General features: G+C 35.0%; 6 protein-coding genes and 1 long non-coding RNA gene across 9 annotated transcripts in view; 3 read left to right on the top strand and 4 right to left on the bottom strand.

The window, feature by feature from the left end:
- LOC104902421 (bifunctional dethiobiotin synthetase/7,8-diamino-pelargonic acid aminotransferase, mitochondrial) overlaps window positions 1–8,417 on the top strand; it is a 19,326-nt gene extending 10,909 nt beyond the window's left edge. The window contains exons 10-14 of the mRNA XM_010690197.4: window positions 709–842; window positions 932–1,063; window positions 1,271–1,405; window positions 7,420–7,532; window positions 8,134–8,417. Of these exons, the coding sequence (XP_010688499.1) occupies window positions 709–842; window positions 932–1,063; window positions 1,271–1,405; window positions 7,420–7,532; window positions 8,134–8,314 (695 nt within the window). The 3' untranslated portion in view covers window positions 8,315–8,417. The remainder of the gene's footprint in view (window positions 1–708; window positions 843–931; window positions 1,064–1,270; window positions 1,406–7,419; window positions 7,533–8,133) is intronic.
- A 1,675-nt stretch (window positions 8,418–10,092) lies between these two features.
- LOC104902420 (hypothetical protein) lies at window positions 10,093–17,824 on the top strand. Of its 2 annotated transcripts, none has more exons than XM_010690195.4 (9): window positions 10,093–10,307; window positions 10,670–10,853; window positions 12,092–12,167; window positions 13,112–13,170; window positions 14,473–14,966; window positions 15,058–15,218; window positions 15,443–15,646; window positions 16,322–16,562; window positions 16,851–17,824. In XM_010690195.4, the coding sequence occupies exons 2-9, from the start codon at window positions 10,711–10,713 to the stop codon at window positions 17,408–17,410; spliced, it is 1,938 nt and encodes a 645-aa protein (XP_010688497.1). In that variant the 5' UTR covers window positions 10,093–10,307; window positions 10,670–10,710; the 3' UTR covers window positions 17,411–17,824. The 2 variants fall into 2 exon arrangements, with proteins under 2 accessions (XP_010688497.1, XP_010688498.1); XM_010690196.4 differs by having other exon boundaries at window positions 10,093–10,341.
- A 17,436-nt stretch (window positions 17,825–35,260) lies between these two features.
- Window positions 35,261–36,570, top strand: LOC130589957 (protein FAR1-RELATED SEQUENCE 5-like). The gene is made up of 2 exons (XM_057391616.1): window positions 35,261–35,630; window positions 36,328–36,570. Exons 1-2 carry the CDS (start codon window positions 35,364–35,366, stop codon window positions 36,568–36,570), a joined length of 510 nt encoding a protein of 169 aa, XP_057247599.1. The 5' UTR covers window positions 35,261–35,363.
- Window positions 36,571–41,553: 4,983 nt separating this feature from the next.
- Window positions 41,554–44,269, bottom strand: LOC130589772 (uncharacterized). Of its 2 annotated transcripts, XR_008967420.1 has the most exons (4): window positions 43,805–44,269; window positions 43,378–43,518; window positions 42,147–42,537; window positions 41,554–41,796 (listed from the first exon to the last, which is right to left on the bottom strand). XR_008967420.1 is itself a non-coding variant. In XM_057391333.1 (3 exons), exons 1-3 carry the CDS (start codon window positions 44,088–44,090, stop codon window positions 42,251–42,253), a joined length of 714 nt encoding a protein of 237 aa, XP_057247316.1. In that variant the 5' UTR covers window positions 44,091–44,269; the 3' UTR covers window positions 42,105–42,250. The 2 variants fall into 2 exon arrangements, 1 of the variants encoding a protein (XP_057247316.1); XM_057391333.1 differs by lacking the exon at window positions 41,554–41,796 and having other exon boundaries at window positions 42,105–42,537.
- A 195-nt stretch (window positions 44,270–44,464) lies between these two features.
- LOC130589771 (uncharacterized) lies at window positions 44,465–48,261 on the bottom strand. Its single transcript, XM_057391332.1, has 4 exons — window positions 48,110–48,261; window positions 46,510–46,617; window positions 45,391–46,423; window positions 44,465–44,796 (listed from the first exon to the last, which is right to left on the bottom strand). Exons 3-4 carry the CDS (start codon window positions 45,781–45,783, stop codon window positions 44,470–44,472), a joined length of 720 nt encoding a protein of 239 aa, XP_057247315.1. The 5' UTR covers window positions 45,784–46,423; window positions 46,510–46,617; window positions 48,110–48,261; the 3' UTR covers window positions 44,465–44,469.
- Window positions 48,262–50,967: 2,706 nt separating this feature from the next.
- On the bottom strand, window positions 50,968–52,180 carry LOC125492310 (uncharacterized). The gene is made up of 2 exons (XR_007268838.2): window positions 51,797–52,180; window positions 50,968–51,701 (listed from the first exon to the last, which is right to left on the bottom strand). It is a non-coding gene; the product is annotated as an uncharacterized LOC125492310 (long non-coding RNA).
- A 9,657-nt stretch (window positions 52,181–61,837) lies between these two features.
- LOC104902419 (4-coumarate--CoA ligase 1) lies at window positions 61,838–67,585 on the bottom strand. Its single transcript, XM_010690194.4, has 5 exons — window positions 66,352–67,585; window positions 64,581–64,779; window positions 63,283–63,496; window positions 62,894–62,996; window positions 61,838–62,228 (listed from the first exon to the last, which is right to left on the bottom strand). The coding sequence occupies exons 1-5, from the start codon at window positions 67,399–67,401 to the stop codon at window positions 62,106–62,108; spliced, it is 1,689 nt and encodes a 562-aa protein (XP_010688496.2). The 5' UTR covers window positions 67,402–67,585; the 3' UTR covers window positions 61,838–62,105.
- Window positions 67,586–71,287: the final 3,702 nt, after the last annotated feature.

Below are 71,287 nucleotides of genomic sequence, written 5' to 3'. Positions count from 1 at the left end.
TTGTCCTAGGTGCTGCATTGGGAATCAATACTTTATTGCTTGGTTTGAGTTGTGTAGAAGTGTAAAGTATCAACTGTTTTTGTATACCACAGGTTGTGTCTTTCATTGTCTATGTTTTTCTTTCTTTCTTCCTTGATGAATTAATAACAGAAATTACTGAGGTCTACTTCATGTTGCCTGCCAAGTAGTATTTTTTTAGGAGCAATATCCGATAGTCATCCTGGTAAGAACTCAGAAGCTTGATTGGAACAATTGTCGCTGCAAGAAGCTATCAAACACTTGTTAGCCATTGCCCTTCTTGTTAAGAAACACTGTAGAAATATGGTTTTGCCTCTCGCTTCTTAGCTCATTTACCTTACCATTAGCTGGAAGCTAGAGCTGGTGTACACTATCAAACACTTGAAGATGGAATTGATGATAAGAGATGTGACGGAAGCGAATAACAAACAAACAGAAGCAAACCAACAAAGAGATTTTAATGTAGTTCACTTTCTTACATGTGCATAAAAGCTTTTTTTATCAAGAATACAAAAGAAATGTCCCTTTGATTGTTGATCTACTTTGATAAGTTGGCTCAGGAGTCAGGACAGACTGAACGGATATTTGTGCTATGATAATTGATTCTCTTTTCTGGGAGGCTATATTGGTAATGAATTAATGATGACCTGATCTTACATACAGATTACTGATTAACAATCTCTATTGCAGTCATACATGCTGCCGGAGGTATGCATATGGTTGACCCACTTTTTCAAAGGATCCTTGTTAGAGAGTGTCAAAAGCAAAGAATTCCAGTCATTTTTGATGAGGTTTTCACTGGATTTTGGCGCTTGGGGGTAGAGGTTAGTTGGCCATTCACAGCTATTTCGTTCTGTCTTGCTTCTGTCTCTCTTAATTAAATTTCAAATATAGTTGACCTTTTTTTGTGTAGTCTGCAGCAGAGCTCCTTCATTGTTCACCTGATATAGCCTGCTATGCTAAGCTGGTTACTGGTGGAATTATACCTTTGGCTGCTACATTAGCAACAGAAGCTGTTTTCCAAACATTTTTGGGAGACTCAAAGGCGAGTTGCTTGAATTTAGTTCCTTCATATGAGTATTTTGTTCATGTTTCACATACTGCTTTGGTTTGATTACTTAACGTAAAACTCCCTTTCTTTTTGCTAGTGAACATGTTGTAGAATATTTGTGCGGAACAACCTTTCTCTGGTTCAGTCAAGAAGCATGATATTTTGTTGTAATGACAAACGCTTGTTTTGTTGTGGCTCCAGCTGAAAGCACTTTTGCATGGACACTCGTATTCTGCGCACGCTATGGGCTGTACAGCTGCTGCTAAATCAATCAAGAGTTTCAAAGATCGAATGAAAAATCTTAATTTGACCTCCGAAGGAACAACACTCAAAGAGGTCAGTAACATTTGAGCTTTTTTTAAAAAAAATAATACAGAGCATTAGGGTGTTCATTGGTCCAAGACCAAAAAATTTCGAAGACTGGACTGGAAATTTGTCTGTCCTGTCGGACTGGAATGTACCAATTTTCTCTATCAGGTTGTCGTTTGATTAATTTAGTTTTCTACTTGTTAATGATAGATAATATAAAGAATATATATATTTAATAACCTTTTATAAGTAACTATAGATTGTATACCTTTGCCCTATATCTTCGCGCGAGACATGCATAAAATAGGTTGCATAAACAATCTAACACTTCGCCAAAAGTTTTAGCATCTAGATGTTTGTGGGAAGTATCTACAAGTGCTTTGGGTGAATTTATCTCTCCGATTCGAAGATTAACAGATGACTTTCCAAAGGATGTTTTCGAATAGTTATGCAGAAATATTTATTGTGGAGATTGTCGTAGAGGTCCCAAGGACAACTTTTCAGTTGGATTATTAGGGAGGACAAGTAACTATTCGTATACTTATGATATGCCTTTCGTCTAAAATGAACCTGGATAATTGCGAGCAATGTAATTTGTGGTTTTACATGTAAGCTGATATTGAGGACTAATTTAAAAAAATTGGGATAGAAGGATTTGGAGGGAATGAAAGAAAAGGAAGGGGTCTATTTTTCCTTTGTTTGGATAATGAAAAGAAATTCAAAGCTCAAAAGCACAAGGTTTTCTCTCTGATAAACTTTCAGAGGCTTTTCTCTTTTCTCTTATAATTCTCTATCTGTGTTCTTGTTACACAAATGCCATAATAAAACGGCTATAAAGATTACAGCTATATATATACAAAGTATGAAGAGAATCCCTAGTGATTAGGTGTACAAAGAGACAACTTATCTTTCTAGGATCACTAAAAAACAAAAGTACAGAAGTGCAGGTTACAGCAGGTTGTTGCTCCCACTACATTACTGTTGAGCTGTGAAATAGTAAGAGTGAGGCAGAATCACATTCTTTACACCCCCCCTTCAAGGTGGAGCTGAGGTAAGGATGCCCAACTTGAGAGAGAGGTGATTATGTTGTTGCTCACCAAGAGCCTTAGTCATCAAGTCAGCTAACTGAAGAAATGATCTGATGTGAAGAGTATTGACAAAACCATCCAAGTAGTGGTCTCTGACATAATGACAATCTAGCTTTAGATGCTTAGTTCTCTCATGAAACACAGGGTTATGAGAGATGTAGATAGCAGCCTTGTTATCACAGTAGAGATTAATGGGCTTAGGAACTATGAATTGCAAATCTTCTAATATCCCATCAATCCAGACTAGTTCACTAGTAGTCTGAGACATACATCTGTATTCTGCTTCTGCAGATGATTTGGAGATGGTTTTTTGTTTCTTGGTCTTCCAAGATACAAGGTTCTTCCCAAGGAATACACAATATCCTGTGAGAGACCTTCCACTAAAGGCACAAGTGCCCCAATCAGCATCACAATAGGCAGAAAGAGAGACATCAGAATCATTCTGATAATATAGACCCCAATCAAGGGTCCCTGCAAGGTATCTAATGACATGGATGGCAGCTTGAAGGTGAGGTTTTCTAGGATAAGCCATGAATTGGCTGAGTTGCTGGACAGAATAGGATATATCAGGCCTTGTGAGATTAAGGTAGAGGAGCTTTCCAATTAAGCTTCTATAGAATTCAGGATCTGGTAAAGCTTCTCCTTCATCGATTGATAGTCTTAGACCTCTAGGAAAGGGAAATTTACAAGGCTTACATTCCTCCATACCTGCATTGCTAAGAATATCCAAGATGAACTTTCTCTGATTCAACATGGTCCCTTGTTTAGTTCTTGAAACTTCTATCCCAAGAAAGTATCTCATCTGCCCTAGATCTTTGCAAGTAAAAGCTGCATCAAGTTGTTGCTTTAAAAGGTTAATTCCATCATCATCATCACCTGATTAGTAAATCATCTACATATACAAGTGCAATTACTTGTTTGCCTTCAACTTTCTTACTGAAGAGAGAGTAATCTCTCTTGCTTTGCACATATCCCTCTCTAACAAACAGCTTAGTGAGCTCTATGTTCCACTGTCTAGAGGCTTGTTTGAGACCATACAAGCTTCTTTTCAACTTACACACTTTACCACTATGCTCTGCTGTGTGCCCTGGTGGAGGATGCATATACACTTCTTCATCTAGATATCCATGCAAGAAGGCATTGTTGATATCTAGGTGATGAAGTTCCCAATTTTGAGAAGTAGCTAATGCAATGAGAGTCCTCACACTTGTGAACTTTGCAACTGGAGAGAAAGTGTGTTTATAGTCTTTGTCCTTGACTTGTCTGTCTCCTCTAGCTACCAGCCTTGCCTTGAATCTTTCTACTTCTCCATTTGGCCTTAGCTTGATTTTATATACCCATTTACAAGCTATAGCTCTCTTTCCTGTTGGTAAACTTGTTAATTCCCAAGTCCCATTTTCTTCTAATGCTTGCATTTCTTGCTTCATAGCATCTTGCCACTTTTCATTCTTTATTGCCTCCTTGTAATTCAGAGGTTCAGTGATTTTCAAGGCAGTGTTCAAAGAGCTTATGTACTCTTCAGGGTAATATTCAGACCTTTGCAGCCTTTTGAGCATCAAGGACACCCTCTCTGAGTGCAACTGAGGTCCCTGTGTATCTGGGAGAGTAACAACATAATCTTTAAATCTTCCTGGTAGTGTTCTCTGCCTTGCAGGTCTTGTTCTCTCAGCAATTGTATGAGATTCTTGTTCCCATACTTGTTGATCAAGCACATCATTCTCTATCACTTCAGTTTGTATCAATTCTTCTCCTGCTTCTCTTGGATTTAAATCCAAGGCAATCTCTTCCATACCTTCACTAGGTTGATCTTCATCTCCTGCATTCATCAATCTGTTTTGCACAAATTCTTCATAATCTCTTTTGTCCTGATTAAGGACAAAAGGCAAAATGTTTTCATGAAAAATTACATCTCTACTAACAAAAATCTTGTTTTTGTTTAGGTCATATAATTTGTAACCCTTTTGGTGAGGAGGGTAACCTATCAGGATACATCTGATCCCTCTTTCAGCAAATTTGTCACTAGGCCTCCTACTAGGACTAGCATAACATAAGCTTCCTATTACCCTCAAATGCTCATACTTAGGTTCCCTTTTCATGAGTCTTTTATAAGGTGTTTCCCAGTTAAGAACTGAGCTAGGTAATAGGTTTATTAGGTATGTAGCTGTTAGTATGCATTCACCCCATAAGTGATCAGGAAGATTGGCATGAATTTTGAGAGCTCTTCCTGTTTCTAGAAGGAATCTATGTTTTCTTTCCACTCTTCCATTTTGTTGTGGCCTTCCTACAACACTTCTCTGGTGGACAATCCCTTTTTCAGCTAGGATTTTCCCACATTCTTGTTGAAATATCTCAGTGCCATTATCAGACCTTATTGTTTTAACTTGACATTTGAAATGAGTTTCAACATGTGCAAGAAAACCAACCAAGATCCCTTTCACCTGTTCTTTATTTGACATTAGATGTGTCCATGTCACCCTAGAGTGATCATCCACAATGGTAAGAAAGTAAGTAGCACCTGTTACAGCTTTCACACTGTATGGGCCCCATAAGTCCACATGTATCATATCAAAAATATTTTCAGCAATAGAAGAGCTTGGAATAAAAGGAAGTTTGTGATGTTTAGATACAGAACAAGTGTCACAAAAATAGTTATTCAAATCCTTACAATCACAAAACTTCAAATGTTTCATCTTAGATAATGACACATGACCTAGCCTAGCATGAATTAACTTCAGGTTCTTGTCATTATCTTTCATTGTTTCTGCAGCCAATACTTTTCCAGCCCTTTCATCACAATCATCCTTCTCAGCTTCCTTCTCTTTCACATCCAGCACATACAGGTCATGATGGTTCCTTCCATGAGCTATGATTTGCTCATTGGTAAGGTCCTGTACATAACATCCATTTTTATCAAAAATAAACTTCATCACTTTGTTATCTTGCAAGAGCTTGCTGACAGATAACAAATTGTGCCTAAAGTCACTCACAAATAAAACATTTTTCAACAAAATTTCATCAGATATTCTGATGGTTCCAAATTCCTTCACTTCTTTCACTGTTCCATCAGGCAAACCAACCCTAATGATGCCTTTCAAGGCTCTCATGTTGTCAAATATACATCTATTTCCAGATATGTGGTCACTAGCACCCGAATCAATTATCCAGGAATTTGAATCAAAACCATTTTTATGTGAAATAGCATTAGAGATGACAGTTTTACCTGCAAAATTGCTATAAGCAATTGCATTCTTTCCCAGTGCCTTCATGACCTCTTGAACAACAGCTGATATCATCTTTCCATCATCCTTCATCTCATTGTTTTCTTCTTGAGAACAGCTAGCTTCAAAAGGAGTCCTACTTTCCCTTTCAGTTTCTTCTTTCACCACATTTGCTGCTTGTCTTTGGTAGTTTCTTGGCTTTGCATTCTTGAATCTCTCTGGATAGCCATTCAATTTGAAACACTCGACCTTCAAGTGTCCCTTCATACCACAATAATCACATTTCTTTGCATCTTTCTCCATCTTCATCCTTTTATAATCCTTTCTTTGAAAGTCCTTCAATGGTCCTAGGTATTCCACCTGCCTGTTCACATTCAAGGCACTCATCTCATTCCCAATGCTCATTTCACCAGTGATTTGCTTCTGTTTCTCAACTTGTAGAACCAAGTTGTAAGCTTTGTTCACTGGTAAAAGAGGATCCATCCCCAACAAGTTGCTCTTCATTTGTTCATACCCCACATTAAGTCCCATAATGAACTTAATGATCTTGTTGTTCTCCTGTATCTCCAGCATTCTCTTCAGAAGGTTGCAACTGCATTTTGTCATTGTGCCACAGCTGCAATCAGGGATTTCTTCAAGCTGAGCAATTTGATCCCAAAGATCCTTAAGCTTGCAGTAATACTCTCCAACACTTAGGTTATGTTGTTGAAATTCCCATAATTCCTTTTTCAGATGAAAAAGTTGGGGGGCATTAGCCTGACCATATCTCTCTACAATTTCTTCCCATAGTTGTCTTGTAGAATGCATTGAAACCAAACTTCCTGCAATCTCTGGCTTCATTGTTGCTAACAGCCAAGACCTCACCATGTAGTCACACCTAACCCATTTCTGCATTTCATCTCCTGGCTCATTGGGTTTAGGATGTTTTCCTTCAAGAAAAGCAATCTTGTTCTTTGCTCCTAGAGCAATTTTAACACTCCTGCTCCAGTTTAGGAAGTTGTTTCCATCGAAAAGGATGCTTCCTAGAGCAGTGGCAGCACTCTCATTTATAGCAATGAAGAGTGGATCCTTATAAGGATTGTTTGAGTTAGTTTTCTCAGTTTTCTCAGTCATTATAACTGGAGGGAAAGGAAAAAGGGCTGATTTTGAAGGGAAAAAATAGAGCTTTGAAATCTCTAGGATTGAAGTTTTCACACCTGAAGCTCTGATACCATGAAAAGAAATTCAAAGCTCAAAAGCACAAGGTTTTCTCTCTGATAAACTTTCAGAGGCTTTTCTCTTTTCTCTTATAATTCTCTATCTGTGTTCTTGTTACACAAATGCCATAATAAAACGGCTATAAAGATTACAGCTATATATATACAAAGTATGAAGAGAATCCCTAGTGATTAGGTGTACAAAGAGACAACTTATCTTTCTAGGATCACTAAAAAACAAAAGTACAGAAGTGCAGGTTACAGCAGGTTGTTGCTCCCACTACATTACTGTTGAGCTGTGAAATAGTAAGAGTGAGGCAGAATCACATTCTTTACAGATAACATATGGGTTGTTTCAAGCAATAGTAGCAGAAAGACTTTACCATCTGTAGCATTGTGCAAATGCAATAAGTAAACAAAATGGAAATTGAAAAAAACAAGTAGAAACAAGGTATTTAACGCATCATTTGTAAGCTTCATTAGTTACATTATTGGGTTTTGTATTTGTAAGCTTCACTATTTACATCAATGCTTGTCAGGTATGGGATGCGGAACTTGTTAATACGATCTCAATGCATCCCCAAATCAAAAGATTGATTGTATTGGGCACGGTTTTTGCTGTGGAGCTTCAAACTCATGGTTCTAATGCCGGGTAATATATTGAACTTGTCCATTCATCAAGTCTTTTTAATTTTGCATGATCCAGTCATCTTGGTCAGGACCATAAAATACTTAGAGTTGAGCCAGCTCGACATTCCTCCAAAGCGTGTATTATTTTGGCTCATTGCTCAGTTTTCTTGAATTATTAAACCTACAGTCTCTTTGACGAAGCTCACCATGTCTCCAATCCTAAAGTACCTTTTTTGCTCAACTCTAGCATATTCATGATTTGCTTTGCTTTGAACTTGTCCCTCCGTGGTTTTGTTATTTAACACAAAATCCAATTTTGATAAGTAAAAGAAGGGTGTTATTATTTGCTGCAAGTATTTTTTTTTCGTATTTGGTTTTCTTTAATTTTTTTTTCCTTTTTGAGAAAGATATATAAATTTCAAGCGCTGGAATTTGAAAACGTCCTCTTTTCAGTTCCACCATTAACCGGAAATTTCTGAAGTTACCACCATGGTGAAAATGAAAAAAAGGATGGGAATCGTTACCAACTCAACTGAAAAGTCTTAATCCGCAAGTAATTTCATTAATCAATTTTACATTTTCTGACCTACAAACAAATTATAAATATATTTCTTCCTTTGCAGGTATGCATCTACTTTTGCCACATCTATACTTCAGAAGCTTCGTGAGGATGGCATATATACGAGGCCATTAGGGAATGTTATTTATCTAATGTGCGGACCTTGCTCTTCTCCTCGTGTCTGTAACCAATTACTTCTGAAGCTGTACCATAGAATTGATGAGTTTTACAAAAACAATTCTTAGTTTTTCGATTGTTTTGGCAGCAATTAGTTGAAAATATGTAGTGTTTTTGGCTAGAGTTCAATGAGTACAATGAGATACCAGATATTGATCGTGCGTTCTTGAAGTATTGTGTCTTGTGAAGAGTTCTTGACGTATCTTATATTCAATTGTACTGTTGTTGAGCTTTTTTCGTTTTGCTCGATAGAATGTTGCTTTTACATGTTAGGGCCTAGGAATGATTAAGATGACTGTCTATCCAATGCTTTGAGCGTGCGTGAATCAGACTACATACTAGTAATTGCTCTGTTGTATTTATACGGTGGTCCTACTTCGACTTTCGTATAGATATCTGTAGTTACCAATTAGTAAAAGCTGTTAAAATGTTGATATTATGAAATCATACATTTTACGTAATGACATTTGTTTTCAAAAAAATGTCAAACTTGGTTATATAAATAATGCAAAAGTCAAAGTGAAATAATTTTATCAAAAAATAGTATTCCAAAACGTTAACATAGATAGAAATAAATATTTTCAAATACTGTTACTTTTGACAAAAAATGGCTAGAGTGTGCTCCTTCAAACATGAGATTGCTGATGATTGATAAATGTTATTAGTCACCTTTGCCAATTGTTTGTAATTGCCTTCTCCATTTCTTTTCCCTACTCTGTTAAGTATCAATGAAAATTTAACTTTATTGGATTTTGCGGTCCTAGTACACTTACCAGCAATAAACATGAGAGAACAAAGGAATAATGACAAAACGATTCGAATTGAAGGACGGAAACATGACAAAGTAAAATCATATAGTTTCATAGTCCTTGGTTCGTCACAACCAAAAGTAATCTATATTTAAGTCCTTAAAATACCAACTTGTAGTTGAAAGAATAACTTGCAGATACAATTTGGTAAAAAAAAGAGCTACACCTCATAATATTGACGTGCAATTTAGTGGTTTTTAATATTAACGTACATCTCATAATATTGAGGTACAATAACATATGGTAAGTCTATAAAATCCAGACCAACATAATAATTCACCAATATAATTACCCCTCCAATGCCTTAAATTCAACCATTTCTAGAACTTTCTAGAGTTCTATCTAGATTCTTATAATTATTTATCACAACACTTTTCTTTACTTTCACTAATTATAATGATTGATGCATAATAATTCGAGACATCGCCCGAGCCACTCACTAGTTATCTTAAAAATTAAGAGGAGAGTAAATGAAAGCTATAATTATCATTATAGTAGACTATAATATATCATCTGTTGCGAAAACAGTGGAATGACAAATTCCACTGTTAAGCATAGTGAATTCCACTGACATGCATTCAAATGCATGAGTAAGTTTTTCTTGCCGGTTTGCTGCAATTGTTGATTTATTTAGAATACACAGTAAAGTTTTACATCTATAAATACCATCATTTGTAAGAAGTGAATACACTAAACTCATATATACAATACTCTTCTGATAAATTCCTTTCAGTAACATTTATTTTTTCCACGACCTCATCTAGTCTTGTCAAATTTAACTTCATTTGGTAGTACTTATGTTCATAAATATGTCTTAGGTTTGGGTAAATATCTAATATGGATATCTCTTGACAAAGGTTTACCTAATCTAATCCAAAATCAGGGCAATACCGAACTAAAGAAAAAACGAAGAAATGTCAACATCTTTATAAACCAACGGCAAAGATTCAAAGACAAGGCTCTCCCAAGTCCCAACGACCAATAAAGCAAAAGATGAGATACTATTATACTATCACTATTTGCATAGTTGATTCAGCAGCCAACACAAAATAAAAATAAAAAAAAATAAAAAAAAATAGAATATGTAAGAAAAATCTTCAGAAAAAGGAACTGATTCAGCTCACCTCAACAGTCAAAGTCGACTGTACTAAACAAACTAAATCCAATAACCCTCTATTTTCTCTCTCTTCTTTCCTTTTTTTCGTGCCCTTAATTAACACAATCATTTGTGTCTGTCTCTTTAATCTCACAGGTAGGCTGCTACTTCCATATATGCTGCTGCTGATGTAATAAATTTAAAGTTTCTGGATTTTTTTTGAAGGAATTTTATTGTTAGTTTTTGGATTATCTGATTAAAATGGTTGGAATCAAGCTTTGTACTTTCTTTTTGGTTAAGAATTTGTTGTTTTTTTGCATCTGGGTGTTTCTGTTTTGGTGAAATTTGTAGTGGGTCAGGTGCTATTTTTTATTTGGGGAAAAGACGGGCTAGAACTATATTATTTGGGTAATTTGGAATAATATGCTATATGGGTAATTTTGGGTGGAAGTAAAAGATGTGTTCTTTATAACTTTTAAGAATTAAATGCAAATTCAATGTCTGATTTGGTACTTCAGATCTGTGAATCTTTGGTGCTGTGACCAACTGGTGGAGCCAAATGCAGAGGCAGACTAGGTCCATGGAGAGATCTAATAGTATGAGGGGGAAACGGAGCTTGGATAGTGGTGGTGGTGATGGTGGTGATGGTGGTGGTGGTGGAGATGATGAGCAGCCGGAGCGAAAGCGGCCAGCTTTAGCTAGGTATATTTTTGTTCTCTTGATTGATGTTTTTTTTCTTCTGATGTTGTTGAACTCATAGTTGATTGTAATATTTGCAAATGAGCTTTTTAGGATTTTTTTGTGCGGTTATTAGTTATTACCTGTTAGGTGTCTGTATTTGTTGTGTGGTTTCAATTTTGCTAGTGTTTTCTTTTGTGGTAAGTAATTTGTGTATTGGACATAATGTTTTCTGTTACTTCATATGGTGTTGGTGATGGGTGATGGGAAGTGGAATTGAAAGGGGATGCAAATGCAGAGATTGTCAATGCTTCAGAGAATTTACCGGTTTTGAGAGGAGGAACTTTGTGAATACTACTAACCTACTAGAGACCACATTATTGTGATATGTACTAATAACTTGTAAAAATTTGGCTCTTTCTAACTTATTAATAAAATTGTGAAAAATTAACCTCTTGAATTTTATCCTATTGCCATTTAGTAGAACCCATGATTTGGAGAGAGCATATAACTTCAGTCTGACTTTTGGTTGCTCTAACTATGTGTTGAATTTGGCTCCTTCAAGTGGGTGTTTCTTTTGAGACCCTTTATGTCCTGGAGACTGAAAAAGGATGGGTGTGGAGGTCGTGAAGAATAAGAAATACAAAATTTGTGAATATCTTCCTGAATGTGAATCAGGAAGCACTTTCGTGTTTTATTCCTTATATTTATGTTTGTTATGTTTCCTTTGTACCATCTTTCTGTGTATGTCAATATACGGATGTTGTGCAACTGCATACACTACAAGGAAAGGTCAATCTTAACAAGTGTATGCTATTGATATCTCTGTGATTATCAAACTTGCTATATTTAATGCGATTTTAATATTCTTTTGCACAGTTTAGTTTTCCGCAGTGTAGTAATCAATGTGTGACGAAGAAACTATGATAACACTTAAAACCCATAAGGCTTATGGGTATGCTATTTGCTAGACTTCCTTCCTCGTTCTAGTGACCTGCTATTACAATTGGCTTTAGCTTCATTTTCCATTCCAAACAGCTCTATTCTCCCTCTTGCAACTATTGTAAATTTGTGTTGATGTTGGAATCTACTGTATCAACAAATATTCAGCTGCTAATGCTCTTCCTGAAATTAAAATTGGAACTATACATCAATTGTTTGAGACATGTTTTGATGGTGGATGATATCATTTCATTCTGAATCTTGATTATTGTCAAATATTTGCTTGGGTCCACTTCTTGAAACATATGCATTTCTTGCAGTGTGATTGTAGAAGCCCTGAAGGTGGACAGCTTGCAGAGACTTTGTTCATCATTGGAACCTATTCTTCGTAGAGTTGTAAGATCCATGACTTGTCAGCTGATATTATGTGCTTGAACTTTGACTTCTAAACTCATCTTATTGAACCTGGGTGTTGGGTTACTTGTCCTAATTTTTCTTTATGTTATATCCTTAATATTCCTTCTGATAAAAAACTGGATATGCACCTCAGGGAATATATAAGTAGGGAAATTGTATGTTGTGGCATGTTGTTGTTGTTGCTAGTCTCTCTCTCCTTTTCTAACACTCGCACATCTTCCAGACCTTTGTGTTCTTTAACGTGCTGAGAAATGTTTTCCCTTCTGATTGTTGTTGCTTGTATTCGGGTATGGAACAAGATTATGAAGGCGTGCCTACTCCTAACACACAAAGAAGAGAACGAAGAAAAGATAAGAAATGGGATGAATAATTGAATTGATTTTCAATGTCGATATAATGATCATAAGCATAATTGGATAACATGTTTTATGTTTCTACTACTCCTCCCATCTCAAATTTCTATGCTTCCTTTTCCACTTTGGGATGCCTCAAATTATTTTCTCCATCCTCTTTTTCCTCTCTTCTTTTTCTCTAAAGTTGGAACCCACACTCACGGCTCACCTATGCATTATCACTCTTGTGAAGATATGTGTCAATCTGCCATGGAGCGAGTACATTCAGACTGAGGGAGTAAAAACTAATTTGGAGATGTATGCATTAGTTTTTGTAGCAACTTCTATTTCTTTTGTAATTTGGAATTACCTTTTAAAGATATTCCTTCTGCACTGTTTTTTTAACACCCCCTATAAGGAGTGACGTGATGGAACCTAAAGGTCTATAAAATACTAATCTCGTTTGGTATTGAACCTGAATTATCTGCGCTTGATGGTAGTTATTGCTGGTATACATTGTTCCAATCAGTCTCCTATAGTTCCTTTGCGAGATATTCTTCCTCATTGGCTCCTCATATTTGGATGAAACAGGTCAGTGAAGAAGTGGAGCGAGCTCTGGCTAAGATAGGCCCTGCCAGAATCAGTGGGAGGTATACCATATCTGATATTAGTAATCTTGTGCTGAATTTTTATTTTAACCATGTATGTTTGTGGTTTTGACCGGTCTTCCTCATCTGACAAAGATGTTAGTTATCATAATCTGAAAGTAATACATTCTTTCATCTTGGAAAAGCTTTGCAACATCACTGTATGGAGTTCTACTATCCTGAGTCTGCTAATAGAAAAAACCTACTTTGTCTGGGTGAAGTTTGGGCTTTTCTTTCTTTTTTGTCCTTTCACTGGCCAATTTCAGCACATAGCATATGAGATATGCTGCTGCATTTCTATTTTCTGTAGAACTTTTTGTCAAATAAGACCAAATAAAAGGGGTGTTGTTTAGGGAAGGACCTCCTCGTACAGAACTTTTTGCTAGAAAAGACAATACATATAAATTCCGATTGTAACTAAGACTAATTTACCAATTTTTGGCAAAGACTTCAACATTCGAGTGTTGACTTCTTATTTTCCTTTAAGTGTTCGGTTTACATTAGTCTAGAATGGGCAAAATCATACCTAGTGTTTGTTTAATAAAATGATATATTTAAAACTCATACCTCAAACCCATAAGGTATGGGGTTTAGAAACCCAAGGGGGGAGGTGGGTATAGCTCGTGTTTGGATCCTATAGAGTTGTAAAATCACTCTTACAAGGTAGAGTTTGAACAACATCAACCATTCAATAAAAAATCAATGGCTCATATATTCTCTTTCCAAACTTCCCCTTATTTTTTCTCATCAAAATCCATCCCCTAATTTCTCCCTCCTACCAATATGAGTCCTTGATTTTAAAATGTATGGTTCAGATACAAATCTACCTTGCAGAGTTTCATTAAAACTCTAGAGAATTCGGACTGGGTATAGCTCATACCAATACATCTAGGTCTCAAATAAATAAAAAATTCATTCCCAAATAAAAACCAAACACATGGTATTAGGGATTTTACATTGGCCATTTTTTTTATCATATATATTTGTTTGGGGGTGGCGGGGGTGGAAAGGCTAAAGAAAACAACAACGCATGAAGGGAAATGGAGGGAAATAAGAATTTAACACTAGAATGTTAACTTCTTTACTGGATTTGGTACTTTGGTTTCAAGTAACAATCGGACTGTATATGTGGTTTTTTCTTGCTAAAATTTTTTGTTGGGTCCTTGAAAAATCCCCCTTTTATTTGATCTTATTTGACAAAAAACAAACCATCTATAAGATAGCTGCATTATTGATATTTGCACCATTAGCATTGCTGAAGACAGAAAGCAAGGATTATATACTTTTTTGTTACACTGGATTCAGGGCTTCTCCAAAACGAATTGAAGGGTCTGATGGAAGGAACTTGCAGCTGCATTTCAGATCCAAGCTATCACTTCCTCTGTTCACCGGAGGCAAAGTTGAAGGAGAGCAGGGTGCTGCAATCCATGTTGTACTGATTGATGCGAACACTGGTCATATGGTTATATCTGGACCTGAATCATCCATGAAACTAGATGTTGTTGTGCTTGAAGGTGATTTTAATAATGAAGATGATGAAGATTGGTCCCAAGAAGAGTTTGAAAGCCATGTTGTAAAGGAACGTGAAGGAAAGAGACCGCTTTTGACTGGGGAGTTGCAGGTGACTCTCAAAGAAGGTGTAGGAACACTTGGTGAACTTACTTTCACCGATAATTCAAGTTGGATAAGAAGTAGGAAGTTCAGGCTCGGCCTCAAGGTGACCGCAGGATTTTGTGATGGCATGCGTATACGTGAGGCAAAAACAGAAGCCTTTACCGTCAAGGATCACAGAGGGGAATGTAAGTGCATTATGTGATGTTGCCTTTTTAGTTGCTTTTTGATATTGCCATTAAGTCTTACATTTTACTCTTTTCCACTCTTTTGTTCTAGTGTATAAGAAGCACTATCCTCCGGCCCTTACCGATGAGGTGTGGAGATTAGAAAAGATTGGGAAAGATGGATCCTTCCACAAGAGGCTGACTGCTGCTGGGATCTACACAGTGGAGGATTTTCTCCGACTTGCAGTCAGAGATTCTCAAGGACTAAGAACTGTCAGTGCATCTCTATGATGTGGCTTGTTGTTATTCATAAATTTTTGCATTTGTCTCTACGATTCTTGCATGTAAATTGGTGGATCTTTAAGCTTTGACCTGAACCTGAGTCTATGTGACCTAAACTTGATTTTACTTGGCTGGTTATCAACCCTGGTTTTTAATGACTTTCCCATGATGTATTTGCTAGTACATTCTCTGATATATCATTAATCTCCTTGTAGACCCTTGGAAGTGGCATGTCTAATAGGATGTGGGATGCTCTCATGGAGCATGCAAAGACATGTGTTCTCAGCGGAAAGCTGTATGTTTATTATCCTGATGATGCAAGAAATGTTGGTGTGGTTTTCAATAATATATATGAGCTCAGTGGTCTAATTACTGGAGAGCAATTCATTCCTTCAGATTCTCTCTCAGACAGTCAAAAGGTTAGTCATTCTTTTTTCAGGCTCATTCTTAATCCTTGTGGTGATACTCTGGCCACATCACTCTTGATGCTATGAAATAAGCTGAGATTCTTGTATTTCTTGAAGAAGATCAAAACTGAGATATCTGCTGGAAAACCTCGATGTTTATCGTGTTGTAACTTGTTTACTACTGTTTCCTTACTCCTTTTGTGTCCTACTATGTTTTGTCCAAACATAACAATTCACTGACTCATTTTAAAATAAAAACGAGAGGGTGGGAGCATATGTTGTAGAGCTACCCTCCTTAAACCTTGATTAGCTCCTCAAGATCCCAACTTCAGGGTTGGGACTGTGATTTGCTTGTGGTCCCTTGGCTCTACCCTCTTCATGGGTTCTTAACTTCTTCCTGAGACTCATTTAGGGGGTCACTTCTTGACAGACTACAAATGGTAGAGGGAAGCAGAATATAAAAAGAAATACTGTTGTGCTTAGCCTTGCTTTTGATGTTGAGTGTTCACGAGTTGTTTCTGGTATTAAGTTGCTGTATGTAGCTGGCCTTTGGGAGATGATAGTCTGTCTCCAATATCCCCTGTCTCTAAGAGAAACACAAGCACTATATCTAGAGCAACCTTAAGCTTTGATGATTGAGCACTTTTGGATGTAATTCATTAAGCTAACACAAGATTCATCAATCAGGTGTACATTGACACCCTTGTGAAGAAAGCATATGACAACTGGCATCAGGTCATAGAGTATGACGGCAAGGCACTAATGAATTCCAAACAAACTAGACGGACGCGCTCATCTCAGAATGATCTATCAATGAATACAATCAGTTATTCAAATCATATAGATGATAATCAGTTGGCTCTACCTCGATTGCCTGTTGCAGTTCCTACCGAGCAGGCATTGGTGGAGAATAGTGTAGCAGCTCCTGGTAAGCATTGGGCTAGCTTCTTTGTTGACTGCACTATCATTCAGTTCTAAAGATAAGTTTTGGGTTGGTCTCTTTTTTTGGGTTAATAGTTCCATGGAGGGGTTAGCTTCTTTGGAATAGTTTCATGAAAATGATTTTCCATGGTTTTTTTTTGTATATAAAAAAGTTCATTTGGAAGGCATTTCAACAACAATCAACTATTCTAGCTCTGAAAAATCACGTAATTGTTTGCCCATTTGTTTCCCTTCCCAACCTAATGTACATTTCTGTTCTGATCACGAATTGCAGGATATAACAATAATCTGGCAAACAGATTTCCTAATCAGTCACAGCTGATGAGTTCCAATTCACACAACCAGTTTGAGAGCACTTCATATTCCCAACATGGTCTAATAAGTAGCAGTTCAGAACAAACTCATATTATCGGGAATGATAATAGGGCAGGATTGGCTTTGGGTCCTCCACAATCCGCTGTACCTGGATTTCAGGTCATGCAACAGTCTCAACCGCCCAATATTAACCCTTTTGATGATTGGTCACATAACCAAATTTCAGAGGACGAGATCCGCAACAGGAGTCACGAGTTACTTGAGAGTGATGATATGCAGCAGCTGCTAAGACTTTTCAGCATGGGAGGTCATGTGAATATGCCTGATGAAACTTTTTCATCATTCCCATCTTTCATGCCCACACCGTCTAACTACAACAATAGTTTTGAGGAGGACCGGAGTCGTCCTGGCAAAGCTGTTGTTGGTTGGCTGAAGATCAAAGCGGCTATGAGGTGGGGCTTCTTCATTAGGAAGAAAGCCGCTGAGAGGCGTGCACAGCTTGTGGAGTTGGATGACTGAGCTTCTGATAGTCTTTGTTGACTATATTTGTTCGAGAAAAAAAATGTCAGACAGCTCACTTGGTACAATTTCTGCTAGATTATGATAGCATTACTGCGAGTAGCTGTTAAATTAAGCCTGACCTGGTGCTTGTTATTGGGATGTAGCAGATGTAGAAACATCTTTTGTACAGTCACCTGTACAGTGATTTGTGTAATTCTTGTAACCTTTGTCTTTATTAACTCCGTTATAACTTTATTTAGTCTGTTGCGAGCTTGAGAGTTTATAGGTAACGCGAAGGTGTTGATTGTGCTGTTTTCATGCATGATGCACTTGTACCAAGAGAAAATTCTAATGAAGAACTTATTCTCTATAGTCTATATAGTCCTGTATTTTCACTAAAATGAAGTTTGTGATATTAACTTTTGGTGGGTATCCTTGTCTGTGGATTTATTATCTGATATATATATCAATTATTATTAGATATTTATTGGGGTTGAGATGATTTGAGCCTCATAACGAGGCAGATTTTCAGGTGTCCAGATGATGTGGGAACGATATTTAGACAGGTTGGATTTGTGTTATGGTCTTGTTTGTTTCAGCTCTTGATTTATAGCAAAACTATGTTGCATACTTGCATAACATGAATCGATCACACCTGGCCAGTTTGAGTTGATTTTGTGTTAGTGTTGTTTCTGTTTCATGTTATACTTGGTAACTTTGTATAGGTATTAGGGGCATGGGAGGTCATTCGAAAGGACTCTTGTGTCTTGAAGAGGCTATATGAATACTTTCACAGTCATTTTGAGTTAATTTTGAATTTCACGAAAAATGAATAAATAGATTATTAAGATGATTTTTGAGGCAACACAAATGTTACCAAGCACCTCAACTACTTTACATTTCATGTCTTCCTCCCTAAGAAGGTTTTTGGGAAAAATATGACCGAGGCTGGAGGAGTCCGAAAATAACCCCAAAACAACCAATATTAAACGTTATAATACACACTTTCTTACATTCCCGCAACCCGGGCACCAGAGGAATGGGGTGCCTCCTATGGACATTTGAGATCATTATACAGGAATCTCATGGCTTGGAACGAATGACCATAAGAATGCTTTCACGATCATTTGAGACAATTTTGGGTTCTACAAAAAACGAATAAATGGATTGTTAAAAGGCTTTTTGAGGCAACACAAATGGTACCAAGAACCGCGGCTACATTACATGTCATGTTGACACTCCTACAAAGGTTTCTGGAGAAAAATATGACCGAGCCTGAAATAGTTCGAAAATGACCCAAAAACAACCAAAATTAAAGGTTATAATACACGCCGGGCGTTTTTGGGGCCCGGGAACCGAAGGCTATGGGGTGCCTCCTAGGAACATGGGAGGTCATTAGAAAGGTCCCTCATGGCTTGGAATGATTATATGAATGCTTTCACGGTCATTTCGGGGTAATTTTGGGTTTCACGAAAATGCATAAATGGATTATTGAGAGGCTTTTTGATGCAACGAAATTGTATCAAGCACCGAGGCTACGTTACATTTCATGTCCGCATCCCAGGGAAGATTTTTTGAGAATAATAGGACCGGAGCCGAAGAAGTTCAAAAATGACCCAAAAACAACCAAAATTGAAGGTTATAATACACGCTTTCAGACTTTTCCGTGACCCGAGCACCGGAAGCCTTGGGGGTGCCTCCTAGGGACATGGAAAGTCATTTAAAAAGACTTTCATGTCTTGGAAAGGCTATATGAATGCTTTCACAACCATTTCAAGTTAATTTTAGGTTTCACGAAAAATGAATGAATGGATTTTATAGAGGCTTTTTGAGGCAACGAAAATGGAACCAACCACTCGGCCTATGTTGCATGTTATGTCAGCACCCCTAGGAAGATTTATGGAGAAAAATATGACTGGGCCCGGGGAGTCCGAAAATGATCCAAAACAGCAAAAATTGAAGGTTATAATACACGCTTTCTGACATTTTCGAGACCTGAGAACCGGAAGCCTTGGGGTGCCTCCTAGGGACATGGGAGGTCATTAGAAAGGACCCCCATGTCTTGGAACGGCTATATGAATGCTTTCACGGTCATTTTAGGGGTAATTTTGGGTTTCACGAGAAATGCATTCATAAATTGATTATTAAGAGGCTTTTTATGAAAAGCAAATGGTACCATGAAACCCAGCTACGTAACACGTCATATCTGCACCCCTGGGAACGTTTTTTGAGACTAATAAGACCGGAGCCGAAAGAGTCCGAAAATGAGCCAAAAACAGCCAAAATGAAAGGTTATAATACACGCTTTCCGACATTCCCGTGACCCGAGAACCGGAGGTATGGGGTTCCTCCTATGGACATGGAAAATCATTATAGAGGAATCTCATGGCTTGGAATTCACTACTACAAAAAAGGGCAAAGATAACTGTTAAATAAGGCTTTACATAACAGTTTTGAGGTGTTATCCAAGTCAATGTAATGTAAAGTAAACATAACACCTAATCAAAGTGTTATGTTTGCCAGAGAAAACATAACAGTTATTTATAATGTAGGTTATGCCACTAGATAACACATTTTGTAAATAAGTGTTATGTTTGCTATTTATATGACGAATTGAAAGAAGGAAAATTTAACACTTATCTTGAATAACTGTTATGTTTTCCTATAATATATATAACATATATTACCTATAACTGTTATCTATGGTATTTTTAAAAAAATAATCAAATTATTATTTCACGTGCATATATCATTGACGGTAGGCAGCACGCAGACATTGATGGTACAATACATGTATCTGTTGTATAATTAATACTCAACCCATAAGATCTTACAACCAATAAATTAAATTGATATTCCAAACTTCCAAAATTCTTTATATTACAAAATAATTAATCTAATATTCATAAATCTAAACTTCTAAAAAAAACTACTATATATACATATTAATATTAATCTAAATCTATTCTATAGCCACATCCACATGATATCAATATCCAAATCCAAAAATATAATGTATGTCCAAAAGTGGATTAAGGTTAAAAAAAATAGGCGAAAAGTTAGAACTCATTCATCATTTGTGCTTCGTGTTGATCTCCGACATATGTAATCCACAACTCTCTAAGTTCATCAATTTTCTCTCCTGAGAATATGTTGGACCAATGCCTTGATAGTACTACAATAAAGTTAATTACAAAATAATTATTCATATATATAAACTTGAAAACTAATTAAACTTTATAATTAATCGTGCACAAATTAATTTATCATAGTTGTAGTAAGATCATTCAAATATAAAATAATAATCAAGTATTCTCAACCAATTTATCCAAAATACTCTTCATCTCTCTAATATAATATAGATACAAATCTACATTCTGAAAGATTTGTAATCATATAGAAATTTTTAAAAGCCAAATTATAACTAATGTTCACGTACCTTATCAAGAATAACTAGTCGTCTCAACTATACTGTCTCAAACATGTAGCGACACACATAATATCAACTGTTGCATTTACTTGAGTCTTTTCATCCATTAAGTTTGGTGGAGGATGAATTCTTGGTGCTACTGCACCAGTGGTAACTGGTCATTCAAGGGGAAATGTGATAACCATTAAACAAAGAATAAATTAATACACATAGAGGTTTACATGTTATACTAATTTACTTATGCAATTACACTGTATGGTGGACACTAGACACCAAATGTTTTCTTGATTATGTATGCCTTACTGTGATTGATTCCAAATTAATGCGTGAATGGCAGCTGAGAAAAAATAGTAACAGGTATGCTAAATGTCAACCCATGGTTGATGAGTTGAACCTATATACAAACAAGTGATCTCACTAGCCAGCAGAAACTATGAAATGCATGTTTCTATGACAAATAGTAAAAGTGACAATCTAAATGCAGATTTCCCACCTCATTTTGATTTCCCTGAATAAACAAGTATAACAATAGAATTTGCACCATAAACCTTCAATGTATGACTAATTGACAATTTCACATTAAAATATAGCTTCCGCTCACTAAATGTTAACTCATGGTTGATGAGTTGAACCTATATAATTAGCTTCCTCCCAAAATGTGGTAGATAATATGCAGAAGAACCTTCATTAGAAAAAATTGTCCATTGAAATTAAGGAGATTCTCTCTGCAAGTACCTACTATAACATATTGAAAACAAGCTTGCATTTATTTTCCAAAGAGCTACTACAACAAAATGTGATGATTGCTACTCTTCACAGGCAGTAAATAATTCTATGGTGATCATTCAAGGGGTAAATAGGCTCATTTTTTTTTTCTTTCACACAAAAAACCATACTTTTATCAAGTATTTTTAAATGAGTATGTTTTTGCATATATTTGGACCCTTTTGAATTGTTGGTTGATTTCATACAACCAAAATCCATATTGAAGTCTAATGGACCTAAAGTTCAGTGAGGAGTGTTAAAGAGGAAAATCCACATGCAAATTGACTGTTATAATTTTAAGAAGGAACACACTGCACTTGTACATAGTCAGACCCTATTCTTGTAAAGGTCCTCCACTTCCTCTTTCCATCAGATAGTTATAAGTTAGGTCTCATCAATTCCTATAAATGAGTTCAGCTAAACTCAGTAAGGGTATAATAAGATGTCTGAACTTTCTTATTCAAAAACCTACATAGCCAGGCCTAAAGTCTTCAGCACCTAATTGAACCCTTTCAAAGTTGCACCAAATTACATTAAAAGAGAAACTGCCAGTCTGCCAGTTCATCTAAAACTAAATGAGTCAGAGCTACTTGGCAAACAAACTCTATATCTAACAGAAATTTGAGGAACTTACATGTTTCTGAGATTTGCCCACAGAAATTCGGTGAGGTGGAAGATATGAGGCTTTTGAGTTGAGGGGTTTGCATGGCATGTTTATATTATCTAAATAGAGGTGGAAGATATGAGGCTTTCTGCTAATCTTCTTTTGGCAGAGACATATTCTCGCGAATCATCTATACTGTTCTTGGTGATCATTGTAGAATAAGTGTGCTGCATAGATCCTAATGTTTCTGAACACAAGCATGTATGCACAAAAAGACTCAGACGCATATAATTAGCTTGACGATTCCAAATCACAAAGTTGCACAAGGTAATAGTACGGAAAAAAAACAAAACCTATGGACTTGGGTACGAATTATGATGTACACAGCCTTGCCCTCAACCTCCACAGGAGGAGCAGAGTTAATAAGAAATATTTGAGATACCTCTTGTTTTTGAGTTTCAGACTGCATATATTGGATTATTCCATCTATAGTCCAGTCAAGAACAGATGGAACTGGTGTGGTCAAGGGCGGTAGTATCTCAACTGCACCTCTATTCCCTCTTGTAGCAGCAACCTCTACTGCCTTCTGGCCATCTTTTTGTTGAATAAAAATTAATTTCAGAATGAGGCACAAGGGTTATGGATGAAATAGATTAATTAAATACAGTAGTACACAAAAAGATGCACATCACCCATAGTGCTGAAGACAAAAAGGACTCCTCTCCTGCAAAACTTATGTTTTTCTATACTATTGCAAAGCTATGGCTCCCCTTGTAAATGTCAATTTATAGGGTACGCTGGATCGAGGTAGGAATTGTCTCTACCCTGTCTCCAATAATTCAGTCTCTTATGGGTCTTAGTTAAACCATCATCCTTAAATTATCATCAAAGCTTTACCTACTTTAACAATCATAATGGATATCTGAGTGGCCAAATTTAGACTAAAGGTATCAAGAGGCCGTTTTGATTGATTGATAATGGATATTTGAGATGTTAAATACACACATCCAGCCATATATGTTATACCAATACTAACTGCTACATTCACAAGCAATTATGCAGTTTAAGGGTGCATTCTCTTCACTTGAATATTGTTTAATGTCATTAAACATATTGGAATTATCTGAACTAACTTCCTATTGGAGAGTTTATTGTTATAGCTTTTTAGAACTTATCTAAACTTATGTCAGCTTATTAAAACTTATTGCAATTTATTATTCCGAAACTTCTTTTTTTTAGGGTGAAGAGAACACATACTTAATAACAACAATTCTTATGATCAAGCTGGGATGATCAGCATTAACGTACTGACAAGTGACAACTGAGAGCGATTGTAGGATTGACAAAGGACGGGGTCATATTTACTTTCATGACGCTCAAAACGAAGCAGAAATCTAAGACATAAAGAGTCCTAGTAAAATTGTAACAAAACTTTTTGTCATTACTTCACTCAAACTGCTCTTAAACCTATTACAAATTCAAATTCTTCCATGGAAGGTGGAAATATACTACAAAAAATGAGAATATTTAGCACATACCTTTTCTAAGATTGTTGGGTTCTTTTTACGAGAACAGTGGCCGCTGCACCAACGACTGCAGTTGCTATTGTCAGAGACAAAACTGTTTCCGGCAACGCAGAAGATATTCTTAAGACAAATTATTTCTAAACTCATCAATTCAATTACCCAAAACTTCATGAAATCATTATAACACTACACTAGCAGCAGAAAATGAAGATTAAATTACCAAATTTGATTAAATTACCAAAAATTGAACAAAGGGATGGAAAATTAACAATATTAACGCTACACTAACCCACGAAAATCACTTTTTTTTATGTATTAGGAATAGAAAGGGATAGAAAATTAAGAATTACCTTCAATTGCCAGTAACAAGGGCGATTATTGTTGTCGGTTTCTCCCAAAACGACATCCCACGAAGTCTGCTGGAATCAACCAAACATGAGAGCCGGAGGTGAGAACCAAAGATGAGTGCCGGAGGTGAGAACCAGAGGTGAAGGCGGGAATGGAGGTAGAAACCGGAGTTGAGCGAGTGATCAGCGAAAATTGCCCTGGTCTCTTGCCTTCTTGGTTCAGTCGTGCTTGTTTAGCGAAATTGCAAAAGGGTTTAGCAAGGGTAATTTGGTTCCTAATTTCTAGCAAGTAAACCGTTATTTTGAATATAATTATTTTTACAGAATTTCTTTATTATTAATAATAAATTGAAGCACCACGTTTTCATAAAAAAATTAAAAAAATAAAACACCACATAATAATTTTATGGCAAAGATAACACACATTAAGATAAGTGTTAACTGATATATTTTCAATACAAGCTAAGATAACAGTTCTTATGTCAAAACGTTAAATTTAGACTTAACATAACAGTTGCTAAGATAAGAGTTAATTTAGCGTGTTATCTTTTCCCTTTTTCGAATGACCATAAGGATGCTTTCACGATCATCTCGGGGTAATTTTGGGTTCCACGAAAAAATAAATAAATAGAATGTTAAAAGGTTTTATGAGGCAACGCAAATGGTACAAAGAACCCCGACTAAGTTACATGTCATGTTGATACTCCTATAAAGTTTTCTTGGAGAATAATATGACCGGGACCGAAATAGTCCGAAAATGACCTCAAAACACCAAAATTGAAGGTTATAATACACGGTTTTAGACATTTTTGAGACCCGGGAACCGAAGGCTATGGGGTGCCTCCTAGGGACGTGGGAGGTCATTAGAAGGGTTTCTCATGGCTTGGAACGATTATATGAATGCTTTCACGGTCATTTCGAGGTAATTTTGGGTTTCACGAAAAATGAATAAATGGATTATTAATAGGCTTTTAGAGGCAACGCAAATGGTACCAAGCATCCAGGCTACGTTACAATTCATGTCCACACCCCTGGAAAGGTTTTTTGAGAATAATAGGACCGGAGCCGAATAAGTCCTAAAATGACCCAAAAACAACCAAAATTAAAGGTTATAAACTTATAATACACGCTTTCAGACTTTTCCGTAACCCGAGCACCGAAATACTTCGGGTGCCTCTTAGGAATATGGGAATTCATTTGAGAGTAATCTCATGTCTCGGAAAGGCAATATGAGTCTTTTCACTGTCATTTCGACTTAATTTTGGGTTTCATCAAAAATGAATAAATGGATTATTTGGAGGCTTTTTGAGGCAACGCAAATAGACCTATGTTACATGTCATGTCAGCATCCCTAGGAAGGTTCATAGAGAAAAATATGATCGGACCTCGGCAAATGAACCCAAAACAGCAAAAATTGAAGGTTATACACGGTTTCAGACATTTCCGAGACCCGAGAAGCGCAAGCCTTGGGGTGCCTTCTAGCCTTCTAGGGACATGGGAGGTCATTAGAAAGGACTCTCATGTCTTGGAACGACTATATGAATGCTTTCACGGTCCTTTCAGGGTAATTTTGGGTTTCACGAGAAATGAATAAATTGATTATTAAGAGGCTTTTTATAAAAGGAAAATGGTACCAAGAACCCCAGCTACGTTACATGTCATATCTGCACCCGTGGGAATGTGTTTTTGAGAATAATAGGACCGGAGCCGACGAAGTCCGAAAATGACCCAAAAACAGCCAAAATTAAAGGTTATAATACACACTTTCTGACATTCTCATGACCCAAGAACCGCAGGAATGGGGTGCCTTCTATGGACATGGGAGATCATTATACACAAATCTCCTGGCTTGGAATGACCATAAGGATGCTTTCACGATCATTTCGGGGAGATTTTTAGTTCTACGAAAAATGAATAAATGGATTGTTAAAAGGCTTTTTGAGGCAACGCAAATGGTACCAAGAACCCCGGCTATGTTACATGTCATGTGGACACTCCTAGAAAGGTTTCTGGAGAAAAATATGACCGGACCCGAAATAGTCCGAAAATGACCCCAAAACAACCAAAATTGAAGGTTATAATACACGGTTTCGGATGTTTTCGGGACCCGGGAACCGAAGGCTATGGGGTGCCTCCAGGAACATGGGAGGTCATAAGAAAGGTCTCTCATGGCTTTGAACGATTATATGAATGCTTTCACGGTAATTTCGGGGTACTTTTGGGTTTCGCGAAAATAAATGAATTATTTGAGGCAATGCAAGTGGTACCAAACACCCGAGCTACGTTACATGTCATATCCGCACCCCTGGGAAGGTTTTTTGAGAATAACATGACTGGAGCCGAAGAAGTCCAAAAATGACCCAAAAACAACCAAAATTGAAGGTTATAATATAATACACGCTTTTAGACTTTCCCGGAACCCGAGCACCGGAAGCCTTGGGGTTCGTCTCAGGAATATGGGACGTCATTTGAAAGGAATCTCATGTCTCGGAATGGCTATATGAATTCTTTCACAGTCATTTCGACTTAATTTTGGGTTTCACGAAAAATGATAAATGGATTATTTAGAAGCTTATTGAGGCAACACAAATGGAACCAAGCACTCGGCCTATGTTACATGTCATATCAGCACCCCTAATATGACCGGACCACGGGAGTCCGAAAATGCCCAAAGCAACAAAAATTGAAGGTTATAATATACGATTTCGTACATTTCCAAGACCCGAGCAGCGGAAGCCTTGGGGTGCCTCCTAGTGATATGGGAGGTCATTAGAAAGGACTCTCATGTCCTTGAACGGCTATATAAATGTTTTCGCGGCTATTTGGAGGTAATTTTGGGTTTCACGAGAAATGAATAAATTGATTATTAAGAGGCTTTTTGATGAAACATAAATGGTACTAAGAACTCCGGCTACGTTACATGTCATGTCGTCACCCCTAATAAGGTTTCAGGTGAAAAATAGGATTGAGTCCGGAGGAGTCCAAAAGTTATCCAAAACAGCAAAAATTTAAGGTTATAATACACGCTTTCGGACATTCATGTGACACGGGCATCAGAGGCCACAGGGTGCCTCCTAGGAACATGGGAGGTCATTAGATAAGACTCTCAGGTCTTGGAACGACTATATGAATTGTTTTACGGTTGTATCTGGGTAATTTTGGGTTTCACGAGAAATGGTTAAATGGTTTATTAAGATAATTTTTGAGGCATCGCAAATGTTACCAAGCACATCGGCTACTTTATATTTCATGTGCTCACCACTAGGAAGGTTTTTGGGAAAAAATATGATCGGGGCCGGAGGAGTCTAAAAATGACCCCAAAACAGCCAAAATTGAAGGTTATAATACACGTTTTCGGACATTCTCGTGACCCGGACATTGGAGGCCATGGGATGCCTCTTATGGACATCGGAGATCATTATAACGGAATCTCATGCATGGCTTGGAAGGACCATATGGATGCTTTCACAATCATTTCGATGTAATTATGAGTTTCACGAAAAATGAATAAATGGATTGTTAAAAAGGATTTTTGAGGCAACGCAAATGGTACCAAGAACCCCGACTAATACATTACATGTCATGTTCGCACCACTGGGAAGGTTTTTGGGGAAAATTATGACCGGGGCCGGAAGAGTTTGAAAATGATCCCAAAACAGCCAAAATTGAAGCTTATGAGGCAACGTAAATGGTACCAAACACCCGGGTTACTGTTACAAGTCATGTCGGCACCTTTATGAAGGTTCTAGGAGAATGATATTACCTGGCCCAAAGGATGAGAGGAGTCCAAGAATGGCCCCAAATTAAAACAGCCAAAATTAAAGGTTATAATATTGCAAGTCCTTTAGCCTGGTAGCTAGCTAACTCGTCTAAAATCAGTAATCCAAGTAAATATTGCCGAATGTCTAAATGAAATTGGTTACACTCTCTAAAATAGAACTTACATATGATTGGAATTATGGAGATAGTTATATCGCTTAAATAAAACGGTTGAGAGAGTATAAGAAATTAAGAATGAGACAATTATTATAAGCGATATATAAATAAAATCAAAATAATTTTTTCTTATATGGGAATGAGACAATGTTATTACAATTTTTTTTTAGTGGTAGCTGGTACTCGTATATTTGAAGGCAAAGATGGTATAAGAGAAGTCGGCTGCAAGCTGCAAATATGAACACTTCCACATACGTACGGACTACGGCAGCTGTCTACCAAGCAAGTGCAGCCGAAAGTGGACAATTGAAGGATATACTCAAATCATGAATAAGATCTCTCATAAAATCTCATTCAATTTGCATGCAACCAGTGAGACCCCTACACCATTCAATCACTTAATACATAAAACGTGATATATATATATATAGGAATGAGATCTCGTGAAAACTATCTTTAGGCTGAAAACTGAAAACAAGGGTAACTTTTAACCCCTTTAGGGTAACTTTTAACACTTTTAGGGTAACTTTTAACACTTTTAGGGTAACTTTTGCCAGTTTTGGTGTAACTTTATTATATTAAGGGTAGTTGTATATATTTCAAGGATAACTTTATTTATTATAAGACTAAATATTACCACTTTTAGGATAATTTTTACCGTTTTTAGGCTAACTTTTAGCAATTTTAGGGTAATTTCATATATATTTCAAGGGTAACTTTATGCACTTTTAGGGTAACTTTATATTGCGTGTTTATGAAATCTTATGGTTACATTACTTGGATGTTGTTGCTTTCTCTGATGTAAAACTGATAATCTTTCCTTGCAATTTTAATTTTCCTAATCTTTCGTTTCATGTGGTATTGTCTACTTTTTACTTTTGGTGTTCTCTCTGTTATTTTTATCTTGTTCATTATGGTGTAGCATACTCTGTTTTTATTAGTTTCCAAAAATTGTTATTAGTTGTTGTATTAAAGCTCTTTGTTACCCCCTCTCACTAACATATATTTGGCGAAATTCATACAACCTATTAGCACAATTGGCAAAATATTGTGTAAGACACAACGATGTAGGTTCGAATCCTTCATAGGTTTAACTATAATCAAAGTTAAAATAAGTTACCCTTAAAATCTAAAAAGTTGTCCTAAAAATGGTAAAAGTTACCCTAAAAGTGGTAATAGTTACTCTTATAATAAATAAAGTTACACTTGAAATATATAGAACTACCCTTAATATAATAAAGTTACCCTAAAATTGACAAAAGTTACCCTAAAAGTGTTAAAAGTTACCCCAAAGGGCTTAAAAGTTACCTTGTTTTCAGTTTTCAGATTAAGAGCTGTTTTCAGCGGATCCTACCCCTATATATATATATATATATATATATATATATATATATATATATATATATATATATATATATATATCAGATATTCCATTTGTATTTTTTTTAGTTTCGTCACTTTGAATCAAAACTATTTACAATAAGAGTGAATCTTCTAAATTATTCTCAATATAAGAAAAAATATAATCACTTAGGTTATGTTTGTTTCATCTCAACGAGTACTTTAACAAATCATTATAATTTATGCGATTCTATTTAGCATTTATGGTCTTTAATGCGATACTTTAACTATTAATATATCTAACTACATACATTAGCAAACTAAATAAATTTAAATATATTGAAACTATATAACATACTCCCTTCACCTCTTATTAGTTTATCTACTTTTCTTTTTGGGTTGTCTCTTATTAGTTTAACCACTTCTTTTTGTTTTTGTTTTGGAATAGACACACACTAGCTTTATATTATTATGTTTTTACATAAAACATCATTTTTCTATCGGATGAAATGCTAAACTTTCCTTCTCTCTCTTGCCAACAACAAGCTAAAGGAGTACTTTTCTTTTTTCTTTAGAACCCACATACTATTCGTTCCTCTTAAAACTCTATGTCTAAAGAAGTGGATAGACTAATAAGAGATAGAGAGAGTACATTGATAAGAATCTACCAATAATTATAAGATAAATTTATAATGGTGAGAAATATGATCACAAATTTATAAGTTTGATTTTAAAAGTTAAACCGGTTAATTTTTGAAGAACGAAGGAAGTACTTGGTATAGTTGGTAAGAGTATTATTGCATAATTTTAAACTTACAGGCTCGATCGTTATTAGGAATTCCCTTTCCTTTTTCTAACTTTTAAGGGTGAGTCCTATACACTTTGGCTGGATTTACCCGTGAAAATTTTGAACGTATTTAGGTAATCCTATTTTGAACGTGTAGTATGATTAATCCGAAATAAGTTTTTTTTTCTTTTATAAAATTAAAGCAAAGAGAAAGAAAGACAAACCAATGAGATAGAGCAAAATATTGAGATAATATTAACTGAGACTATATATTGCCAAAGGAAAGAAAACAAAAACCATCATGCTGCTTTTATTATTTTGAACAGAAATAAAAGAACTTGTCCCATTACTTAAATGTCAATTTGACTCTGAAGAAGCAAGAAATCATGATTTACTGGCTTCAATTCATATATGTATGAAAAAAAAACGAAATCAAAGCAGCTGAAAGTTCCGTGCTGTTTATGTATTGCTTGACCTAACAAAAATGTACAATAATAGATAGAATCCCTTTCATCTATTTCTCACTATATATATGAATGAGATGAGATGAGGCTTTGATAGAGCTTCAACGTGTTGTGAGACATTCACAGTTTTTTTTCTCGAAAAACTATATGGTGCACTTAAGAGCACAAAATATAATGACAAACATTGTCATATACATTAAAAGCGTATAGTGACGCACATGTCATGATACGTGCTTAAAAACGTGCAACTAAAGGGAGGAGGAGATCTCCCATATACTCCACTTATGGAGCTTCTACAACCAGTCCAAGTAAAAAAAAGATATCATTTGAAATATCTCGAGGTAAAAAAAAACTTATCAAACATTAGGTTAGTTGGTAAAATCTTGTGGAGATGGTTTTCAAGACTTGAGATCAAGTTTCGTTTACATCATTGTGGTTTGTCGCTCTCTAGCGCAAAAAAAAAATGTTTGATGTACTAGTTGATGTGATTTATTTGAGATATATTTGATATTTTTAGCTATAGTGCTTCTGTGAGTATTTGAAGTGTAACTAATGTGTATGTAGATAAGTGATAACATTTGTGTGAAGGAGATGAGTGATCTTGTCTCTATCGGTTTGTATCTTTTTCTATTCGATTTCGTTTTCCTTGTTTCATATTTTTAGGTATTTTCATTGTGAAAGTATTGGGTCAGACCGTCTGACCAATGCTTACTGTCAGACGGGCTGACGGCGCCACCGCTGACGGCGACATTGATAGTTCGGACTTGATCGGCAACGATGAACTAAGAGACCGATGCCGAGAACCAGACGGCAAGGATTGGCCCAAAATACGCCAGATTTTTCAGTGGGTTGAAGCGATTGGGTGCTATGTTTGGAAATAATGGTTCCCAAGGAATGAACATAAATACCATGAAGGATCATAATCAGGCACAACCAAAGGTGGCTCAATTTCAGTTAGACAATGGGTTTTTAGGGCAAGGAATGTCGATGAATGTGAACAACAATCCACAACAGAAGCTTCAGTTTCAGATGATGGGTAGCTTGGTTTTCCAAGGAACAAATATCATCCCAGCTGAACAGTTGGAGAATTTTTCATATGAACCCAGATGAATGTGACCATGGTTATTTGATCTTCATTCTTTCAGATGGTTAGTGTTTTTTTTTTTAATATTAGTTAGTTGTTAAATGAAAGAATAATAAAACTAAGAATCCCGAGTTACTCTCATTTAGACCTAAGTTACTTTCATTTAGACCTAAGTTACTTTCAGTTAGACCTAAGTTACTTTCAGTTAGACCTAAGTTACTTTCAGTTAGGCCTAAGTTACTTTCAGTTTGAGGTAACTTACTTTCAGTTAGACCTAAGTTACTTTCAGTTAGACCTAAGTTACTTTCAGTTAGACCTAAGTTACTTTCATTTAGAGGTAACTTACTTTCATTTAGACTAACTGAAAAAAATGGAGACTAACTGAAAACAAATTGAGACTAAATGAAAAAAAATGAAGACTAACTGAAAAAAAATTAAGACTAACTGAAATTTTTTTGAAACCAACTGAAAAAAAATTGAAACCACCTGAAAGTCGTCCGACCAAAGATTATGATCGGACGAGTCCGACACAATACGTTCTCATTTTCATTTTCTTTCATTATTGAACTAAAGAAAACAAACATTGATTAAGGACGTACTCGTTTATCTGGGTGAATAATAAAATTATTTTTGTATTAGTTCAACTAGTTTTTATATTATGTATGATGCATGAATTTTTTAGATTGTGACTTGTTACTTAAATTACTATCATAATTATGATATAATTCTTATAAAATTATTTCTCTTCCTACTTCCTACCTCGTTTTTATTTGTCCCGCTTTAGTCTTTACCATTCTCCTCTACTTTGTTTATTCTTTTTGGGCCAATTCTTTGTCCCAGCCCAACAATTACACCCACGGCCCACCCAAACCTTTTAGACCTTCCATCCGTCGCACTTAAGTTAAGGGACCCCACCCAATTCATTATTCTAAATGGGAAAAGTTAAATGGCAAAAGTGCAAAACACCAGGTTAAATCCTAGCTCCTCGCACTTTTGTTACTTGAAAGACTTGGCTTTTACCATATAGTGATCCAAACTGGAAATTTATGAAGCTTTTGGTATGCTATTTTCGTCCATCTATGTTGCTCTAGTGGAGCAATGGTTTGAGGATGGAGGTTTTCCTGTGGTACAACAGCAATCTGGTGGTTTTGTGAGTTGATGTCGTGGCAATGGAATCTAGACATTTTATTAAAAACATACGGACAATCATAAGAAACAAAGCGTCTTGTGTGAGACATGCGTGTTAGCCATTCATTTAGAATGACTCAGAAGAGGTGTTGTCATCGATTTATGGGCATAAGACAATCAATATATGAGCTTAAATTGATACATGTCTGACTTGAATTGATAGATGTTTTGGATTAAACTGATAGATGTCTTAGTTACACTGATATACTATGAGTCAAACTAATCAATTTTTCGATTTAAATGATATAATATAGGTATAAACTAATAGGTTAAACTGATAAATATATATGATTTAAACTAATAAATGCCATATTTAAACCAATACTGTCTTAATATTTAGAGAACGTATTGTGTCGGACTCGTCCGACACAACACTCTCATCGGACGAGCAACACAACGCAACGCGCGCGACTTATTAAAGACCGAAAAAATAAAAAAAAAACAAAAAAAACACTTTCACCCTCTTCATCCGCTTCATCCGCCATTGTTCAAGAACAAAAACATATCCAACAGATCCACTTTCTCACTACAAATCTAGTTCCACTACTGAAATCTAGTTTGTTACAAATTGAACAAGAATGTCAACCGAAGATTCGAATTCACAAATCGCAAGTTCGTTACAAATTGATCTGAGCAATGAGAATACTCACAGAGATCTCACATTACAAATTGAACTAAACAATGAAAACCGTAACACAGATATCACATCAGAAAAAAAAAGAAAGAAATTACATGAAGAATCAGCTGGAATACAAGACAAAGAACAGGTGTATGTCTAAAATTAATTTTCAATTGCATTTACTATTTTCAGTTGAATTTTGATTGTATCAGTTAGTATGTATAAAATTACTTTACATTGCAACAAAAGTCTATTTTTCACTCATTAACTTCTTTTTCAGTTAGACTTATTTAGTTTTCAGTTAGACTTATTAAGTTTCAGTTAGACTTATTAGTTTCAGTTAAGTACTTTAGTTTTCAGTTAATATAGTTTTCAGTTAGACTTATTAGTGTTCAGTTAGAGTACTTTAGTTTCTCAGTTAATATTACTTTCAGTTAGACTTATTTAGTTTCAGTTGACTTATTAAGTGTTCAGTTAGAGTATTTAGTTTTCAGTTAATATACTTCTCAGTTAGACTTATTTATTTTCAGTTAGACTTATTTAGTTTTCAGTTAGACTTATTAATGTTCAGTTAGATAATTTAGTTTTCAGTTAGACTTATTAACTCTTCAGTTAGACTATTTACCTTCAGTTAGACTTATTTACGCTTCAGTTAGACTTATTTACTCTTCAGTTAGACTGATTCAGTTAGACTATTAGTTTAGTTAGATATTTAGTTTTCAGTTAGACTTATTAACTCTTCAGTTAGACTTATTTACACTTTCAGTTAGACTTATTTCTCTTCAGTTAGACTTATTTACTCTTCAGTTAGACTGATTCAGTTAGACTAATTTAGTTTTCAGTTAGACTTATTTAGTTTTCAGTTAGACTTATTAACTCTTCAGTTAGACTTATTTGCTATTCAGTTAGACTTATTTGCTCTTCAGTTAGACAGATTCAGTTAGACTTATTTAGTTTTCAGTTAGACTTATTTTCTTTTCAGTTGGTCCTTAATTTATTTCATTTAGTATAATTATTCTTTCATTTGATACTATTACAATCATTTCAGCTACACTTGTTTAGTTTTCAGTTAGTGCTTTTGTTCTTTAAGTTAGTGTCCTATTTTTCGATGAACTCAACAGCTGAACATGAATATCTCAAGTACATCAATGACGAAAATATCAGTAGCAGTTTAATAGGGAGACATGTTACAGATCACAAAGATGGTTACAACTTGTATCAAGCACACTCAAGAGCATTAGGATTTAGTATTAGGAAACAAACTCTAAGGAGGAGGAGAATTGATAATTCAATATACGAATTCTACTTGGTTTGCTCAAAGGAAGGAGGCTCAAAATCAACAAACAAAATAACAGAACCAAAAGAAAAAGACACACAACAAGAAAAACTGTTCAGTACATACCAGATGTTGAGCAGCCAACCAAAAAAAAGGAAAGAGTAGTCAATGAAACAAGAACAGCATGCAAAGCCATGGTCAGATTTAAGCAAGAAAAACCTGGTGAAGACTTTGTTGTAGTAGCTCATGAGTTGCAGCACAACCATGAGTTGGTAATACAACAAGAAATACATCATCTGAAATCAGAAAGGAAGATAACTGAACAAAAAGGACAACTAATACAAACAATGGTTGAATCTGGCATAAAGCCAATGCATGCATACAACTTTTTGTGTCATGAGGCTGGATCAGAAGAAGTAGTGGGCCACACAAAAAGGGACCATCTAAACTATATCACACAGTACAGAACAAGATTGGTTGAAGGAAAGGATATGCAGAGGTGTTGGACTTACTTCAGCAAAGAGCGGATGATGATCCTGCATTCTTCTACAGGCTGAAATTTGGGGAACATAACAACATTGTCAGCTACTTTTGGCGAGATTCAATGATGTTGGAGGACTTCAAAGCATATGGAGATGTTATGATATTTGACACAACATATAGGACAAACAAATATGGACTGATATGTGCACCATTTGTTGGCATAAATTGCCATTGGAAAACAACAATGTTTGCATGTGCTTTCATAACTAATGAAAAGGAAGAGAGCTTTGAATGGCTACTAGAAACATTCAAGAGAGCAATGTGCCAACAAGAGCCAAAGACAATTTTCACTGATCAAGATAAGGCAATGGGCAATGCAATTGAAAAGGTATTTTTCAGTTAGAATTATTTAGTTTTCAGTTAGAATTATTTAGTCTTCAGTTTGAGTTAATTATTATATATTCAGTTAGACTTATTTATAATTCAGTTAGACCTATTTAGTTTTCATTTAGACTCATTAATTTTTCAGTTAGACTAATTTACTTTTCAGTTAGACTCATTGAGTTTTCAGTTAGACTTATTTAGTTTTCAGTTAGACTCGTTTAGTTGTCAGTTAGACTCATTGTTTTCAGTTAGACTTATTTAGTTTCAGTTAGACTCATTTAGTTGTCAGTTAGACTCATATGTTTTCAGTTAGACTATTAGTTTTCAGTTAGACTCATTTATTTCCACTATTTCAGTTAGACTTCTTTCTTTTTCAGTTAGACTTATTGATTATTCAGGTAGACTTAGTTAATTTTCAGTTAGACTTATTTAGTTGTCAGTTACACTTATTTACTTTTCAGTTAGACAAATTTACTTTTCAGTTAGACTTATTTAGTTTTCAGTTAGACTCATTTAGTTTTCATTTGGGCTTCATATTACTTCTTTTTGTCTAATGAAATTTTCAGTTAGCATTTACACTGTTTTCAGTTAGACTTCTTAAATTTTCAGTTGGTCTTCATATTATTTCTTTACCTTTTAATTAGATTCACAAGCATTCAAATGAAAGTGATTTCTAGCATAATATGTACTATCTTAAACAGGTTTTCCCAAATACAAGACATAGGCTTTGCCTTTGGCATATAGAGAAGAACTTTGTAAGCCACTTCGGATCCCTCAAGACCAATGAAGACTTCAAGAACATGTTCAAGAACTGTTTGATGGGGTGTCAAAATGAATCAGGCTTTGAAGAATTGTGGGCGAAAATGATGGAATTGTATGGACACGAGAAAAAGAATGGTTCGAGCAAGTATATGATCAGAGACACAAGTGGTGCACCGCATTAAAAGGGATATGTTTTCAGCTGGAATCTTATCATCACAAAGAAGTGAAGTCACAAATAAGGCAATATCATTCAATGCAAAAGCAACAACAAACCTGTTTGAATTCTATCATATATTTGAGCAAACAGTGAAAAGATGGAGAAGCAATGAAACTAGTGACAACTTCCGGAACAGAACTGAACGTCCCAAAGCCGTCAAATCCAAATCAAAGCTTCTGAAACATGCAGCTGATGTATACACACTAGCACTGTATAATGACTTTGAAACAGAGTATGAGTGGGCAATGGCAATCATTTTTAACGAGCATTTGCAACAGAAAACTCACAGCTGAAGTTGTTTGAAGTCTCACCAGAAGAAGATTTCACAATTCACATACAGTAGCATACGATGAGGCTACAACAGAATTAGTGTGCTCATGTCAATGCTTCACAGAGACGGGGATGCTTTGCTTTCACATAATAAGGGTCATGCACATGTTCAGCATATTTCAAATACCACAACAATATATCCTTAAGAGATGGACAAGACTTGCAAAGTCAGCAGTATGGGAGAATGTTCAAGGTTAGTGAAATAAATCAATATGATAACTGACAAATGAAAGCAACTAACTGAAAAACTGAAGACTCCAACTGAAACAATTAACTGATCACCTGAAAGATTTAATTAGTGAACTGAAAAAAAAAAGGCTCCAGCTGAAACATTAGATATAACTAACTGATCATTAATGTTACTACCAGAACATTAATTGGGGGTTTTGTTGTGTGGGGAGGGGGATATTAGTGGTGGGGGTTTTGGGGGTGTGGGGTTTAACACTTAACTAACTGAAACAATTAACACACCACCTGAAAGAATTTATAAGCTATCTGAAAATTTAGTTAGTCAAATGAAATAATTGACTAAGAAACATTTATTAAAGCAGACAAGGACCAAAGCCAAAATGCACGTTGTGGACACCATGGAGACATGCAATAACCAAGAATTTCTACAACCTAGTGTCAATATGTCAATCAAATGAGGATGCAAGAACATTATGTGACAAGTCGTTGAAGGAATTATACAAATCAGTGAAAGAAGTTTTCAAGACGATCAACAAAAACAACAAGAAATCGAAGATGAAGAACTACGAAGACAAACAGTTGAAAATCCTGAGGTGATAAAGACAAAAGGAAGACCCCAAAGGGAAACAAGAGAGTAAAAGGACATTTTGAGAAGCGTAAAATGAAGACAAGGCATCCGAACGAATATGGAACAAAAACCCCAAATGTACCTCAAGTTGAATAGTGTTCAAATAATATTAGTTTTCAATTGTATTCCATCAGTAATTGTATTGAAATTTACACTTGTTTATTTCTAAGCTACTCGAAATTCATAATATTAGTATTTATTGTCCTTCAGTTAGACTTGTTTATTTTTCAGCTAGTTTTCTAGTGCTTCAGTTAGACGTGTTTACTTTTCAGCTTATATTAATTGAGTTTCAGTTAGACTTGTGTATTTTTCAGCTAGTGTTAATTCTGCTTCAGTTAGACTTATTTATTTCTCAGCTATCTTTATACTGCTTCAGTTAGACTTGTGTATTTTCAGCTAGTCTTAATTATGCTTCAGTTAGACTTATTTATTTTTCAGCTTGTATTAATTGTCTTCAGTTAGACTTGTGTATATTTCTGCTTCAGTTAGACTTATTTGATTTTCAGCTCTCTATTAATTACGCTTCAGTTAGACTTGTGTATTTTCAGCTAGTGTTAATTTTCCTTCAGTCAGACTTATTTATTTTTCAGCTAGTATTAATTGTGCTTCAGCTAGACTTCTTTATTTTTCAGCTAGTTTATAGAGCTTCAGTTAGACTTGTTTATTTTTCAGTTAGACTTATAACTCTTCAGTTAGACTTGTTTGTTTTTCAGCTACTATTTACAGTGTATTCAGTTAGACTTAAAATTTATATTTACAAATATATGTCATACACTTATTATTATGAGTTAGATTTTTCATTTTTCAGTTGGTGATTGTATTTTTCCAATTAATTTTCAAACAACTTCATTTACACAAATGTATTCCATTCAAAGTAAGTGTAAATGTACAATTCATTAAAGAACACAGATATAAAATGTAAAATGAGTTTGTGCTTTTCACTGTACATTGCAAAATTAATGGTTCTATTTCTACTGTACATTATAATAATAATAAAAAAAAGTTTGGCACCTAAAATAATGAAATTTCAACAGTTGCTCTATTTTCACTTTGTCTCCAAAATTATTATTCAACACATCTTCTACTTTCGCCTCATGATCCCTCCTTCGCCGTAAAATGTGTGCTTCTTTTCTATTCGTCTTCTTTGATCGATTAAATGCTAATTTATCTAGAACAGCCTCTTTATCCTTCCTTATCTTCTGTCTTGCCATCAGTTCAGGTTTCTTTGCAGACCAAACATAACAGTCATGCTTCACTTTCTCTCTCAGTTTGTTTAAAGGATGGTCCACAAGACGAAGAGCAAGCCTACACCGCTCAAGGTTTTTGGTGGCTGCCTAAAAAATAAAAAAATCAAAACTATTAAAAAAGTTTCAAAAATGTAACAATTACAAAATAAAACTAACTGAAAATAAACAACAACATCAACTAGTCTTTATAGTGCTTCATTGTTTTTCAGGTAGTCCTTATAATGCTTTCAGCTAGTAATGATTGTGTTTCAGTTAGACTTGATTGTTTTTCAGCTAGTATTTATTTGTTTCAGTTAGACTTGTTTATTTCTAAGCTAGTCTTTACAGTGCTTCAGTTAGACTTCATTATTTCTCAGCTAGTCTTTATAGTGCTTCAGTTAGACATCTTTGTTTTTCAGCTAGTCTTTCAAGTCCTTCACTAACTGCTATCATACCTTTTTCTATTAAAAAACTTTCAAAAACAGAAATGTAACAAGCAAATACTCCTAAAAAATAAAGTAATCATACCCTTTTCAGGTCAACAAGTGCACATGGTTAGTATTTTGACCGTCATACAGCTCCATGGTTTTGATTGCATAGACACCACAATCAAAATTGTTGTCCTTGCTTCTCCAAGGGAAGTAAAGAGTTGATGTTTGCCAATGGTGGAGACGATCAAAATCACGACATCTCATAGTCTCTTGCATAAAAGAATCAAAAGCACGACACTGCATTTGAAGATCAAAAAAGTAAACAACAATTAAAAAACAAGTAATAAAATGGAACAAAAAAAAAATACAAATGCTCATAAAAAGGTACGTACAAAGTATGTAAGACCGTTAAATTCCTCATGCTTATATCTATCAATGTCCTTCATGTCTGTACGATTGTCAATATTTTCAATCCTTTTTGCTTTCTTGTTCAGCACCAAGACAGTATAATGATCATCCTTGTGAACAGGAACAAAAATCTGGAAGATAAACATAAGATGCAAAAGCAATAAGTCTACCTGACAGAGAACAAAAAACAAAATGAAATACTAAAAACACTAGCTGAACTAAAAACATACACTAACTGAAAACATAAACTAGGACTAACTGACAAGTAACATACACTAACTGAAAGAGAAATAACTAACTACAAACAAACACTAAAGAAACATAAAATAATACTAAGTGAAATAAAAAAATGGTTAACAATAATACAACTAACCAGTTCAGCTTCTCGAATATCATTCCCTGGAAATGATTTCACCCATGAAGAAATAGCTTCCTTACATTTCTTGTGAATAAATCATCATCTTTTGTAATAAGCTTTTTCTTGTTTTCTTCCCATTCCTTCAACTTCTGATCATACTACTAGTGCCCTCCAGCTTCTTCAAAATAATCTCATTTTCAGCAATCTCACTCTCAAACTGAACCTTTTTTACCTTCTCAGCACACAACCAATTGATATAGTTCTACAACAAAAGAAAATAGATATTATGACAAACTGAAACAGAAGATAACAACTGAAAAATAATTTAGTTTTCAGTTAGACTTTTTAAAATGTCAGTTAGATTTATTTACTTTTCAGTTAGACTTATTTAGTTTTCAGTTAGACTCATTAAGTTTTCAGTTAGACTCATTAAGTTTTCAGTTAGACTCATTAAGTTCTCAGTGAGACTCATTAAGTTTTCAGTTAGACTTATTTACTTCTCAGTTAGACATATTTACTTTTCAGTTAGACTCATTTAGTTTTCAGTTAGACTTATTTAGTTTTCAGTTAGACTCATTAAGTTTTCAGTTAGACTCATTAAGTTTTCAGTTAGACTCATTAATTTCAGTTAGACTTATTTACTTCTCAGTTAGAGTAATTTACTTTTCAGTTAGACTCATTTAGTTTTCAGTTAGACTTCTTTATTTTTCAGTTACACTTATTATTATTCAGCTAACTTATTAAGTTTTCAGTTAGACTTATTTAGTTGTCAGTTACACTTATTTACTTTTTATTAGACTGAAAACATAATATGACCAACTGAAAAACATAACATGACAAACTGAAAAACAGAAGATGACCAACTGACAAAATACTATGACCAAATGAAAACAAACATATAAAACTAAGCAATAACAACACTTACAAAAGGCATAATATTAAACCAGAATCTCCTTGTTGCAGAAGGTGATTCCTCTTCTTGCCTATTGAACATGAAGGCGCATCCGTCAATAACTCCACTTGTCAGCCAACCTTGACGAGGCATGCTAATTAAGTCGAATTTGTACGCTGAACCGCATAGTTGCTATGAGGATTATCAAAATCCACAATGAGATCACTTTTAGTTCACTTTGCATAATGTCATTTTTCATCTTCACTTCCTCAGAATCTGTATCCAATGACATATATATGCAACATCTTCATACTCATTGTAAAATAGATAATCAACTAGCAACCTCTGGTCAGGAGACAGATCACTCAAATATCTATTATAATGCTGCAAACTTCGACATAATATTATGCCATGGTTGTTGACAGGAACACATGCAATCCAGGGTAGAAGATGAAACAACACCAGCTTCCTTCTCATCCCTTCTTTTTTAGCCTTGTCAGATGATGATTCAACTCCATGATCAGCAATCCTATCAATCAGGTCCTCCAAACCTTCATCGTCATAATCATCACCTGGTTCCTTAACTCTCACAACTTTCCCAACTTTCTCTGAAGAAGGGTCATAGTCCCACCCCTTCAATAATTCAGGTGTTGAAGGGATTTCTGACTTTGATTGTTTCTGAGGTTTGTAGGATTTGTATGATGATTGATCAGAATAAGAGCCATCACCCTGCATTCAATTAAAATATCAAAAAAAATGACAGATATACTAACTGAAAGATAAACATACACTAACTGAAAATAGAACAGATACTAACTGACAAGAAACATAAACCAAATGAAAAATAAACTATTACTAACTGACAAGAAAGATACACTAACTGAAACATAAAATAATACTAACTGACAAGAAACAAACACTAACTGACATGAAACTTACACTAACTCAAACATAAACTAATACTAACTGACAACAAACATACACTAACTGAAATAAAAGATATACTAAATGACAAGAAACATACACTAACTGAAACAGAAAAATAAACAAATTAAAACAGAAACTAAAACTATACTTACTCGAGGATATTTTACATTTACTGGAGTGATGATTGGAATTGAACTTCCAACACCCTCACCACTCTCTGCACTATCTGCAAGATCCTCAACAACAGGACTAGGAGTTAATAGTTGGAATGAAGGGCCATCGAAATCAGCAATGTTTTTCCTTTTAGCAGAAGAATCAACTCTCCAAGACTTTCTGCTATATACATTCTCAACAGCTTCAACAACGGAGGAGGAGGAGGAGGAGTTGGAGTACGAAGATCAACAATATCAATACCAGCAGCGGTGCGAGTAGGGACGTGTGTAGAAATTTTACACTTATCCTTATCCTTAGCCCCTTTGACTTGATCATCATCAGCATTCCTCCTCTTCCTATCAGCTTCCTTTGGTTGTTCTTTCTCAACATCTTAATTCAAAAACAAAAAACAATAAAAAATAAATATAAAAAGTTCCATTTGATATTTATATGATATTCATTGGTATTAAGACTATTTCAGTTAGAGTATCAAAATTTTCAGTTGGTCTGAATATTCTTTCAGTTTGACTTGTTTATTGTTCAGGTAGTCTTTATATATAGTCCTTCAGTTAGACTTGTTTATTTTTTCAGCTAGTCTTTATAATACTTCAGTTAGACTTATTTACTCTTCCGTTAGACTTATTTACTCTTCAGTTACACTGATTAAGTTAGACTTATTAAGTGTTCAGTTAGAGTAATTTAGTTTTCAGTTAGACTTATTAACTCTTCAGTTAGACTTATTTACACTTCAGTTAGACTTATTTTCTCTTCAGTTAGACTTATTTACTCTTCAGTTAGACTAATTTAGTTTTCAGTTAGACTTATTTAGTTTTCAGTTAGACTTATTAACTCTTCAATTAGACGTATTTGCTCTTCAGTTAGACTTATTTGCTCATCAGTTAGACTAATTTAGTTTTCAGTTGATATACTTTTCAGTTAGACTTATTTTCTTTTCAGTTGGTCCTTAATTTATTTCATTTAGTATAATTATTCTTTTATTTGATACTATTACAATCATTTTCAGCTACACTTTATAATACTTCATCAGTTATTGTTCAGGTAATCTTTATAGTGCTTACTTCCTATTTATTTTTCAGTTCGTTTTCATATTGTTACAAACTAAAACAGTATTTCAGTTGCTATTTATAAGATATTATTTCCTTTAGAGCATCACATTTTTCAGTTGGTCTTTGAATTCTTTCAATTAGGAATAACATGAAAGAAACTTACTTCCTCCTTTCTCTCCTTCTGCATGAACCCCAGCATCCAACTCTTTATTTCCTCCTTCCTCTTTATCTCCTTGAAGACCACAATCATCATCAGCATTGCCAGTCTTCTTATTATCATCTTCCTTCGGTTCTTTCTCATTATCTTCATTCAAAAACAAAAACAATAAAAAAAATAAATAAATACACAATAACTGAAAAACACAAAATCAGAAATGAATAAATTCATTGACAAACTAAAACTATTTTTCCACCAGATTAAATAAAAACAAATACCAAAAGTTTCATTTGGTATTTATATGATATTCAGCTAGTATTAATATTATTTCAGTTAGAATATCAGACTTTTCAGTTGGTCTTTTTATTCTTTCAGTTAGCTATTTAACTTTTTCATTTAAGCAAACTAAAACAATACAATAAGAAGAACTTACTTCCACCTTCCTCTCCATCTCCATGAAGACCAGCATCCTTATCTCCTACTTTGTCTTCATCTCCTTGAAGACCAGGATCACCATTATCTCCTCCTTTGTCTTCATCTCCATGAAGACCAGCATCCTTATCTCCTCCTTTGTCTTCATCTCCTTGAAGACCAGGATCACCATTATCATCAGCATCATCATCCTTTGTCTCATTATAATTATGGTGATCCTTATCATCACCATCATCATCATCATCATCATCATCATCTTCTTTATGCTGATCATCATCAGCATTCATCTTCTTCTCATCCTCCTCTCCTTCTTTTTCATCATCTTCATTCAAAACATAAAAAAACAACTAAATACACATAAACTGAAACAATGTTTCCAACAGATGAAAAAAATAAAATAAACTGAAAAAATCCAACAATCAAATGAAAACTTAAGTGAATTGAAAAAATTCATTTACTATTCATCTCATTTTCAGCTGGTGTTCATATTATTTCAGTTAGACTGTCACAGTTTTCAGTTGGTCTTTTTATTCTTTCAGTTAGAGTCTCAAAGTTAGCTATTTCACTTCTTCAGTTAAACATTTCTTTCAGTTAGAGTCTAAATTTTTTATTCCAACCAGATTACAAAACTACAACATGAAAATAATATAATGAAAGGAACTTACTTCATTCTTTCAAATCAACTCCATGAACACCAGAATCCAAATCAGGAACATTTTCAATTCTTCCAAACTCCAATTCAACAGGCCGCTTCACCAATAGTGAAATTGTAGGATCAACTTTGTTTGCACTGTCTTTCGCTTCCAAATGACGCTTGCATATGTCGTCAATTTGACTCAGAAAATCTGGGTTAAATACTTCACTATCATCCAGAGAAATACTGTCTTGAGACAGCTTCTCGCCTTCCTCCCGAATATTCTGGGCAATCTCCAAATTCACTTGACAGAATGCAAGCGCATTCCTCTTCAACTTGTGCATGTTCTTCACATATTCCTTCAATTAAAAGAGCAAAATAGAATAAACAAACAAATCAATATGATGATGACACAGAAACAACATAAACAAAAATATAAGGACCATCTGAAAGAATCAAACTATCAAATGAAAACTTAAATGAAATATAAATAAACTTATTTAGTTTTCAGTTACACTAATTTAGTTTCCAGATAGACTTATTTAGTTTTCAGTTAGACTTATTTACTTTTCAGTTAGACTTATGTACTCTTCAGTTAGACTTATGTACTCTTCAGTTAGACTTTTTTAGTTTTCAGTTAGACTTATGTACTCTTCAGTTAGACTTCTTTAATTTTCAGTTAGACTTATTTAGTTTTCAGCTAGACTTATTTACTTCTAAGTTAGACTTATTTAGTTTTCAGTTAGACTAATATAATTTTCAGTTAGACTTATTAACTCTTCAGTTACATAGTTTCAGTTAGACTTCTTTATTTCTAAGTTACACTTCTTTACTTTTCAGTTAGACTTATTTGCTCTTCAGCTAGAACTGACATTATTTCAGTTAGAGGTCAACAGTCTTCACTTAGAGTTCAAGAGTAAAAAAAATAAAAACATAAGATAAATGAAACTCACAGGAACATCAAGAGCATCTATTTCCTCATCAGTCATCAAACTATGAGGAAGATCCATGATAAGCTGCCTAGTTGAAGGTGATGGACCCTCAACCACCTTAATTATAGGAGAACCAGACTTCCTACTAGCAACACTAACACTGGGAGTTTTAAACTCAACCTTCTGTTTTTCACGCTTCACCGGCAGAATAAAATCCATGTTGATCTCAAACTGCTTCACAACATCACTCAAATCCTTCTCTTCCTGCCAATAACTGATAAATGGCTTACTGACATTTGAATAATCCAGATTACGACACTTGAAGTTGTGAATAACAGCAAGAGTCAAAGCGCTAACGCATCCCCGAAGCTTGAATGATACTTTCTTCTGTCCAAGCTCATTCTTCTTCATCATAATAGACTGATGACAGTCCAAAACAGCAGCACAAAGACTTCTCAATATATATCCACACCAGTCATAACTTGAAATTGCAGATGCATCTTCTAAACTCTTGGCACATTTCAGCACAGGCCCTAAATCAGCTATAGGACATAGAAGCTTGGACAACGAAAAGATAACAAATAACTTCTTGAAATCATCCCCGGATTCATATTTCTTAAACAAATCATCCTAATTTTTTCTACCAATATATACCTTCTTGGGATCAGAAATACCAAGAAACCTATGACAATCCTTCCTGGCACTTCCAGCCTCTATCTGACTACCTTTCCTCCTAAAGGCGTCATCATCTATAACCTCTACTGCTCTATCTGACACAGGTAACCCCAAAACATCACTACTGGTAAACTTATTAAAAATCAGTTTACCATTCTTTGTTGAAAACATCATTCCAGATGCATTGTAATTCAACAACACCTCCAAATTCAGATTAGGACAAAACTTCTTTATCCTAATATCTAAGAGACTCCCAAACCCAATATCCCTAATGTCTCTTTTTTGCTCATCACTCAAATTACTAACCACTTCATTTAAATGGGAATAGTCTGACAATACTTGTAGATTAATTGACTTTATTTCTTGCTCAGTGAAATTCCTAACAAAAGTGAACAAAAATAACTTTAAAACATAAAAAAAAACACAATCATATAATATAAAAGGAGAATAATGAAAAAAACATACGATCTATCAAATGTGTCTTTCTGTTGATCGGGATTAGATCTTGAAAATGAAAACTTGATTGGTGATAAATCAGATTTGCCTTTCTTCTTAGACAAGGATTTATCACATCTGAAAGAAAGAAAGTTTAATCAAACAATAAAACTAACTGAAAAAAAAAAACAGCATCAACTGAAAAAATACAAAGATCAACTGAAAGAATACCAACATCAACTAAAAGCAGACCACCATCAACTGAAACAATAGCCTAGATTATTTTTAAGGTAGTCTATATAGTGCTTCAGTTAGACTTCTTTGTGTTTCAGATAGTCTATATAGTGCTTCAGTTAGACTTGTTTGCATTTCAGCTTATATAGATTGTGCTTCAGTTAGACTAGTTTATTTTTCAGTTAGTCTTTACAGTCCTTCAAAGTAACTTCTTTATTTTTCAGCTAGTATTTGTTGTGCTTCAAGTAGCCTTGTTTATTTTTCAGCTAGTCTACATAGTGCTTCAGTTAGACTTGTTTGTTTTTCAGATAGTCTATATAGTGCTTCAGTTAGACTTGTTTATTTTTCAGCTAGTCTATATAGTGCTTCAGTTAGACTTGTTTGTTTTTCAGATAGTCTATATAGTGCTTCAGTTAGACTTGTTTGTTTCTCAGCTAGTCTCTACAGTCATTCAAAGTAACTTCATTATTGTGCTTCACTTAAACTTGTTGGTTTATCAGCTAGTCCTTATTATTTCATTTAGTATAATTATTCTTTCATTTCATTCTATTCCAATTACACTTAAAATTTTCATTGAAAATTTACATTGCTTCAGTTAGACTTGTTTCTTTTATCAGCTAGTCAATATAGTGCTTCAGATAGACTTGTTCGTTTTTCAGCTAGTATATAAAGTGCTTCAGATAGACTTGTTCGTTTTTCAGCTAGTCTATATAGTGCTTCAGATAGACTTGTTTGTTTTTTCAGATAGACTTCTCCGTTTGTCAGCTAGTCTATATAGTGCTTCAGATAGACTTATTTAGTTTTCAGTTAGTCTTATTTAGTTGTCAGCTAGACTTCTTTATTTTTCAGTTGGTCTTCTTACTACTTCATTTAGTATAATGACTCTTTATTTCATTGTTTTCCAATTAGACTAAAAATATTCAGTTAAAATTTACATTGTATCAGTTACACTACTTCATTTTTCAGTTACACTACTTCATTTCTCAGTTACATCTTTATTTTTTTAAAAAAAGTAAACAAAAACAAATAAAAAAACAACAAAAGAAAGGTAGAAATGTCTAAATGAAACTAAACAAAATCAACTGAAAGAATATAAGAAGCAACTAAAACAATACTAGAATCAACTGAAACAATACAAGAATCAACTGAAGGAATATAAATATCAACTGAAAACAACATCAACTAAAAGAATACAAGTAGCAACTGAAAGAATATTATAATCAACTGAAAGAATATAAATATCAACTGAAAAACAACAACAACTGAAAACATGTGTATAAAACAACAAAAACTGAAACACAAACCCTAAAAACATGAAATAAATACTCTGATAAACTGAAAACATTCAAAAATAGAAAAAAAAATATCTAAACTACTCTAAGAACTTGAAATCTACCTTGGATCATAATCACCATCTTTCTCTTTCTTCTTCCCAGCAGTAGACAGTGCCAAAATTTTTCCTGAAGATGCGAGACTCTTCACCTTCTTCGACTTCGGGCTACATTACAATTACAACAACAAAAACGCTCAAATTTTGAAAACAAAAAAAAATTTCAGCAAAAACAAACGAAATTATACCTAGAATCATCATCTAATCCTCTTCACCATATTTGCGATGCAAACGTAATGAATTACGAACAAAAAAACACGCTAAGTTTCAACAGCAGAGAAGCAGAAAAATTCTAGAAATAATCAGTAAATAATATATCGGTTTCTTTGAAATGAAGAAGAATCAGTTTTAAAACTAGCGAGAATCAAGTAGAAATCCAAAAAAACAGTTTCAAAATCGAAAAAAGATAATGACCTAATAACCGTTATATGTTTTTTCTAAAAATAAACAAAACTGCTGATCAACAAAACAAATATGAAAAAAAAGAAAGCCTGCGCGTTTTTGATGGCTAAGCCCGTCCGACGGAAGCTATTGGGTCAGACAGTCTGACCCAATACTTTCTCTAATATTTATGTCTTAGATGAAGATAGTTTCACATCAAGAGTTCCAAAAAATAGGAGTTCTATTTAACAACGCCATGAAAAATAAATACAAGGCAAGTATTAACTTAATCATACATTAAAAAGAAAAGAAAAGGTACCCCAATCAAAGATACGAGCTTAAAAGGTCCAAATCATGTCTGTCTTTTCCTAGTCAACTTACAAGTTGTAATCATAAAGCAATAGAACTCATTTGGAAATCAAATTAAAGTGATTGGGTGACGATAGATTGATCCGACAAACAGACTAGCTACTTGGTCTATACTCTATACACTTGAGGCACCAAAGTGCAATGCATGTTCCTATCAAATGGTCAAGTCACGATATAATATGGGAGTGTTATTGAGGCCTCTTTAGCATGATAGGCTCAAATATTACCAATAATAGTTGAAAGCACATAGGTACAATTACATCGATCAACATTCATGACGTGCAAAATGCTATGTTTTCTTCTCTTAGTTAGGTAGTGATGTCGTAAGTACTTCTCTTAGAAACAAGCTTAGCTTAAGTTCTCTTCACTTAGGTTGTATACATCAGATCATGAAAGCCCTTATCTTGAGCGTTTTACATCATCTCAATTAACTCAATCATGCAAATTATTGCAAAAGTTAACATCAAATTTGTCATGGTTGCCTTTTGTATAAGAAGTGTCAGTACGTCTTTTACTTCTAGAACTAGTTATTAGGTCCGGGCTATGCCCCGGGTAAGAAAATTTTCATTTATTAATATTGTACTTTGATATGATATCACTAAATACAACTTGGTCTAGTGGTTAAAACTTTAGTACATGAACTTGAGGTCATGGTATCAAAACCTATACTATGCAATTTCTAATTTTTTTAATTGTACATGGATTACATGAACTAAAACTCCCTAGGGAGAGCGCCACGTGGCACCGTTCCTTGTTTACGCATGCCTTTTAATATATTAGTATAGATGACATAAAATTATAAATTATAGAATTAAACCCGTGCTATATACAGAGTATAGAATTCATAGAATATAAATAAGGTATATGAGTTGTTTCTTATTAAGTTGTTCACAACGGTAGAAAATATTCTTGTATGACACATGCTCTAAATTAAAATAATGAATATTTTCTATTTTAGAATAAAGTTTCAAATTAGATGTTAATTTTTATTTTGGATAATAACTTCTCTCTATCTCTCTTCTATCACATGTTCACATGGGATCCTTTTGTTTTCTTTCTCTCTATCTCTCTCCTCTCCAAAAATTACCTAAGAATCGAATAAGTGTAACATGTAAAAAAAAAAACGGAGGCACTATATACGCCAACTGTTGTTAAAAAAATTGAAAAGTTTAACTAATATATATATTGAGCCATCTTTTGCCGCCCTTGGATCATTTACACAATCATGCACTATATACGCCAACTGTTGTTAAATTTTAATAATCTTCATAGTACACATATCTTTCGAGAAGCTAACAAAGTTATCGACAGACTTTCTAAACTAAAATATGTCATTGATGTCATATTACAATACTTTGATGCGCATTGGATAGTGATACATAATTCTCACTATGTTAGAAAGTTTGGCCAATCCATTGCTAGAAGGGCCGCCTAGTAACTCTTTATACCATTCAGTTTACCTTTAACATTTATAACATGTTCACTCACTCTTTCACAATCATATTCTTAAGAGTCCAAGCTGTAACACCCCAAATTTTTCTGGAATTTTCGCGCGTTAATTATTACTAACGGGATGTTACACAAGCAGAACAAATCAAGTAAGATCGGCAAGACTTGGATCTTGTTAAAGTAATTGATCTCCAAACTAGAATTTGGCCCACATCGATTGTTGAATTAATTTTTTGTATATGACCTGTCACAAAGATATTGTGAATTAAAGAATAGTTTAGTCTTTGGCCATATTTTATCTTGCTTGTAATAGAAGATATTGATAGAGTATAAAACTATTCCTGGGCTGAGCTTGGTAACACAAGCTTGTGACCTAAGTAGGAGCATCAAGCTGATGGTCGGAGTTTCTAGAATAGTTTTATACTTTTATAACGTCCCTTCACGCGAGAGCCCATTGGGCTTCAAGTGTGGATACATCACAAAACTCCCTCATACCTGGCACTAAATATTCTACTAGGAGGGGTGAATGAGATTTGAACCTGTGACCTTCATGTCACGCTGGCTCTGATACCATGTCAAAGGATCAAATCAACCAAAAGCTTAAGCTAATGGTTAGAATCCTAGGAATAGTTTTATACTCTATCAGATACATTTTGAGACAAATATAGTATAAACTCATGTGATAATATAATTTACTACAAACTAGTACAAAGCACAATATGAAGGTATATTATATGAAGAAAAAGAAAATGAAACATATCTAAGAGATTGATGGGGTATATGAATAAGGTGACTCCTAACTTGGTAACCACCCAAGTTACGTTATCAAATAGCCCTCTAGAGTCTAGGCCATGCATGGACAATCTAATTACCAAAAGTAAGAACTAACTAACCTATTTCTTTCCTTAATTAATGGCAAAACTTAGCTAGCTTAGCAAGCAAATTATAGATATTCATGATGCTAAAAAATATTACACATCTCTAGTACATACGTAGCACTAGTTAAATATGATCAATAATTATAATAATCTAACAATAATTAAAGCCTTAAAGACAAATCAAGATCTTCTTTGGTTGAACCATAGTTAATATCCCTTCTTCCATAACTACCCATGTGATCACTAAACTGCTTTTGAGGGTGTACATGCTGAGGCGTACCCAAGTTATGAGGCTTATTAGTAACTACGGAATTAAGCTCCTTACTTTTCTTGGCTAAAGTACGTTCAAGTTTATGGGCATTTTGATGACCCCCTAAAGCTTGAGAGCTATAAAACTTCCTCTTACAATAAGTGCAAGAAAACACCCTAGCCTCACTGGCGTGGCCCGACGGTGTAGAGGTTGTCGACGATGATCGGTCGAGCACGAGGTCGAGGTCGAGGTCGAGGTTGAGGTTGATCACCTGAGAAATATTAGTCGATGATGTTGTTGGTGAAATCTTGAGATCAAAATCCATTATAACTAAGAAGATGAATGAAAAAAGAGTTACACACTTACACTATATGATATATGTAGGAGAAGTATGATCAAGGAATAGTTAGAAGTATGGATTAAGAAAAGTAGTTCGTTATGTTTAGAGAAGAGATGATGAGTGGTGAAGTGTTATATAAAAGAAGAAAAAAGAGATACGACAGATTAAGGTTTCCATAATTGGCAAGAGATAAACTCATTAGGTGAAAGAAAAAGGAAAGAGGAAAGAGAGGAGAGAGAGGGAGGCAAGTGTTGTCGCCTCTACTAATGGCAGCATTTAGACCCTACTGTCGGCTTATAGTCATGGGGAGAGAGAGAAAATATAGATATCGTATGTATGAAATGCTAATATCTTCCTTGGTACATGCTTAGACATGAGGATACAAGAATCTTCTTATAATCACTCTTCTTGATTTCTTGTTTTTCTCAAGTATATATACTATGGAGTTTTGAGTAGGAAGGAAATTAGATAGGGACAAGATCGAATTTTCCAATTTTATATATGATCCACCCCTATTTGAACTCGATTATTAGTAATGTATAGTCTAGAAATTAAATAAACTAGTAAATCGATTGGAACTTTTGGGAGCTAATTAGCTCAGTTGATGCTTTTTCAGCCCTAAGTAATAAGGTCACTTAAACGAAGTTGAAAATTAAATTCATTTTATTTTACAAATATTTATATTGATTTTATTTTCCTAATCGAGTAAGGGTTTAATTGAATTCAAAATTTATCATCATTTGAGATCATGTAAAAGCACGAGTTTTGGGAAAAAAATTCTACTATATTTACTTTTCTAGTTAGCAATTTGTCAACTATGAATTAAATGTAGAATAACAATGGAATCGTAAGTATCATACTATGGTCCGAATGCCGTACGATCATATGTCCTCTTGCCCTTGGGAGTACCTTTGCACAGTAATATGAAATAATCAGTTTATAAGGTGAGAGTAGTAATCAAAGTCGCGTACATACCACTACTTACTGCCACCACCACCGATGAAGCACCACTGAAACGCCACCACCACCAACAGCACCGAAACACCACCACCATCAAAACACCTTCCTGCTGCCCAAAGCAACCAAAAACCCAAATCAAAACACACACCCGAAATTCGAAGCCCAAAATCACCTTCCTACTGCCCCCACCAACCTCCTATAAAATTAATTCAGGCTGGGTTTCTAATTATTCAGATTTAGATATGATAAGGCTTCATTTGTTCATTGTCCACTTTTGCCTTCCTTATTAATTCGCTAGGCTCCGAAGGGCCTGCGTATGGCATTTCATGCCCCTTCCAAGGCACGAGTGTTCCTTTCAAGGGATTCCCACGACCTTGGGGTGGACCCTATGGGAACCGGTACCTAGGCCCCATTAGTGCTCGGAGACGTGGACTATAATCCACACTTTTCCCGTTTTTGAGCTATTTTTATCCTTCTATGAGCCCAGCTAAATTTTTGCCACGGACCTTCTTAGGGTCCCCCGTTTGCCTTAGAATATCTTCAAATGCCTCGAACCTTCCTTCATTGCGCTATTTTTGCCTTTCCTTGGCTCGCTTAAAATTAACACCCCCTCGCTAGGCTTGCCTTCGGATAGCATTGCATGCTCTTTTTTTAGGCACGAGTACTACGCTTTCCAAGGGTCTCCCACGGCCCTGGGGCCACCCTATGGGCACCGGTGTCCAGGACCAGTGGGTGCTCAGAGTCGTGGACTATAATCCACGGTTTTTCCTGTTTTCGGACTATATTTTAACTTCTCCTAGCCCAACTACTTTTTTTGTCCAGGACCTTCTTAATGGTCCCTGGGTGCCTTAGGATTCCCTCGGGTGCCTCGAACCTTCCTTTTTTACCCACTTTTGCGTTTTCTTGCCTCGCTTAACACCGCCCTCGCTAGGCTACGAAGGGACTCCATATGACATTTGTGTTCCCCTTCCAAGGGTCTGCCACGGCCCCTGGGTGCACCCCATGGGAACCGGTGTCCTGGCCCTGTGGGCGCCTGGAGTCGTGGACTATAATCTACAGAACTTACAAGTTGTCTGAACTTGAGACCTTAGCGAGTTGAGAAAGTTTTGGCTCAACTTGATAAAGTCGTGAGCATGCAGCTAAATAGTTATTCCCTTTTTTCTTTTTCATACTCATGTTGAAATTTTCGAATATTGTCTTCATTAAATTTTAAATTAAGAAATCTCATTATAATTCAAGTTGATATTTGTTTGATTGAAAATCTAGTTAGAGCACTTCTGAAAAAAGACTATTAGATCATTAAGATGGAAAATGATAATCATTGTTACATCTTTAGTTCTAATTTTAGTCGTGCACTCAACCTTTTTCGCTTATTCTCTTCTGGTCTCAAAATAGTTTTGATAAGGGGTGTTATATTCAAAGTTTATTTGCTCAATCAGAAGTAACTCGAACTCGACTCGATCGATGTTTGACTATAATTAACTCGAATTGATTGATAACTCGGAAGATGAGTACTACCTAATTTGCACTCCCCTCGCTTGATTAGCTCCCAAATATAAAACAAGATGGAATGGACCAATCTTTCAGCATGATAATGGGCTAATCAATTATCAATATTTCATGTATGCATCTTAGCCTTCTTTCCATTTTTGTCTAATTTCTCTTTAAATTCTACAATTTTATAGAGGCACCTTGTCCTATTTGATTTAACCAATTACACAAAATATTACATGTACGATCTACCATTGATGACCTTTATTAGACAGTTGTCCAAGTCCAACTGATTATGACTTGGTCACATGTATACATGATGTATGCATGGTAGTATGGTACGAACTAAATTTTCCTTATGAAGACATTGTGGCTCTTGTTCAGCTCTACACTTCAAATTTGCTGCAATGTTGATTTAAGTTTTTGCTCAATTAATTACGATTGTTGATTTTTGATACTTATTAGGTATGCATGGTCGATATCAAGCTATTAAATTACGTAATATCAGTCCTCGGCACGAAAAAAGCGAATTACATCAGCATTATAATGATCGATAATTATAATTCAGAAACAAATTGATGTTTCCTTGTAGTATCATAAAAACTTTTACAAGAGAGTTTTATTTCAAATATATGATAATAGTTAATGATGAGTTAAACATATCTTGAGGTGCAATTTGACTTGAGATTTTCATGAGGTGAACATAGTTAAGCACGGCCTAAGAGACTTATGAACAGGATAAAAAAATTGCACAATATTTTCAAGGTTCTTCTTACTATATATATTAAGTAATAGCATAGATATTTTTATAACATTGAAATAGTTTATTTGTGATTGCAATTTATGATATTCATGTTAAATTATATAAGCCACATTAAGTTCGAAATTTATTCTCAAAAGAATTTCAAGAATAGGCTTGAGTTCGAATATGAGTTTTATGAGTGAAAACAAGAAATCACAAAACTTGAGCCTAGCTGTAGCCACTATATTACCCCTCAATTATATTGTAGACATTAACATGATCGACGTTTTTCATATAACTTTTTTTTACTAAAGGTTCCTATTTGTACAAGAGTAGGAGAATCGATTTGGACAAAACGATATACTTCAACATTTTAGATTATATTTTGAAATAAATATACTTTCTCTGCCTTTTTTATCGAAACATATTATTTGGATAACTTTTTTGAGGTAATTATAAAGGTAGTAGGGTTTGGCAAAAAGAATCCATGTGATAGGTAGGTGCATGGGTAAGAGTTTGTCTTAGCCCAATAGTGACTAGGTTAATTTCTTTATGTGATTAGTTTAACACATTTAGTGACTATGTCTACTTTTATATTAAAATTAGACCGTCTCTTTTAATAATTTTTGCATGGGTAATTACTGATTAATAATGAATTTAGGTACAATACTTACTAAGGGCAATGTACTCCAATTGCATGGCTTATATATGTTACCAAAAGAGAAAATAATGTCACAATAATATATGAAACTACTTAAAGAAGTATATTTTATTTGTAATTGAAAAAAAAGAAGGAAGTATAACTTAATAATAAGAAAAGCACCTAGAAGTTTTAATAATTGAATATACTTGAAAGTATTCAAGAATCAAGATGGCACCTTGTGTCCAACAAATGTCGCATCCAACTAATAAAATATTCATCGTGACTCACGACATAAAATCTTAATGCCACCAATTTTATAGACCAAATAGAAAAATAACGTAATATCTATTCTCATGTTTACTAGAACTTTTAATCGATAAATCTTCCAAAAATAAACTAAATTATGAAATATACATATTATAAACTTGTATCATTTTTTCATCAGTTTATGTGAGCCTAATAATTAAAAATTAGCATACGAGTATACAATCACCAACTTTCATAGAATCCCTAGCAGGCATACAATATGAGGAGAGTGTGTATGGAGATGATTCACATAACCTAAAAGCCGCAAGTGACGCATATGGTGTAATTTGACAAGCAGCAATGCAGCATCACAGCATGGGGTGAATACTAATACTATCCTATGCACCGCCAACAATAAGATGCCCCATTCAATATCCATCAGCAAGTACACAACAAAGCCGCATATAATAATGACAAGTATGACGGAATAAATTAACAACACAGGGAGATATAATGTGCCGTTCTTAGTTCTTATCATCAGTGTTCTTTGGAAAAAAGAGGTGTGTCTTTTATGGGGGGTATTATCATATATGGAACCCACATGCATTTGATTTGTATAGTTTGATGCACTTTGGTTCGGATCACGTTAGAGGCGTTTGGTTCATAGAGTGGTATCTGTTTATGATATAAATTTGGAACTTGATACATAATAGCATGTGTTTAGTTTTATTTAGGAATGAAATTTTTTCTTTTATTTAATACCTAGAGGTATTGGTATGAGTCATAATGACATCCCTCTTATATTTCTAAACCCCGTATGTACCTTATACGTTTGAGATATGAGTTTTAAATTTATCAATTTATTAAACAAACACTGAGTATGGGTTTTAATTGCTAATTCTAAACATACCTTATACCAGAATCATATGAACCAAATGCTATCATAATTTCTTTCTCTTACTATTATTCATTGGAGTATAATTACGAACGGAATTCCGTCTCTACTTTTTGGGGCTAACACAAAATCATTTAAGACGTCTTTATATTATTCATTGGAGTATAATTACGAACGGAGTACTTAATAAGTTGCTTTAGTCGTGTATGGACTTTGAAAGCAATTAAGATTTATGCTTACATCATTTTATCACACTTAATGACCGATGAATTAATCGTCCATTACTTGTTGTGCTAAAGGAATCAAATTAAACACATAAACAATTAACGGAAACTCATTTATAGTGAATTTTGGTTATTAGGAATGGCGAAGCAAACATAACCAAAACAAGAAAAAATCGGAGAAATGGGCTTATTGAGCTATATGCAATTTTGTAGTATTACAACAACGGTAAGAAATCACAAACCTATGCCGAAGGGGAATCTGATCATATACAAGTCCATAGTAACATGCAAGATTAACATGTTACTTCCTCCGTTTCTTTTTACTCGCTACACTTCTCATTTCACGGACTCCTAGGCAATTTTTGGAGAAGAGAGAGGTTGAGAGTAAAAAGAAAAGGGACCCATGTGGGAGGAGAGAGATAGAAAGAGTTTATTGCCCAAAAAAGAAGTGTAGCAAGTAATGTGAAACTTCCCATAATGAAAAGTGTAGCGAGTAAAAAGAAACGGAGGAAGTAGTTACCATCTTTCTCTTTTTTCGATATGGGACTCTTAAGTCTCAACCTATGAACTTTTCTCTTAGTATAATGTAATTTATGGAGCATATATCACTTCGAATATCATGATGGAGCAAGCCAACTACATGTAGAAGCTTTTCTCTTTAACACTTGTCGAAATTTGGAACCATTGCTGAAACTTATTGGTTTGTTTTAACTAAGAATAGTTATCCATAAGAAATCAGCAATGTCGATGATTGACGTCAAGCACATGCATAGATTTCAATATTTGTAAAGATTATAGCATAACTTGCTTAGGCAATCCCTAGGAAGCCAAGCAAGAAATCATGGTGAAGTTGAAAAGCCAAAGCAAGCGGAAAATCAGTCAGCAAAAATTGCGGTGAAGCTTGACTTGTCCCTTGAACTAGAGACAGTGCATCAACTTGGAAACTACCAAATGCAATTTTCTAGTCACTTGAGAATTGAGTGACTTACAAAAAAGATTCCTAGGCTAAAATGCGTAGGACATCCTTGATTTTAAGGATCATTGCAACAGGATATGTCCAGATGTTCTTGTCTCTTGATACTACTTCAACAACACCAATATAATACATAAAAATAGATACATACTCTCAATGTTACTCTGATACCTTTATTTACCTCAAAAACAGAGTGTCGTGCGTGTCTTGTCGTGTCCGACATGACACTTCACTTGTGTACTTCATTTTAAACTAAAAAATTGACTTTTTTCTACAAACTAGCCGAGTCGAACACTTGAACTCTCGTATCCGAGTAGACACTCAATTCGTGTCTGAATAACATATCATACTCCGTAATCTTGATTCTTGGTCATACAGATAAGGGTGTACTTCTATATAGTAGTCCTGCCCCCCGACCCCAAGTTTTGTTAGTATGTTGCAAAGTATGTAGGCCATGATATAGAAAACGTACGCCTCTTTTATATGCATAAAAGAAATGGGACAGGAAATAGCTAGGGAAAGTTAATGAAAAATCTTATCTATAGGAAGTAATGTGAACATACTTGTGGTTGTCGGATCATTGTATCGAAGGGGGAAGGGGGGACTGTAAATGGGGATAATAGGAGAGATGAGGGTGATTAATAATCTATAAAAATATGGTTATCTAATAGGGTGTGTAAAGTGATAACATATTATGACTCTATCCCTCATACAGTCATACTTTAGGTGCTTCTATAGATACACTTTTATACTGTTAAATCATGCATAACATATTATATTTACAACCCGATTTTTACCATTAGCACGCGCTTCCAAGTCCCAATATGTTTGAGATTAGCCCTGTATATTATTAAATATTATTAGTATATATGCTCAAATCATGGGAGTATGGTACGAAATCCACCAAATTAAATTATACATATCTGCTCGATCCGAAAATTAAATTAATGGTATATAACTTGATCTGAAACGGTCCGATCTAAATTGATCCGGTCTGAATCCGATCCGATTGGTCCGATTGTCAAGATTAATTCCGTGGATGCAAAACAAAATAATAAATGGGTCGTTTGGTGGCATTCTGGGGCAATTCAGATGATGCAAAGCACACGTGATGCATTATAAGTCGTGCGATACCCAATATGAAAGTTTTCAGCGAAAAATATGATCAGGTCCGGAAGAGACCAAAAACTGTCAAAATTGAAGGCTATGAGTCACGCTTCTAGACGTCCACGGGACCCGTGCATCGAAAGTCCTGGGATGGCTCAAGGGGACATGTGATGGTATATTAAGAACTCCCACGACATTAAACAGGCATAAGAACAACTTTTACGACCGTTTCGACGCCATTCAGTGGGTGCACCACAAAATCATAAATGGGTGGTTTGATGACATTTTGGGACAATTTAGATGTTGCGAACCACCCGTGATGCATTATAAGTTGTGTCGACCCGCATAGGAAGGTTTTCGGTGAAAATTATGACCGAGACCGAGGGAGCCCTAAAATGGTTAAAATTGAAGGCTATAAGTCACACTTTTAGACATCCATGGAAACCGTGCACCGAATGTCGTGGGATGCCACGAGAGGATATGGGAGGGTAGATTAAGGACGCCCACGACTTTGAACAGGCATAAGAACAACTTCTACGACTATTTCGAGGTCATTCCGTGGCTGGATGACAAAATAATAAATGAATCGCTATGTGGCATTCTGGGGCAATTGAGATGGTGCAAATCATCAGGGATGCATTATAAGTCGTGCCGCAACCATAGGATGGCTTTGGGTGAAAAATATGACCAGGCCCAGAGGAGCCTTAAAACGGTCAAAATTCAAGGTTATAAGTCACGCTTTTAGACGTCCTTAGGATCCATGCACTGAATGTCTTGGGATGCTTGTAGGGGACATTGGATGGTATATTAAGGACTTCCATGACTTTGAACGAGTATAAGAACAACTTTTAAGACCGTTTTAGGGTCATTCCGTAGTTACACCACAAAATCATAAATAGGTGGTTTGATGGCATTCTAGGGCAATTCAGATGGTGAGAACCACCCGAGATGCATTATAAGTCGTGCCACATCTATGAAGGTTTTCGGTGAAAAGTATGATCGGTCCCGGAGGAGCCCTGAAACGGTCAAAATTGAAGGTTATAAGTCACGCTTTTAGACGTCCACGAGACCCGTGCATCGAATTTTATGGGATACTTTGAGGGGACATGGTATGGTATATTAAGGACTCCCACGTCTTTTGACGGGAATAAGAACAGTTTTTACGACCGTTTCAGGGTCATTCCATGGATGCACGAAAAATAATGAATGGGTCGTTTGGTTGCATTCTGGGATAATTCAGATGGTGCAAAGCACTCGGGGTGCATTTTAAGGCATGTCGCACCCCATAGGATGATTTTCGACAAAAAATATGACCGGGCCTAGAGGAGCCCTAAAACGGTCAAAATTGAAGGCTATAAATCACGTTTTTAGACGTCCACGGGACCCGTACACCGAATGTCGTGGGATGGCTCGAGGGGACATGGGATGGTATAGTAAGAACCCCCATGGCTTTGAACGGGAACAAGAACTACTTTTACGATCGTTTCGAGGCCATTCAGTGGTTGCACCAACAAATCATAAATGGTTGGTTTGATGGCATTTTGGGCAATTCAGATGGTGCGAAGCACCCCTGACGCATTATAAGTCGTGTCACACCCCATAGGAAGGTTTCCGGCAAAAAATATGACCGAGCCCAGAGGAGCTCTAAAACGGTCAAAATTGAAGGCTATAAGTCACGCTTTTAGACATTCACGGACCCGTGCACCGAATGTCGTGGAAGGGCTCGAGGGGACTTGGATGGTATATTAAAACTCCCACAACTTTTATCGGGCATTAGAACAGCTTTTACGACCGTTTCGGTGTAATTCCGTGGATGCACGACAAAATAATAAATGGGTCGTTTGGTGGCATTTTGGGGTAATTCAGATGGTGCTAAGCACTCGGAATGCATTATAAGTCATGCCACACCCCATAGGAAGGTTTTGGACAAAAATTATGACCGGATCCAAAGGAGTCCTAAAACAATCAAAATTAAAGGCGATAGAGCGTCATCCCATTGAGTTTGTCTACTTGTTTTCGGGAATAGTCAACCACAGTCCACAGGTAAATCCTCATAGTTGAAGCTACAAGTCTCGACTCTCGAAATGGTATGTGTTTAGCATCCGCTTGGAAGAAAAAGGGCTAGCTATTTTAAGAAAGGGCTTAAGGCCCATTATTAATGTTATTTGGGTGTTGCCTGGGAACTAATTGATGTGTTGGTGCAACGGTTTTGATATTAAAAAGGGTTAGTTTTAGTAATTGGCTTAAGGCCCAATTGGGACTTGCGGCTTTGTCTTTACTCTTCCCTAGTAGAGCTGTCAATGATTGACCCACATCCAAGGATGATTAAATCTATCATGTACTCGATTTTGCTTTACATCATAAGGGATTGTTCGATTCAAGATATGAAACGGAAAAAAAAGACATAAACAGAGAAGTAGATTATTTTTATTAAGTATTTGGTTCAAGCTAAAGAATAGAAATGAGTTGTAACTATTACCGTCAGGCACCAAGTAATGGATTTCATTATTTTTTTGTTAGGCGTAATTGAGGAGAATCCATACCATCAAGTATTGGTAAAGAATTGATGAGAGGTTAAACCAAAAGAAAGGAAATCGATAATTGATTCCATTCTTTGGAGTCCAAAAATTAAGAACCAAAATACTAAACAACCCTAAACAAGGTATAACAGTAAAAGAGTAATACAAATTAATAACTTTAAGAAACGTTATTTGAAATCTACATGGAGTATATGCTACTTATACTCAAGATGAGGGAAAATATGTAAAAGCTGCATAAGCAATCAATAAAACTAAGAATGTAAAACTGAATATAAACTGTCCATGACATAATATATATACAATAAAGAAAACTACAACAAAAAAAGAAGAAGAAGATAGAGGTAGAAATAGAGAAGTAATTAATTGAAATTTCCAACACCTTCCTTTTTCCATGTTGACAAAAAGAAGAAAAAAAAAAGAACTTGAAATCCAAAAGGTAATTATTTCTTTTGGTACAATTTCTTATATACTGGCATCTTTTACATTGTGCAGTTAATTAAATGGTTGTCAAAACCTATTTCGTAATTATGCCATTAGCTAATCTTGCTCTTAGCTCTTTCCTTAAGATTTTTCCTGATGGAAGTTTAGGAATTGATTCCACAAAGAAAACCCGATATATTCTCTTGTAGAATACCACCTGAGCATACAAATTACCACAAATTATTAGCTTACTTATAAGCATACTATTTAATTAAGTATAAGATCTTTTTTATGTGTCTTGGGGGATCAATCTATTAAGAAGATTGTATGTAATAAGAAATCGATTAAAGGAAATAAGTCATATAACCTATATCAGAGTTGGTTAACTTAAATTCCTCGTAAGTAATTATGATATGTTGAAAGCTAATTAAGTGAAGATATATGAATTATGTCTCTGCTTTGTTTGCTATTATATGAACGATGGTGACTATGAAGTGAATTGAATAATGATATTGCATGTATGTGTCCGAAAAGATTAATGATATATTTTGTTATGAGTTACAATAAGGTTTTATTTTTACAATATGTATATTTAATCATTACAATTTAATCTTAGTGATCAAAAGAATACTTTAATGCAATACAGGTATAGTTAAATCGTTTTGTTTCCTTGTGTATGAATAAGGTAAAAGAATATAGTCCTATTTTAGGTTACGAGAAAACCAGTTAGAAATGTTTGTATTCAACTTATCTTATTTTATTCCTATTGGAAGTAAGTTTGGATATTTCAATTCACAATTATAACAAATTTGGATAATTTCAAAACAAGTTTAAATAAGTCAAAGTCAATTGAATAAAAGACGAATTAAAGTCTAAATTTACCTGCTTGGAAATGAATTGCTTAACATCATCCTCATTAATTTGAGAACCATTTGATCTCACAACAAATGCAACTGGGACCTCACCAGCAGTCTCATCTTGCATCCTGGACATTGATTAAAAAGACAAAGAAAATCAGTAAAAGAACAAAAATCTAGTGACATGGTAATAAAGAGATGATTTGTATTAAGGGTTACGCTATATGCAGTTCTAAAAGCTGCATATAAGACATAAATACACTACCTAAATAAAAATAAGTTGTGCATTTATGAAAAAATTATGCATCAGCCGATGTAATAAATGATCAATTAATGCATATTTTTTTTCATTTTTAACTTCTTATAATAAACAAAAATACAATTATATATGCTTCAAAGTTTTAGAATACTTACGCAACAACAGCAGCATCATGGATACTAGGATGGTTGATTAGCATGCCTTCAAGCTCAGCAGGGGCAACTTGGAAGCCCTTGTACTTGATCAACTCCTTTAGCCGGTCAACAATGAAGATCTCGTCATCGTCGTCGACAAATCCGATGTCACCGGTGTGCAACCATCCTTCTTTGTCTATGGTGTTTGCTGTTGCTTCCTGGTCATTCAAGTAACCTGAAATTTAGTTTTGCATCCATTAGTTTTGTAGTTAATACATATTAAGGGGGGTCTTCTAATCTATGCATGTAGTGCGTAGGTTTAGCTATTTGTTTTTAGCTTTATTCAATAAAATTGATAAATATAACATATTTAATTAAATATATTATTATCATAATAGGAATTAGATAACTCATAATAATATACCATATTTATCAATTTTGTTGAATAAAACTAAAAACATATACGTGAACTTATGCACTAGTTGTATAGATTAGAAAAACCGATATTTAAAATATATAAATTCCTAAATCGAACAGAACTGCATCCTCTATATGTAATCATAAGGGGGTACGTAGCTAGAGTGGACTATATCAAAGCATATGAAAGCGAAAGTTGTAACTATGAATTTGCCAATGCCGTTTCTTTCCATATAAATTGACCTTGACCTCAATTTCTTAACTATATGAGTGTCGGAAAAGTCGGCACAAAAGGTCCAACTTCTCATGCTAGATACTAAGATAAGTAGAAGAATAAAGAGTCTTGCAAGGAGGCGCATCGATTATGTTTCTATGGTACAAATGCACGTTGTTGATTAGTGATAGAACACACCACTTAATAATATAACCAATATCTAACATGGCATGAATAGTAATTTAAATGTGATCATGTTTGATCCATTTTATGTATTGTAAGTATTACTAATTAATATATCGATATATATAAAGGTGTTCAAAAAAATCCGACTATATTACCTAACTCTCTCCACTCGAAACCAAATAATCGGGTGATAATTAGGAATTAGATTTAGTCTTGAACTATGCTCTGCATAATTATAATTTTCATTTATCAATATTTTAATTTAAAAGTATCAACACCAAATAGTACTTGATTTAGTGATTAGGACTTTAGTATATAAGTTTGAAGTCATAGGATCAAATCTCAAGTGTTTACACTTTACATGAAATAAACACACAAAGACAGAGCGCCACGTGAACAGTTCCGTGTCCTTTTAAGCATTTCTAATTAATAGACAATTCAGCTATCAAGATAAACTTGTAACATATTTTTAAAAGGTTAAAAAAGAAGTAAATGTACGAACCTTTCATGATTTGATCACCACGAATGCAAATTTCACCAGGTTTGTTCCTAGGCAAAGAAAAGCCAGTGTCTGGATCAACAATCTTTAACTGTGCATTTCGAACCACTGTCCCACATGACCCAGACTTAACTTCCATAGACTCTTTTGCAAATGCCAAACACATTGCTAACACTGGGCCCGCTTCAGTCATCCCATAACCCTGCATTCAATCAAATGTATCAATTATCATTTTTTCAGCCCATACTATTTTTGAGAGTTGATATTCTTTGTTGTATGTTCAGTTCATCATTATTCACTTCATGCCTTATTATCTGTAGTTGAAGACTATCTTTAAAATGTACTTCTACATGGTATTAGTCCAAATGTTGGTTTGGGAATTTACTGGATAATAGGTCTCTTAGACATCATTCCGCATGAAAATTAATATTATATATGTTTGAATGAAATTTAATTGAACGTCTTATTGTTGTATACATGTGAATTTGTCTCATATTAAATATGATGAGAGAAAACAACTCCTTTATACCCTTAAAGATATACTCCTGTTATAAAAAAGAAGAAATCTCTAGCAATAATATCAATGTACATTAAAATAGTAAGGTCAATGATATTCTAAAAGATAAATTCATTGACTTTTGGTTTCAAAACTTTTAGTCATATTTATACACATCTCCATCATGATTACATAATCTTTATTCTGAATTTTAGGTGAATGACATCATTAAGAACAATATATAAAAAAAAAAAGACCGAAATAAGTTATTATTAACATAATCTTTATTTAGAATTTTAGGTGAATGATGTCATTAAGAATGACTTAACAAAAGACTTAAAACTTACGTAATTAAGTTTAACAAAATTAACATAAACTATAATTTTAAGATGACCAGATTTTACTTGCATGATATAATCAAAATGTACATATATAGCGTTGTTCCTCTCATTAATCAAGTCAGGCAAATGGACCCCGGCCACATGACTATACCACCCCCACTTTCCTCTTCTTTCATGGAAGTGAAATTGTTAAAGTAGCGTAACATCATTTACAAGTTTTTGAAAAGAAATTATCGGCAATAATAAAATATCAATCTAATGAGAGGAAAATTAGGACTTAATCTTAAACAGACAGATACCTAATCCTTAAGTAATCTTTACAAAATGGAATACCTAACACAAACAATTTACAACAAAGACATCGGTTGGTTGTTACATTAATACCTAATCCTTTTATTAGTCTACTAATCAAATCCACACTTAACCGTTGTAAGCGAAAATCATTTTCTCTCAACCAAAATAAAATTTCAATATTGCTAATAAGACATGGACGCAATAATAGTTACTTTATTCAATCTTTTTTCATTTACTTAATTTAAATAGTAACATGTTGAGAGTATAAATTATATAATTCGTTACTATATTAAAAAGGTAACTTATTCTATATTAATTAGAATAGTAGTTGTGCCTTTCAAAAAAAAAAAATTAGTAGTTGTGATTAATTATAAATTAGAGTTTCGTATCCATATGTTCTTTGTGATGAAGTTTTACGTCTAGCATTGCTCTTGTTATCACAATAATTTCTGCTGATCTAGGTTCTTATGACTTTACGAGTTCATTATTTCAATATTTTGGTACAAAAGATTTTATATATGTATAGAAGTATTGTTATTTTTTTATTTTTTTTTGACGAGATAGAAGTATTGTTATTGAAGCAATATAAATATGATAATATGATTATGGTTGGTAAAAATAGATAAATATAGTAATATGGTACCTGTCCAAGTTTGGCATTGGGTAGTTTAGCTCTGACAGCATCTTCAAGATCCTTTCCCATGGGTGCTGCACCAGATAAAACTACCCTTACAGATGAAAGGTCGTATTTATCCATGTCAGGGTTTTTAGCAATAGCTAAAACAATAGGAGGCACAAAGGGTGCAATTGTCACTTTGTATTTTTGGACCAAATCCATTAACATATATATCTCAAACTTAGGCATTATGAGAATCGCAGCCCCTACGCGTAGGGCACACAGTAGGACGGAGTTAAGAGAATATATATGGAACAAGGGCAAAACACATAGTATCACGTCTTCGCCGTTAAAATATAAGTTGGGATTCTCTCCATCCACCTGTTGCGCGACACTTGTCACTAGGCTCTTGTGCGTGAGCATCACACCCTTAGGTAGGCCGGTGGTGCCTGATGAATAAGGTAGAGCCACTACGTCGTTAGGGACTATTTTAACCTCGGGTACTTTCTCTTCCTCCCCTGGGCCCCCTACTAGATCCCAGAAATATTTGTACTCGTCATGGGACCCATCAAGGGACATATTATCAACAACGATTAGATGAATATTATTGTCTTGACAATAAGGTTTCACCTTGTCCGCAAAAGCGGACTGGGTGAGAATGGCTCGAGCCCCACTGGCTCGAGCCTGCTTCTCAATCTCGGTTGGGGTGCAAAAAGGGTTAGCAGTCGTGCTAACAACTCCTATAAAGGATGCCCCGAGAAAAGAGAACACAAACTCGGGGCTATTCTGAAGGAGTAGCATGATGACTTGACCTTTTTGCAACCCAAGTTTGTGATGGAATCCAGCTCCAACTCGTCTTGATGTTTGTTCAACCTCCTCATAGGTCCATTCGCGCCCTGTTGGCCCGTCGATGAGGCAAGGGCGCTTGCCATGCTCATGTAAGTTCTCAAAACAATATGTGTGAAGGGGAAGATGGTTTGGTATGTAGATATCAGGTAGCTTAGAGTGAAAGATGTATTCCTTTTGGTCTAGAACCTCATGATCATCAACATGAGGGATTGCTTCTTCAGAGCCCATGGTAGGAATAATATTAGGAGAAGTTAAAAGTGGATGAGAATTAGGAAAAGAAAAGAGAATGTAATGTAATGACTTATTACTAACACCTTCCCTGCCTTTGTGATGAGTTGGTTATGGGGTTATTATATGGATTATGGAAGTAGGTGAAAGTTAGAGGGGGTAGAGGGTAAGATGGTATGGACCAAAAAAAGGGGTTGGTAAGATTAGATTTGTGATCCTAATTCCTAATACAAATGGAAAGTGCGTTGACAAACATGTAGCTTCTTTCCCACCAACAACATGACTACATGAAGCATCATCATCATCAGTCATCATGACATGGTATGAGTAATGGACCATTGAGAATAAAACACGTGTCGTTTTCGGATTTTGTGATTTTCAGGTGGAGCGTATGAATGGTTTAGGCATGGGGTTATGGTGGGGGTGAGAAGTAGATGATTAGGTAGTTTTGAGACTTATGGAGTTGGTGAAGAGATTTTAGTGAAAGACTTGTTTGGATGCTTCACTCATTATTTCTAGGAGAAATAAGAGTTGAAATGTGAAGGTCACACGTTTGACTGGGTGATTATTTGGAATTGCCATGTAGGACTATTCACCTAACAAAGTTGGTGAATGACTCCCCCCAAAAAATAGTTGTTAGATGTGAAATTGTGAATCACTCAATTGTAAGCCAATTTTGGTTTTAGGAGTTGCATGCATGTATAAGAACATGTTCTTTTACAAATCTGTTTTACATATCTAGCTAGTTATTCTACACGGTTTTAAAATATCACTAATATTTGGGTCGGGTATTATTCCGGGTTGGTATTGAGTTTTCGAACTTGATATGTATATTTTTCTATTCCCACTAAAGTATATTAAGAAAAACTCAACATTTAAAAGATACAAATATAATAATGTGGACACTTAAGCATGATTAAAAGTTGGTTGAGATGGTAATTGTGTCATGTTATAATAGCGAGAGGTCACGGGTTTAAATCTTGTTGCAAGCTATATTTACTTTTGTTTATCGACATAGCTTAAACTATTCACTGTATTCAAAAAGTGGTATGTTCTCTTCTTAATATTGAACTTGAATAGTTGCCTAATTGAGGTTGAGGTGGTGGAGTAGTGGTATCGCTTCCCATCTATTATCCCTAAGGTATAGAGATCAAACCTCATAGGACTCGTTTGACTAATTTCCCATATCACCCCTCAAATGAGTCCCCTTCATCTTACCAAAAAAAATTCCTAATTATAAATTAAAATTAGATGGTCTCTTATATGACCGACTCTTTCTACACATAGGTCACAATTTTTTTGTTCTATCTTTTTGCTTTCTATAATTCCATAGTCTCTATCAACATCTTACTTATCTTAGAATAGATGATGTATGGTAGTATTAAATGGTAAAGTACTAAAGCTCCTATAATACACAAAAGTTTACGTATTATAGATTCGTACATGAGACGAGGTTACAATATACTTTCTCCGTTCTTTTTATATTACAATATTTACTATTTTTGGTAGTGTCACATCTATTGCAACAATTCCAATTTTGGTATAAAAAAGCAAATTTAATTGACAATATTGCCCTTACTTTATCTTATTAAAACAATCATTAATTACTCACTTTGCCTTATAAAATTACTTTTTATTTTCTAATTGCTGATTTCTCTCCTACTCTAGTTAATTAAAGAGTTACTTTTATGCTAAACTAATCATTTGTTCCAAATCCTTAAAAATTGTGTACAAACACATTGTTGTAATAGAAAAAGAGCGGAGGTAGTATTAGTTCGGCTAAATTTTAATCGGATTGGGTCATCATTAGTTTTTACTACTTATAACCTTCAATTTTGGCTGTTTTTTGGGACATTTTTGTACTCCTCCGGGCCTGATCATATTTTCTCCCGATACATTCCTAGGAAAGTCGACGTGACTTATGACGTTGTGCGGGTGTTGGCACCATTTATGTTGCCTTGAAAAGCCTTTAAACACCCCCATTTGTTCATTTCTCGTGAAACCCAAAATTACCTCGCAATGAACGTAAATGCATCCATATATTCGTTCAAGGCCATATGACTCATTTCCAATGACCTCCCATGTCTCTAAGAGGCATCCTGTGGCGTTCGGAGCTCGGGTCCCGGAAAAGTCCGAAAGCGTGTATTATAACCTTCAATTTTGGCTGTTTTTGAAACATTTTTGGACTTCTCGAGGCCTGGTCATATTTTATCCCGAAATATTGCTAGGAGTGCCGACGTGACTTGTAACATTGCGCCTGTGCTTGAAACTATTTGCATTACCCCGAAAAACCTCTAAACACCCCATTTGTTCATTTATCGTGGAACCCAAAATTGCCTCGAAATGAACGTAAATGCATCTATATGTTCGTTCCAAGCCACATGACTCATTTCTAATGACCTCCCATGGTGTTCGGGTCCCGGGAAAGTCCGAGAACGTGTATTATAACCTTCAATTTTGGCTGTTTTTGGGACATTTTTGGGCCTAGTTTTATTTTCTCCCGAAATATTCCTAGGAATGCCGACGTGACTTGTAACGCTGCACGGGTGCTTAGCACCATTTGCATTGCCTCGAAAAGCCGATGAACACCTCATTTGTTCATCTCTCGTGAAACCTAAAATTGCCTCGAAATGAACGTAAAGGCATCCATATATTTGTTCAAAGCCACGTGACTTCTTTAAAATGACTTACTATGGCCCTAGGAGGCATCATGTGGCGTTCACAGCTCGGGCCTCGAGAAAGTCCGAAAGCGTGTATTATAACCTTCAATTTTGGTTGTTTTTAGTACATTTTTTACTTCTCTGGCATGGTCATATTTTATATCGAAACATTCCTAGGAGTGTTGACATCACTTGTAACATTGTGCGGGTCCTTGGCACAATTTGCATTGCCTCGAAAAGCCTCTAACATCCCATTAGTTCATTTCTTGTAGAACCCAAATTACCTCGAAATGAACGTAAAGGCATCCACATATTGGTTCCAAGCCACATGACTCCTTTCCAATGACCTCGAGCCCCGGAAAAGTCCGAAAGCATGTATTATAACCTTCAATTTTAGTTGTTTTTGAGACATTTTTGGACTTTTCCAGGCCTAATCATATTTTCTCCCGGAACGTTCCTAGGAGTGCCAACGTTACTTGCAACGTTGCGCGTATGATTGGTGCCATTTGCATTGCCTCGAAAAACCTCTAAACACCCCATTTGTTCATTTCTCATGCACCCTAAAATTGGCTCGAATCAACGTAAATGCATCTATCTATTCGTTCCAAGCCACATGACTCATTGCTAATGACCTCCCATATCCCTAGGAGGCATCCCATGGCGTTCGGAGCTCGGGCCCCGGGAAAGTATGAAATCGTGTATTATAACCTTCAATTTTGGTTTTTTTTGCGACATTTTTGGACTTTTTCGGGCCTGGTCTTTTTTTCTCCCGAAATATTCTTAGGAATGTTGACATGACTTGTAACGTTGCGCGGGTGCTTGGCACCATTTGCATTGCCTCGAAAAGCCGATGAACACCTCATTTGTTCATATCTCGTGAAACCTAAAATTGCCTCGAAATGAACGTAAAGGCATCCATATATTTGTTCAAAGCCACGTGACCTCTTTAAAATGACCTATTATGGTCCTAGGAGGCATCCCGTGGCGTTCGCAGCTCGGGCTCCGAGATAGTCCGAAAGCGTGTATTACAACCTTCAATTTTGGTTGTTTTTGGTACATTTTTTATTTCTTCGGGCATGATCATATTTTATCTCAAAACATTCCTAGGAGTGTCGATGTCACTTGTAACGTTATACGGGTCCTTGGCACAATTTGCATTGCCTCGAAAAGCCTCTAACATTCCATTAGTTCATTTCTCGTAAAATCCAAATCACGTCGAAATGAAC

This window comes from Beta vulgaris, chromosome 8 (genome assembly GCF_026745355.1).
Source record: "Beta vulgaris subsp. vulgaris cultivar EL10 chromosome 8, EL10.2, whole genome shotgun sequence".
In the NCBI taxonomy this organism is placed as follows: domain Eukaryota; kingdom Viridiplantae; phylum Streptophyta; class Magnoliopsida; order Caryophyllales; family Amaranthaceae; genus Beta; species Beta vulgaris.
The sequence above is the reverse complement of the archived record's forward strand: the minus strand, read 5'-3'. Positions and strand labels throughout refer to the sequence as shown.

What these genes read in the sequence shown, in the direction of transcription:
- LOC104902420 (XM_010690195.4), top strand. Translation starts at nt 10,711, where the DNA reads ATGCAGAGGCAGACTAGGTCCATGGAGAGATCTAATAGTATGAGGGGG. An exon ending in AACCTATTCTTCGTAGAGTT is followed by an intron (nt 12,168 to 13,111) that starts GTAAGATCCATG and finishes TGGATGAAACAG; the next exon opens with GTCAGTGAAGAAGTGGAGCG. An exon ending in ATTCTCAAGGACTAAGAACT is followed by an intron (nt 15,219 to 15,442) that starts GTCAGTGCATCT and finishes ATCTCCTTGTAG; the next exon opens with ACCCTTGGAAGTGGCATGTC.
- LOC130589957 (XM_057391616.1), top strand. Translation starts at nt 35,364, where the DNA reads ATGATGTTGGAGGACTTCAAAGCATATGGAGATGTTATGATATTTGAC. An exon ending in TGGGCAATGCAATTGAAAAG is followed by an intron (nt 35,631 to 36,327) that starts GTATTTTTCAGT and finishes TATCTTAAACAG; the next exon opens with GTTTTCCCAAATACAAGACA.
- LOC130589772 (XM_057391333.1), bottom strand. Translation starts at nt 44,090, where the DNA reads ATGAATGCTGATGATGATCAGCATAAAGAAGATGATGATGATGATGAT. An exon ending in AGATGGAGAGGAAGGTGGAA is followed by an intron (nt 43,519 to 43,804) that starts GTAAGTTCTTCT and finishes TTTTGAATGAAG; the next exon opens with ATAATGAGAAAGAACCGAAG. An exon ending in AGAAGGAGAGAAAGGAGGAA is followed by an intron (nt 42,538 to 43,377) that starts GTAAGTTTCTTT and finishes TTTTGAATTAAG; the next exon opens with ATGTTGAGAAAGAACAACCA.
- LOC130589771 (XM_057391332.1), bottom strand. Translation starts at nt 45,783, where the DNA reads ATGATGAAGAAGAATGAGCTTGGACAGAAGAAAGTATCATTCAAGCTT. An exon ending in TAGATGCTCTTGATGTTCCT is followed by an intron (nt 44,797 to 45,390) that starts GTGAGTTTCATT and finishes TTTTAATTGAAG; the next exon opens with GAATATGTGAAGAACATGCA.
- LOC104902419 (XM_010690194.4), bottom strand. Translation starts at nt 67,401, where the DNA reads ATGGGCTCTGAAGAAGCAATCCCTCATGTTGATGATCATGAGGTTCTA. An exon ending in TGGTGATCAAATCATGAAAG is followed by an intron (nt 63,497 to 64,580) that starts GTTCGTACATTT and finishes ACTAAATTTCAG; the next exon opens with GTTACTTGAATGACCAGGAA. An exon ending in CATGATGCTGCTGTTGTTGC is followed by an intron (nt 62,997 to 63,282) that starts GTAAGTATTCTA and finishes ATCAATGTCCAG; the next exon opens with GATGCAAGATGAGACTGCTG.